Here is a 72089-nt window from a genome sequence, read left to right as displayed (position 1 = left end):
GTCTTGGACTAACTCTCCTGAAAAGAAAAAAACAAAACAAAACAAAACCTAAAAACCTGGATAAAATGGCCTACCGTGGGCACTGGCAATGCATCCAAGCAGGTAGGACCTGGGTGCTACATTCTCTTTGTCAGAACACAAAGCATTCATACACTCTTCTCACCCTCACTTTCACCTTTTAATCTTAGGTCTACTATTAAATGTATTCAACATTACTATCAATCCATTGGTCAAAATTTCTTCACTCACATTTTGCTTGATGCACTTGGATAGACTGTTCAAGAAAGTGCGAGTAGTGAATTCCTCAAACTCTTGCATATTCAAAATCACATTTTTGAACCTTGATGCTTGAAGTGTAGCTTGGGTAACAGATAGGCTTTAAGCCAATTTTGGCATGCAAGGGGTTGAGTTAATTAGGCATCAGCACCGCTGAAAATCGTGGGGATGCAGGCTTAATTTCAACACTATTCTAAATACTTGAAAGATATTATATAATTCTTTAATAAACTCCTGTGTCTACAAATGGTTCACATTAACTCAATATCCATGATTAAACATCTATAAAATCAAGGCACTGTTATTTAGTGGAGACTTGCTGGCTATTCTATGAGAGGAGGTATTGTTATTGTAATCTCATCCTCTCATAAAAATGTATCATATTACTCATAACCAGCCCTTCATATTCTATTCCTATTTTGGTATTTTAAAATAAGATATCTTTGAAACATTTGAATTCAAAGAGGGAATCTGAATAATTTTTAAAATGTCAATGAAATGCCATATCTTCCTGCTTCAACATCTATAAATTGACTAAGGTGCTTCTCTTCAAACTTTCTGGAACATTTTTTATCTAAATTCTAAGAACAATCACAATAGGTTTTAACCACAAATGTGAGAATATTCTAAATGTTAGGGTGGAAAAATTTTTTAAATAATTTATAGTAACTTTTTTCATCATAGTGACAGTGTGCTAAATTTTTTTAAGACAACTATTACTGTAGACATTTAAGTCAGGATTCTAAGAAGCTGTTCTAAAGTCCAAAATTTAGTTTCATATACACTGATACTATATATATATATTTGCATAGAAAATTAATACATGTGAGCCGTGTTTAAAATAGTTGAGAGATTATTATATCAAAGATTCTTGATTATATAAAATGCCAATTACTAGTAGGCAGACATGCTTTAAATAATTACATAGGCAGTTGTGGTTGATTCTACTCTTGCTACTGGCATTTATATGGACATACTATTATGGTCTGAAGAATATTTAGGCAAATTTATCCCTCATATGATCAGAAGAACAATGCAAGATAGTTTATATCTGAAAGGAAAAAAAACTTTATATGGTTCTGAAAGCGTAAATCATTAACAACTTGGATAATAATTAGCATAAAAATACACAAACATGCCTTCTTCCTAGCAGTAAGTACACAGTGACAACAGAATCAAAGCATGTGGCTATGTGCATGTTTATATTTCAAGACGCAGAGCACTCTATTCATCCTCTCTGCCCTTTCTAGATGGCATAATTCCTCATGAATCTAAGTGCAGTCATAGGGTGGATTAGGGTGACCTGCCATTTGTATGCAACTGATCTCTATTTTGGAAGTAATTAATGTCAAAATATATTTTTAAAGGATAATTTCAAATTTCAGGGCAAACTAGCATGGTTTCACCCCTTTTCTTTGGAACATTTTTTTCTAAGGTTGGAAAAGTAAGGTAGGCTTTAGTACGATTTTAAATAATAAGGTTTCAAAGTGAGACGCAAAATGCTGGCGCCAACACATTTCACATCTGCTACATTTTGAAGACACTTATTGGAGAAAAGACCTTCTCATCATTTTTCTCTCACAGGAAAGGAAATAACACGTACAGTTGACCCTTAAGCAACACGGAGGTTGGGGTGCTGGCCCCCCTGCACAGTAGAAAATCCACTATAACTTTGACTCCCCCAAAACTTAAGTACTAATAGCCTACTGTAAGCCTTACAAATAACACAATTAACACATATTTAATATGGTATATGTCTTATATACTGTATTCTTTAAAAACATGCCAGAGAAAAGAAAAAAGAAAATCATAAGGAAAATATATTTACTAGTTATTAAATGGAAGTAGATGATCAAACAGGTCTTCATCCTCATCATTTTCATGGGCAGGGTGTGGAAAACGATGTAGAATTCTTGGTTTTGCTAAGTGGACATGCACAGTTCAAACCCCTGTGGTGCAAAGTCCAACTGTATAGCCATTGAATAGCAATTTATTTTGAGAAATTTACCTCAGTAAAATACTCTTAGAAGGATGCCAAGAAAAAAATGAATAAGTATTTTTGGTTCATCTATTTCATCATTTTATTTCATTATTTCATTTCCTTATTTCATCATTTCATTTCATCCTTCCATTTCATCATTTCATCATTTCATCTCATTTCCTCATTTCATCATTTCATTTCATCTTTTCATTTCATCATTTCATCATTTCATCTCATAATTTCATCTCATCATTTTATCATTTTATTTCATTCTTTCATTTCATTTCATCATTTCATCTCAACATTTCATTTCATCATTTCACTTCATCTCATCATTTCATCATTTCATGTCATGATTTCATTTCATCTCATCATTTTATTTCATTTCATTCTTTCATTTCATTTCATCATTTCATCTCAACATTTCATTTCATTTTATCATTTCACTTCATCTCATCATTTAATCTCATCACTTCATTTCATCTCATCATTTCATCTTTTCATCTCATCATTTCATTTCATCATTTCATCTTTTCATCTCATTTCATTTCATCAATTCATCATTTCATCTCAACATTTCATCTCATTTCATTTCAGTACATTTCATTGTTTCATTTCTTTTCATCATTTCATCTCATTTCATTTCATCATTTCATTTCATTTATTTCATCATTTCATCATTTGACTTCATGTCATCATTTCATCATTTCATATCATTTCATCACTTCATCTTTTCATTCCATCATTTCATCATTTCACTTCACCATTTCATTTAATTTCATTTCCTCATTTCATCATTTCATTTCATCCTTTCATCATTTCATTATTTCATTTCATCATTTCTTCTCATTGTTCCATTTCGTCATTTCATCATTTCATCATTTCACTTCACCTCATTTCATCATCTCATGATTTCATTTCATTTCATCATTTCATCTCATTTCATCTTTTTGTCTCATCATTTCATCATTTCATTTCATCTTTTCATCTCCTCATTTCATTTAATCATTTCGTTTCATTTCACCTTTTCATCTCATTTCATCGTTTCATTTCATCAATTCATCATTTCATTTCATTATTTCATCATTTCATCATTCACTTCATTTCATCATTACATTTCATTTCATCATTTCATATCATTTCCTCAATTCATCATTTCATCTTTTCATTTCGTTTCATCATTTCATCATTTCATTTCATTTCACTTCATTATTTCATTTCATTATTTCATTTCATTTCATTTCACCGTTTCATGTCATCATGTCATCATTTCATTTCATCGTTTCATCATTTCATCTCACTGTTTCACTTCATTTCATCATTTCGTTTCATTCCATCATTTCATCATTTCATTTCATCATTTCATCATTTCATTTCATTTCAGTGATACATGAATTTAAGTGCTAATGCGATGCCCAGGAGACACCCTATTTCCCTTTGTAAAACACCTCCTTCAACAAAAGGCAACTTTTCATGGCTGGCTAAGTCTACAGGGATACCAGCCTCTCTCCAACCACCCAATTTCATGTAGAACCTCAAACAGCACCTCAGTATCATAAAAACCTAAAACATAAACACAACACTTGGTTGTAAGTGAGCCAACAGTTTCTTGTCTCTTTCTCTGCTCAAGGTTTAAGGCCGTGTCTCCGCAACTACATTCAGTGGAAGAAAAGATCCCATGGACAAATAAGTTTGAGAATTGTTGTTGCAGGAATTCTCAGAACCTTCAAAACACAAATCCTCATCCGCAGGGATCTTCAGGAGGGAGATGGCTGATGCAGCACAACTTTCTTTCACAGGAGTATCTTGCAGAATACAGTATGAGATACAGAAAGTTTGCATTAAATCTTTTTAATGGCCCAGGCCTTGGTGGGGGTGGGGAAGGAGCTCTCCAGATAGCATCTAATGAGTAGGAATATTCAGGTGGCTTTTTATTTTTCCTTATTGGCAAAACTGTATGTACACCATGAATGAAGCTGGTCTCCCTTATCCATGTCAAAACTAAACCCAAATTAATTGGCTAAATTGGGACTCAACACCTCCAGGAGCCACGCGGCAGAAAGCCCCAACACACTTTAAATTAGCTTACCTCATCATATTTGAGGAAAGCAAAACCCTTATGACGAGTATGCTGCTAATACAAGTCTACAGATAATGCTGTATGAAAAACTAGTTTTCCCAATCATAGCTGGCATAGTCCACATTTTGCATTACACTTTCTCCCCTTTTTTTAAATTTTTAACAGAGGTCTTTTTCTCTTCTTTTTTTAAATTTTAATTTAATTATACAAGACGGAGTCTCAGTATGTTGCCTAGGCTGGTATTCAACTCCTGAGCTCAAGCGATACAACCGTCTCCGCCGCCCAAAGTGCTGAGATTACAGGCCTGAGACACTGTGCCTGGCCTCAAACACAAATCTTCATTCATTCTTACAATTATTCCGAGGTTACAAAAATGGAAGGGGAAGAAAAATGGGAAGCAGGTAGGCTGACTTCGGCTTCATTATTTGGAAGGACAGTTTGCTCGGTTAAAACACACTACTGCCTACAAAGGCCAAGACAACAGAAAAATACAGACTTACATAAATAGATTTTATATGTGACAGCAGTTTGAATGGAGACTTTTTCAATGCAATGAGAAACAGCTGTGCTTGGGAATAAATGACAACGAATTTTTTTATCTCAACAGCTGTCCTGAGAGCATGTCTCTACATCTCTACCTGCATTCTGGAATCAGGGAGAAAGCCAAAACGGACGACAAGACACTAGATCAGCCGTGTCCAACCCTTTGACTACAAGGACTTTTCCACCTATCTGTGGTGTTGGGTATCATGAAAATTATGCACAAACCTTTTTTTTTTTAATCCCATCAGCTGTTGTTAGCATTAGTGTATTTTATGTGTGGCCCAGGAGCATTCTTCTTCCAATGTGGCCCTGAGAAGCCAAAAGACTGGACACCTGTGCACTAGATCAAAAGGCTACTCCTTCTGGAAGCAATTGTAAAGAATTTCTGACATTATCTTGACATGAAAACCAATGGATAGTGGGACAGAATGCAAAATCTTCAAGAATTTTTCTTGTCTTTTTTTTTTTGAGTCACAGTCTTGCTCTGTGGCCCAGGCTGGAGTACACTGGTGAGATCAGAGCTCAGTGCAGGATCAAGTGCTCCTCCCGCCTCAGCCACAGTAGTAGCTGGGACTACAGATGCACACAACCACCCCTGGCTAATATTTTATTTTTTGTAGAGATGGGGTCTCACTATATTGTCCAGGTTGGTCCCAAACCCCTTGACTCAAGGTATCCAGGAAAGGATAACAGGTGGGAACCACCACACCTGGCTATGTGCATGAACTTTTAAGACAAACACAAGGCCCCACAAAAGTTAAGGTTTTTCCCACCTAATTTCCAGGGGGATCTTTTGGTGCAAGGCTGAGAAGCCCTTAAAAGTACACAGACAACTCCAAAGATTCAAGACAGTTCATTTGGGCTGAGCCAGCCCACTGGGCAGACTGACCTTCAAATACGACCCACCCATGACATACACCAGATGGCTCTCCAAGAATCTCTTCAGTCCTCAGGGTCCCTAACGTACTGGACAGAGCTAGGAAAGCAAACCGATTTGCTTCTTCCTGCAGGAAACCGCTTGATGTTAAGACCCCACAATCAGACGAGGATGGAGTGGCTCACCCTCAGTCAACAGGCCAGACTGAAGGTGGTATAATGTCTTAACCAAGGGTGCGGGCCTCTAGTTCTGACTCCCAATTCAGTTCTTCTTTAACAACCACACTTTGTTAATTTTCCTTAACAGGGGTTCCTGGCAAGTCAGTTCTCCCTCAGGCCTTTGGTTTCCTCACCTACAAGATGAGAGGGCTGGACCAGATGGAAATTCAGGGGGTAAGGGGATGTCAGCGCGCAGCCCACGCCCACCTCCACCCCCACGGGACCCTGGAGCCTCCATCCCAGTTCCCACCACGCATCCGCTCCACAAATCCTGCCCAAGGTGAGGGCTGGTCCCGGGTCCTCTGGCTGCCGCATCAGCGAGTGCAGGAGTGAGGGGAAGCTTCCAAGGGGGTGACGTGGGCTCAAGGATGCAACTCGGCCAGGAGTAAACTGGGGCCCCGAAGGAGGTGTTCGAGCCGCTCCTGGAGCCCAGCCCGGGTCCCCGAACCCCTTACCTCCAGGGTCTGTATCTCCTGCTGGGTGAGGTCGTTGGACACAGCACACTTGGTGCATAGCCCGCAAAGGCTGCCAGTGAAGATGACGATGAGCTTCTGGAGCTGCCCGCACTGCTGCAGCGCTCGGGTGGCCCCAGCCCCTGCGCCACCCTCGGTGGCCGCCGCATCACCCCCGCCACCGCCCTCCTTCTCTCCCATGGCCTCTGCGCGCAACGCTGCTCTATGCAGGCCACAGGGGCCTAGGCAGGGAGCCCGGGGCGCCCGCGCCTAGGCAAGGAACCACTGAGCCAGGAGAGCTGGACCAGGAGCAGCCCTCGGCGCTGCCCTTGCCAGGATGCCAGTAGAGCTGGCAGCCGAGTCTGCTGCTCCCGCCCTCAGAGCCGCGGCGGCGGGGACAAAAATCCTCGGCGGCGGGGGCAAAAAGTCACGGTGGCAAAAAGTGGCGGCGACAGGGGCAAAAACTCGCGGCGGCAAAAAGCCATGGCGGCGGGGACAAAAAGCCGCTGCGGCGGGGGCAAAAAGTGGCGGTGACAGTGCCTAAAAGTCGCGGCTGCAAAAAGCCGCAGTGGCGGGGGCAAAAAGTCGCGGCGGGGAAAAAGTCGCGGCGGCGGGGCGGCAAAAAGCCGCGACAGCGGGGGGCAAAAAGCCCTGCCGGGGAAAAAGCCGCGGAAGCCGGGGGCAAAAAGCCCCGGCGGGTAAAAACCCACGGCGGCGGTGGGGCAAAAAGCAGCGGCGGCGGCCGGGGGAGCAGAAAGCCGCGGCGGCAAAAAGCCGCGGCGGGCAAAAAGCCCCGGCGGGTAAAAAGCCCCGGCGGGTAAAAAGCCGCGGCGGGCAAAAAGCCGCGATGGCAAAAAGCCACGGCAGCAGGGGTGCAAAAAGCTGTGGCGGCGGTGGGGCAAAAAGATGGGTCGGGAAAAAGCCGCGGCGGCGGCGGGGGGCAAAAAGCCGCAGCGGCGGAGGGCAAAAAGTCGCGGCGGTGGGGGACAAATAGCCGCGGCGGGCAAAAAGCCGAGGCAGGGTGGGGGCAAAAAGCCGCGGCGGCGGGTGGGGGCAGAAAGCCGCGGAGGGCAAAAAGCCGAGGCGGGGTGGGGGCAAAAACCGCGGCGGCGGTGGGGCAGAAAGCCGCGGCAGGCAAAAAGCCACGGCGCAGGGGTGGAAAAAACCCGGGGTGCTGAACAACTCGTGGCGGCGGGGGGACAAATAGCCAGGGCGGGCAAAAAGCTGCAGTGCCAGGGGGTCAAAAAGCCGCGGCGGCGGGGGTGCAAAAAGCCGCAGCGGACAAATAACCGCGGCATGGGTGGAGGCAAAAAGCCGCGGTGTGCAAAAACCCGCGGCGCCGTGGGCGGGGCAAAAAGCCGCGGCAACGGGGGGGCAAAAAGCTGCTGCGGCGGGGGCGCAAAAAGCCGCGGCGGAAAAAAAATGCCGTGGCAGCGGGGAGCAAAAAGCCGCCGCGGGTAAAAAGTCCCTGCGGCAGGGGTCAAAAAGCCGCGGTGGGGGATAAAAAGCGGCAGCAGGCAAAAAGCCGCGGCGGGGGTGGGCAAAAGCCACGGTGGGCAAAAACCCGCGGCGTCGAGGGGGCACAAAGCCTGGGTGGACAAAAAGGCAAGGCGGAGTGGGGGCAAAAAGCCGCGGCGGCTGGGGGGAGAAAGCCGCGGCGGCGGGAGAGCAAAAAGACTCGGCGGCGGAGGGCAAAATAATGGAGAGGGGGTAGTAGGCCAGCACTGCTTGGCATTGCTGGAGTGTGATGTGATAGGAAATGTGTAGCCAAAGACAAAAAAAGATGTAAGTAGGCTTGACTCATTGCAGCTAAGAACCCAGATGTTATCTTGAGGTTTTTAACTAATAAGCAGTTTAAATCAGAATGGCACATTCTGATTTGTTTTTTGTATGTTCACATTTGGCAGGTATAGATACTGTTTGAAGAGAGAAAAGTCAGTAGAGAGAGGTAACAAAATTAAATATGTGCCAAGTCTAGAAACAAGAGACCAGGGGGATAAGGACCTTTCGAAATAAAATGCAAGATTTGAAAACTGATTGGCTGGGGGATGAGGAAAAGGCAGGTCTTTAAGATCAATCCCTGTTTTGCTTTAAGTTGTTAGGGGGTGGTTTTATCACATGTTGTAGAATATGTCATTTCAGTTTTGAACATCTTGAGTTAAATTGTCCTAACATATCTTATGAATTTGATTTTATTCCCTGGGAAGCTAATATTTCAAACACTTACAGAGTATATAGATTTCCAACTTGTATCCAATTTATAAAACTATCTCTAGGCTGCTGATTTCAGGAGGAGGCTCATGAATATTCTCTTTGCAGAGAATATATCAGGAGTTAACAACAGCTTCAATATTTGTGGACGACCAGTTAACTAAGCCACCTCTTAGTGTCTTTACTTGGGAAATCTTAGCTGAAGATATTCAATAATGAACCAAGAGTGACTAAAAATTCAATATTTAAGTATATTTCATTGTAATTAATTTGAATTGAAGTAGCCATATACAGCTAGTATTTACTACATTGAACAATACAAATAAGAGGAAAAAATTAATAACCATCTCTAATTCAGACTCCAGGTCTGAATCCGAACTCAGTTCTCCTTTGATATCCACACTTTGTTAATTTTCCTTAACAGGGGTTCCTGGCAAGTCATTTCTCCCTCAGGCCTTCGTTTTCCTCACCTACAAGATGAGAAGGCTGCACCAGATGGAAATTCGGGGCGTAAGGGGAGGTCCGCACACAGCCCACCCCGCCCACGGGCCCCTGGAGCCTCCATCACAGTTCCCAACACGCACCCACCCCACAAATACTGCCCAAGGTGAGGGCTTGTCCCGGGTCCTCTGGCTGCCGCATCAGCGAGTGCAGGAGGGAGGGGAAGCCTCCAAGGGGGTGACGCAGGCTCAAGGATGCAACTCGGCCAGGAGTGAACTGGGACCCCAAAGGGAGATGTCCAGTCCGGTGCTGGAGCCCAGCCCTGGTCCCCGACCACCTTACCTGCACGGTCCGTATCTCCTGCTTCGTGAGGTCCTTGGACACAGCGCACTTGGTGCGCAACCTGCGCAGGCTGCCAACGGAGATGCCGATGAGCTTCTGGAGCTGCCCGCACTGCTGCAGCACCCGGCTGGCTGCAGCCCCTGCGCCTCCCTCCGGGATAGCCGCGTCACCCCCTCCACCTCTCTCTCCTTCTTCTCTCCCATCGGGGCCGAGCGCAGCGCCGCTGTATGCAGGCTTCAGCGGCCCAGGAACAGAGCCTGGGGCACAGGTGTCTAGGCAAGGAACCCCGGAACCGGGAGAGCTGGACCAGGAGTGACCCTCTGCGCTGCATTAGCCAGGACGCTGGTAGATCTGGCAGCCGAGTCTGCTGATCCCGCCCTCAGACCCGCGGCGGTGGGAGCAAAAATCCACGGCGGTGGGGGCAAAAACCCATGATGGCGAGGTGAAAAAGCCGCAGCAGTAAAAACCTGTGGCGGCGGGAGTAAAAAGCCACGTCGGCAAAAAGCTGCGGCGGTGGGGAAAAAGCCGCGGTGATGAGGGCAAAAAGCCACGGCAGCGGAGGCAAAAAGCTGCAAAAAGCCGCGGCGGCGGGCGCAAAATGCCGCAACGGTGGGGACAAAAAGCCGGGGCAGTGGGGGAAAAAGCCGGGGAAACGGGGGCAACAAGCCATGGCGGCGGGGACAACAAGCCACGGAGGCCGAGGCAAACAGCGCGGCGACAAAAAGTTGTGGTGGCGGGGGCAAAAAGCCGCGGTGACGGGGGCAAAAAGCCGTAAAAAGCCGCAGCGTCATGGGCAGAAAGCCGCGACGGCTGGGGCAAGAAGCCGCGGTGGCAGGATAAGAAGCCACGGCGGCAAAAAGATGCGGCGGCGGGGGGCAAAAAGGCGCGGCGGGGGCAAAAGGGGGCGGCGGCGGCAAAAAGCCTCAAGAAGCCGCAGCGTCCGGTGCCAAAATCCGCAAAAAGCCGCGGCGGAGGGGGTAAAAATACGGAAAAAGCCGCGGCAAAGGGGGCAAAAAGCAGGGGCGGCAAAAAGCCATGACGGCGGGGACATGAAGCCGCAAAAACGCTAGGCGGCAGGGGCAAAAACCCGTGGCGGCGGGGGCAAAAATCGGCTGGGGTGATAAAAAGTCGCGGCGGCGGGGGCAAAAAGCTGCAGTGGCGGGGGCAAAAAGCCGCAAAAAACCCTGGCAGTGGGGGCAAGAAGCCGCGGTAGGAAAAACCTGCGGCGGCAGGCGAAAAAAGCCGCGGTGGAGGTGGCGAAAATGCGTGAAAAGCCGCGGTGGCGGGGGCCAAAACCCGCGGCGGCAAAAAGCCACAACAAGCCGTGGCGGCGGGGCAAGAAGCCGCGGCGGGAAAAACCTGAGGCGGCGGGGGGAGAAAAGCAGTAAAAAGCCGCGGCGCCGGGGGCCAAAAGCCATAAAAAGCCGCGGCGGCGGTTACAAAAAACCACGGCAGAAAAATTCACGGTGGCGGGGGCAAAAAGCTGCGGCAGCAGGGGGAAAATAGCCGCAAAAAGCCGCCGCGACGAGGGTAAAACTCCGTGGCTTCAGGGGCAAAAAGCCGCGATGGCGGGGGAAGAAAGACGCAAAAAGCTGCGGCGGCAAAAAGCCGCGGCGGCGGTGGGGGCAAAAAGCCCCAAAAAGCCGCGGCAGCAGGGGCTAAATTCCGCGAGGCCGGGGGCAGAAAGCCGCGGCAGCGGGGGCAGAAAGCAATGGCGGCGGGGGCATAAAGCCGCAAAAACCCGCAGCGGCGGGGTCAAAAATACACGGCAGCAAAAAGCCGCGTATGCTGGGGCAAAATAGTCGAAATGGGGTAGAAGGCCAGCACAGCTTGGCATTCCTGGAATGTGATGTGGAAGGAAAAGTGCAGAGGAAGACAAACAAAGATGTAAGTAGGCTTGACTCAGTGCAGCTAAGAACCCACATGTTATCTTGATGTTATCTATCAGCTAATTTTTTGTATTTTAGTAGAGAAGGGGTTTTACCACGTTGGCCAGGATGGTCTCGATCTCCTGACCTCATGATCCATGCACCTCAGCCTCCCAAAGTGGTGGGATTAGAGGCATGAGCCACAGAGTGCTCAAAAAATCTATTAATTAAAAAATGTGTATGTAGCCGTCTTTAATCTACCATGTCCATTAGCAGATAAATACTATAAGCAAAATAACAACAGTGAAAGAAACATAGACTTAGAGTAGATACTCTGATTTATTTAATAAAAATTTGAAAATAGACCAAATTACTCTATGATAAAATTTGTTACTATTGAGGATGAGGGTTAGTGTTTGGAAAGGGGCAGGAGAAGTATCTCTATTTTTAGTAATGTTCTATTTTCATACATGGTTATAAGCAAATACATGTGTTTCATTAATGAAGCTATCCATATTTAATCATTGTACTTTTCTGCATGTATGATATATGTCAATAAATGTCTTAAATTATATACAGCAAAAATAGAAAAAAACACAAGAAGACATACACAAATGTTAAACCTAGAGAGAAATTTGAATATAAGTAAGTCTTTGAATGACTGATAGAACAAACCGAAAAATAGGATGGAGAGGTTTGGAACAGCATGATTAGCAAAATTGACATATCTGTCTTTTAATATAGGTAGAAACATAGTTAGATAAAAAAAGGACTTGTCTCGGAGCATGATTTCTGAAAATAGTGGAATCGAGTTTGAATCTAGTAAGTACATATAAATAAATGTCTCAAAACTCCTCTTATGTTAGCTAATTAAGAAATGTTATTGTAATAGACATTAGAAAATATTTTAATAAATTGAGTGCATTTCACACGCTAAGGAAATGATCTTACTTGCATTTGATAGTTCAACTAGATACATATATACCTATAGGTATTTTAAAATATTTCTAATAACCTTATATACTTTTAAAAAGCATTGATATATGTGTGCACTATCTGGTCTATAGAGTACACATACCAAACATGATTATAGCTCTTCTGCTATAAACTTAAAATGTCTAATTAATACAAAAATCTAGAATGAGAAGAGTTCTTTGCAATTTTTTTTTTTTACCAAATAGAATATAGGAAAGATAGCTGCAAATATACCTGACACACTTAACTGTGAGTATGGTGGTAGCCTTTTTATTTTATTTTATTTTGAGAGAGGGTCTCACTTTGTCACCCAAGATGGAGTGCAGTCATGTGATCAGAGCTCACTGAAGCCTTCACATACTGTGTTCAAGCGATTCTCCCACCTCAGTCTCCTGAGTAGCAGGGACTGCAAGTGCATGACACCATACTAGCTAATTTTTGTAAAGATAGGGTTTCACCATGTTGCCCTGGCTGATCTCCATCTCCTGGACTCAAGAGATCTGGCCACCTTGGCCTCCCAAAGTGCTGGGATTATAGTTTTGGGGCACCGCGATCAGCCCAGCCTTCAAAAAGGCAGACTAGAGATCTTTATCTATGTATATCTATATGTATCTATAAAATAAACATATGTGTTCCTTATGTAAAAATATATATTATTAATATTATATAAAAATTTTTTTCGAGGTAGAAATATATAAAGAGGGTGCATGTAGAGCCTGGGTCATTGTGTAGTGAAGCTCAAGGCCTCTGAAGAAATGCCCCTTGCCTCTTGTGTCTGGGCTAGAATCTGAGAAGGGAAAGCAACAGATGCACTGGTTCCCAGGTTCTTGGCATCCTACAGAGAGAAACTTGTTTGAGCTAGGGTAGTGTTTAACACCCTTGTTCTTACACTTCTGTTTTATGTAGTAAGCAGAGACTAGCTTCATGAGAACAGACAGTGCCAGTCAAGGCTGTCTGTTATTTTGTGCAGCATTAATTGAGAAATTCTAGCTCCTGAAGACCTCTGGGCCATTTGAGGGTAGGTGCAGGGGAGGAAAGGGAAGATTGCATCCCTCCTGCTGTGGAGAGAACCCGTGGGAAGCACAGACCTTGTCCTAACTGAAGACACACCCCTTGCTAACCAGCTTCTCATCAGCCAACCCTGGATGAGTTTCCATGTCTATTTACTAAATAATCCTTATTGCTCTTCTTCATATGGGCAAAGTATGGTTTACAGGGAATATTGTTCCTTTGAGCACCCATCGTGGAAACCCCTTCCTGTCGTGGGAAAACAGGCTTCCATATGTGTCTTATTGGGAAACACATAGGCAGTTTCTGTTTTTACTGCATCTATTTCAGGGATATGGGAACTGAATAGTGCCCATCAAAGTCTCACCTGATGTTGGAAATTGATCTGAGAGCGCAGAAGGACAGAATTCTTTCTTTGTTCCTGGGCAGCGGTGGTTGAGGGATCATTTTGTGGCAGCTACAGTGGCAATGATGGAGACAGAATGGAGGGCTCAGTACCAAGACAAGGAGAGACTTGGCCTCACAATGGCAGCATTGCAGGGGTGCGCTCTACAGAGCATTTGCTCACATGGTTTTGGGCATTGTCTCTAACTACATTGCTTCCCCAATAGGTTGACCCATTCTAACTAACTCCTTTTCTCTTTAAAAAGCAAACTTCATTTGTATGACTTGCAATTGTAAACGACACCAATTGGCCAGTTATCGTTCAAATTCTCTGTTACTTAATCCTGGCTTTTCCTGACGTATGCAACTTTCACCTAAAAAATTGGACACTTTGTTGCTTACTCATTGTCTTTACACATTTTAAAATGTTGCTTTGTGCCCCCAATCCCTAACTACATTTTCAATGTTTTGCAAGTGGAGTCCGTGTGTTCTTGATTTACATGAAGCTCAAAATAATGGGTATAGTAACTAGTACTTCATAATTAAGCAAAAAGCTCTTATTGAAAAATGACAGAACTATACATAGGGATGAGAACATGGAGAGATATTTCGTGAGATCACAAAGTTATGGTATGGCAGAAGTAGAACGCTGAGTAGAGACTCTGTGTTCCCAATCATTATTTCTGCCACCAGCTTTCTATTTTGATGTTAATAATGTTCTTATGTGGGAAACCCTACATATTTGCCAATGTTTAGTTCATTGACAAAGAAATAGAAAGAGCTTCAAGAACACTCTAATCTTTAAAAAAATAAAATACCTATAATTGGCCATACGAAAAAAATTGGTACTTGACATATACTGAGATCGTTTTATTTTGTGCTAGACAAATGAAGTCATAGAACAGAATGTGCTTTAAATATTATGAATAGTGCTTGCATGTGTGTGTGTCTATAGATGCATATTAGGCCGCTGAAAAGTTTTATTATTCTTTCCAGGAGAGAGACTGCCAACTTTTGAACCTAACTAGAACAAGTATATTGTTTCTTCATATTTTTATTAAGGCAAAGAGAGTCTAGTTAAAAATAATTCAAATTGTCGTGGAAATGCTATAAATTGCTGTGAAGTGAGTTGCTGACTATGGCTTGTCAGAGCAAATATATTGTACAAACCTTAGGGGAGAATTAGTGCTTGTGCATTAAAATCAAATCATCTTGCAGCACACTGAGAAAAAGGTTAGATTTTTAAAATAATTTTAAAGTCATGAAAAGAGCAAATATGCTCCACAAAGAGCCTAGCAACCCTCAATGACCAATGCCCGTTTTATGTAGTTTGGTATCTGAATTAGAATCCCAGAATCTACAAATTCCTCTGCGTGTGGGTGCTGCATTTGAGGATTTTATAACACTGCCATCACCAAGCTCTCTTTTGATATTCACTTTAAGGAGATAATTTACGGGCAACCAGAGAGCATAAACCAAAGTAGATATCTATCTAGATAGCTAGATACATCTCCATATGATTGACAGGATACATTCTGGCCGAGTGTGAGTACAACCTATGGATGTGGTTGGAGAGAAAAGTGTTCCACCTGAATGGCAGATCAGGATTATTCCTTCTCATCTGCTGCAATGGCTCAATGTGTTAAGGAGAGGAGCGAGACAGCAAGAACCGCATTCATTCAGTCATACAGACCAAAAGGAGGAATGTCGCCCAGCCCTCTAAACTGACCCAGAACCCAGCTCATGTCTCAACTGCTACCTCTCCTACTTAGAAAGAAGTAACTCCACCAAAGCAGGGTTCTGGACAAATATATTTTTATTGATCATATACAAATAGATGAAGATGGACTTGGATGTTAAGAAAAATAATACTATACAAAATCGAGAGTAGACACAGTCGCCCCTAGACTTAAATTAAGGGTGTGTACATTAGATAATTTAATCCAATGTGTCAGGTAAAAACTTGAACAAACCTTTTGGCCTCTCCCTTAAAATTCAGGGAAGCATGTCCTCCAAAAAACAGAATCAAAATATAAATAAAAGACTGGCTTAAGATGAAAGGAAACCTTACAAATGAAAAGAAGCCAGATGAGAGGCACTTAACTGAGAATGAAAAGAAACTGAATGGACAAAATAATTATGAGAAGATGAACCTTCAAATCAGAAAGAGGGCAAACAGCTTATTTGATACTATGGGAACTCAAAAGAGAGTGAACACAAATGTGAAAATTCCAGGAGTAAAGAAAAGTAGCATAGCTAAATGAAGAGCATGAGAAAATGTATAAAATTTTGAGTAATAAGAACAGAAATCAAAAGTAACTATTGTATGTTATATTTTAGTAGAGCAACACTGAAGAAGAATGAAAGCAAGAAATAATATTAAATATGAACATATGGAGGACAGAATAATATTTTTAAAATTTTTAGTTTCTAAGCTTCTCTGAAATTTTGATTTTGTTTTCTTATGTAATACCAGAGTTATTAGGAAGGTATTATCTAATAACACTATTTTCAGTGAGATATTTTAAGTAGTTGTCCTAGAAAAATTTTATTTTTTAAAAATGTATATTTAAAAATACATTAAATGTGTATATACCTCATATGTTTCGATTTCTATTTTTCTTGAATTGCAAATGAAATTTGTATTTTTGTGTTCCTGGAACAAAATAAACTTGAATGGATTGTAATATGTTATTCATGCTGTAATTCAATGTATTTGAATACTTTAAAAATGCTACATTTATAGTTAACAGATACTGACCTATAAATTTTCTGTCTTATAATGATGCTGTGAGACAATCTAAGAAGAATTAAAATTTAAATTCACGTATTCCTACTTTTTTCTCTGTTCTCTAACTGTAATGTATTTTAATTACAGATGGAGGAACAGATAGATGTTAGATAAATAGATATATAATAGATAGATCATCCAAAATTCTTATTCTTATGGTTTTATGTAGTCAGTATTTACCTCTATTTTTCTACATGTTTATCCTTCCAATTTAGTTCATTACTTCCTGCACCTTTGATGTCATATATATAAACAGGAAACAACACATGGTGGCCGGGATGTAGAGAGGGCCACAGGAATTGTGAATAAAATCCACAGGCAAGGATGTGGCGATTCATTTTGCAATATTGGAGGGAATGCCAAACCCTATGTTTGCTGTGGAAAAGAGTATGGTAGTTCCTCAAAACATCAAAATGGTATTGCCTTATGATTCGGCAGCCCCACATCTCAAGATAGCAAAAGAATTCAAAGCAGAGTATTGAAAAAATATTTGCACATCCATGTTTGCATGCACCATTATTGGCAATAGCTAAAACGTAGAAGCAATTGAAGTGTTCAACAACAGATGAATGGATAAGCAAAACATGATACATACATACAATGGAAAATTATTCAGCCTTAATCATGAGGGAAATATACTGACATATATTGCAACTTGGATGAAACTTGAGGATATTATGCCAAGTGAAATAAGTTAGTCAGTGAAGGACAAATACAGTATAATTCCATTTGTATAAGAGACTTAAAAGGGACAGAATCACAGAGATACTAAAACGATGATTGCCAGAAGCTGGGGAGAGGAAGACATGGGGAAATACTGTTTAATGGGTATAGAGTTTCAGTTTCACAAGTTGAAACGAGTTATGGAGATGGGTGGTAGTGATGGCTGCACAATGTTATGACTCTAGTACCACTGAACTGTACACTTAAAATGGTTAACAGAGTACATTTTATGTTATGTGTATTTTACCACAATAAAAAAATAAACTACCTTAGGAACATTTTCCTGAAAGAGTCCACATAAAATTCATTTTAATGCATGTGTTTATGCATAGCTTTCTATTTTTCTCTTTTCTATTTATATTCCAAATTAGAATATAATGCTAATCAAGCATTGTGGCTGTGTTTCTTGCTTCCTCTAGTCTGCAGGTAGCGTACAAATGTAATAAACTACTCATGAATGTCACACCTATTTATTTTCTGCCTTATACCAAGCTTGTGGGATTCTCTTAAATACAACATTTTTATACTTACACCTATGCAATACCCATTAGCATCGCCTTCCTAAATCAGGGGGAATTGAGTCTCTGTAAGGTGCAGTAACTTACTAAGATACAAAACTTAGCATTAAAGTCTGTATACTTCAATATCCTGCCCTCTTCTCATTTGTCTTTACTGCCTTTTATGTATGTGTTAGATGTTCAATAAATTCTCTTTTTTAAACCGAATTTAAGCAGTGGAGCAGTGTTTTGTTGAACAATAAATATGATATTGGACACTCTTCCTCCCTTTCATTTATGATGCAGTTCATGAAAAAGAGAAATACTTTCATTGTGCTAGAAGCTTAAAATAATGAAAACGCCGCTTTCTACATTAAACAGAAACTGAAGGGAATCAAGGTGAATTGCATGAGACATAGAAAACAAGTGGGAAATAAATCTAGTATAATTTCCCCTTTGTGTACCTTTGTTATTTAGCATTTGAGAAAATGTTTCCCTCAAATATCTTCCCATATAAATTCATGTTTATAAAGTAGACATTTATGTCTCACCTTGTCAAGAAGGGCAATCTCTAACATAAACATTTCCCAAAAATGCTTCCTGCTAAAACGTAAGCTCAGTCTGGCTTGAATTTAAGCTCACTTCATAATAAAAAGTTGGTAGCTAATCTTTGCATGCTGTTCTCTGAACTTGAGTGAAAGCGGTCCATCAGGCATACAGGGAATGACGGAAAAGGTGACAACAGAAGATGAATGCTATGTCACTAACCTTCAAAGATGACCTGCCTTTTCTTTCAAATTCTTGATATCTTAAGACTTCATTAATTCATCTCTCTTTGCCCTTGGTGCAACATTGTGCTATACCAAAACTCATGTAAAACAATGATCTAATGTAATAAAAATGGCATTTTTCTTTCATGTAGATGCAAGCTATCTGGCATTTTTACAATCAACATACTTCCGTTGTCAATTTTTCATTCTGTATTGGAACTAATTGATAGGTATTTCTGAAGGGATGAAGGTGTTTCTGTGTTCATTGTGATCCAAACGTTTTTTAGACCTAGTGGTGTTGGTAAAACAACTTGTGCCAGCTGACCAAGGACCACTGTGGCAGAAAGCAGCAAACTTGCATAAGATGTCGCTGCCTCATCAGTTGGCTTTGAAAACTAGGGGCTTATTCTATAGACCTATGAATCAAAGACATTGATAGATGTAGTATAAGATTAAAATCATATTTTCCTTTTGACAGTCACATTATAAAGCATGATGTATTGCAATTAATCTCAATTAGCTGATGACAATTAAAATTAATAGTTTATTATTGCTGATAAACAATCATGACTCTCCTGTTCTCAAATGTGCAAGGAATTCTTGTAATTTTAATACAAATTTGCATATTATTACTAATTGATTTAATCTCATTGGATTTGGTTCATGGATCCAATTTATTAAAATATTGATAATGGGATAATGATTTGTCTCCTCATTTCATTTACACTAAAAGATACAATTCTTACAATGCTCTGCAAGCCCATCGTGATCTGCCGCATGTTAACCGCCAAAATTCTTTTATGTCTTCACCCTTGATCTTACCAGTGGTCCTGGCCACCTCACTGTCCTCTGGACATGCCAACATGCTGCTGTCTTATGACCAAGACTCTAGTTAATTTCTTGGCTTTGAAAGATAACCTTCCATATATGCATTGATCAGCTCATTCAACTTCCTCAAGTCTTTACTGAAACCTCACATTCTCGATGAGACCTATTCAGTATTTCAAACTGCCTCCCAGCTGCAACATTCCAAAACCCATTAGTCTTTTGTGTATTTTTGAAAGGATTTATTGAGATATAATTTACATACTGTAGAGTGCGCATATTAATGTCTACAAGTCAATGGCTTTTAGTATATACACAGATAAGTGGAGCCATCAGCACAATGAATTTTAGAGCATTTTCATCACTTCAAAAAGAAACCCCACCTTCTCTAGCTGTTACCCTCCTATGCACTCATCCCCTACTCAATCCTAAGCAACCACAAATCTGTATACTCTGGGGGTATACCTAGGAATACATTTCTGGGTCATATGACAATTCTATGTTTCATATATTTAGAAGCCATCAACCTATTTTCCAAAGTGGCCAGTTCTAGCCATAGAGTATTTAACTGTGGTTTTGATTTGTAGTTGCCTGATGAGTGATGTTGTTGAGTATGTTTTTATGGGATTATTGACCGTTCGTGTATCTTCTTGGGCTACACATCTATTCCTATCATTTATCAGTTTTGAGTTGGGATTTTTGTTACTGAATTAAAACAATTTTTCTATATTCAAGATACATATATATGCAGACATATAGATATGTGTTTCTCAAATATTTTCTCACAATTTTTGAGCTGCCTTTTGACTTGCTTGGTTGTCCTTTGAAACACCAATGTCTTTAATTTTTAAGAAATTTTAAATATCTAATTTTTATTTTGTTGCTCATGTTTTTGGGGTTACAGATATTTCTTTGCTAGATCCAAAATCCTGAAGATTTTTGCATATGCTTTATTCAAGCTCTTGCATGCATGTCTTTAATTCATTTGAGTTAATATTTTTGTATGCTTTGGGGTAAGGCTTCCAATTTACTATTTTGCAAGTGGCGATCCACGTGTACATTGTTGACCCAGTTTGTTCAAAGACTGTCTCTTCCTCATTGAATTGCACATGGCACCACTTTAAGAATCCATTGACTATAGATACATAGTTTTATATATGGACTCTCAATTCTCTTCCATCAATCTATATATTTTTCCTTCATCAGTATTTTGTTGTCTTGATTACTGATGCTTTGCCGTAAGGTTTGGAGCACGGGGGTGTGAGTTATCCTAATATGTTTTCTTTTATCAAGACTATTTTGGCTATTTTGAGTCCCTTACAATCCCATGTGTATTTTAGAATCAGCTTGTCCGTTTCTAGACAGAAGTCTGTTGGGATACTTGCAGGGATTACGTCAAATCTGTAGTTCAACTTGCAAAGTACTACAATATTAAATCTTCCAGTTCATGGGTGGAAGATGTTTGCTAATTATTTAGATATTCTTTAAACAATAATTTTTAATTTTCAGAGTAAAATCTTGTATCACATTTTCCAAATTAATTATTATTTATTTTTTTGATGCTATTTTAAATTGAAGTGTTTTCTTAATTTCATTTTGGGGTTTTCATTGTAGGTGTGTGCAATTGATTTTTTTGTACATTTATCTTGTATGCTGTAATATTGCTGAAATAATTTACGAGTTCTATCGTTCAGTGGATTCCTTAAAATTTTCTATATACAAGAATGTTATTTTCAAATAAAATTTTATTTCTTCCTATTCAATATGGGTGACTCTTTTTTTTTAGTTGCCGATTTGCCCTGCATAAAATCTTTAGTACAGTGTTAACTAGAAGAGGTCCAATTATATATCCTATTCTTATCTCTGACCATAGCGGGAAAGCATCCTTTACCATTAAGTTGCATGCTTGCTGTTGGCTTTTCGCAGGTGCCATGTATCTGGTGTAGAAAGTTCTCTCTTCCTGGTTCATTGAGTTTTTATTTTTATTTTTAATCATTAAAGCATTTGGATTTTGTTAAATGTCTTTTCGGAATCTATCGAGATGATCATGCAGTTCTCGTTTCTTATTCTATGGATAAGATGTATTACCTTAATGGATTTTGGGCTGTTAAACCAACCTGAGATTACTAGTATAAATTTCACCTTGTCATAGTGTATAATTCTTTTATATGTTGCTAGATCTGATTTTTTAGTATTTTTTAAGGAATTTTGCATTTATACTTATAGTAGTTTTATTTTTCTATGCTATTTGGACTAATTTTTGTATCAAGGTAACACTGGCCCCACAGAATAAATTGGGAAGGGAATATTTCTCTTTTTAAAAAAAGTCAGTCAAGAATTAATATCAATTAGTCAATACTAACAAATATGATTAATATTATAAATTATTAATTTCTCTAATTTTTATTTTCTTCCTTCTGCTGGCTTTAGGTTTATTTTGCTATACTTTCCAGTGCCTTAATGTGGAAGGTCATCTTATCTCCTCCTTTCCTTTGTCTTTTCATTTTCTAAATAGTGTCTTTTTAGCATCAGGTGAGCTCCCCAGGTTGGTAGTACTCCATGTTTATTGCTGTACAACAATGACAGGTAATATGTCCTGAAGACAATGGAAAATTAACATTCAAAATCCTCCTAGATTCCACCTTATGTGAAATGTCTCTTCCTTTGGTTGGTCCTAATTTCTACCCTTTCTCTATTATAAACTATGAGTACAATGGCATTCAATGAGTTCTGTGAGTCTTTTTAGTAAATTCTTGAAACTGAGGGTGTTCTGGGGAAACCCCTGAACTGGCAGTTGGTGACAAAAATGCGAATCATCTTATATGGCCTCTTCCTTTGAACTTTGCAGCTGGACCCAAACTCTGCACAATTTGGGCCAGAAGCCTCGTGTTGACTTTGCAGCCTAAATTATCTTGTAGTTTGTCTAACCCTCAATAAATTTGCTTTCATCAAATATTGTATTTGTTACCCCAAAATTACTATCATGTTTCTTTTCTCCAAATAACTAACATTGGGAGAAATAGCCAGCTGAATCTGTAACTCAACAGAAACATGTGATCCATATACCATATAAGTGGCCATTTCATTTTGCCTTCTTCCACCAAATCTTAGCAACCTCAACCATTGCCATGAGCCACTGTAGGCCTACCGTCTACAAACAAACAAGTATCATTTGAAAACACTTCATAATCCCATTTGATAAATTTCCCAGCAAAGAGATGCTTACTTTAACTCTATGCAAGTGGCTCATATTCGCAAAGTCTGGAGATATTATTCAGGTAGTGTGAGAAAATCTTCCCAGCGATTCCAGCACATTCTCCTTCCCATGATCTGCTTAGTTTGCAAACATATTCAGGCCATAGGTTAGAGATTTGTATTTCACAGTACAACAATGTTATGGAGGTCATTGAAACTTAGATTGAGCATTTCAGCACAGTCACGCATCACTGAATGACAGGGATACGTTCTAACATATGCATCCATAGGCAATTTCATCATTTTGCAAACGTCAGAGAAAATATTACAAACACCTAGTTTGTACAGCCTACCACGTTTAGGTTATATGGTATAACCTCTCTCTCCTAGGCTACAAACCTGTGTACTACACTACTATACTGAATACTGCAGGCAATAAGAACACAGTGGTAAGAGTTTATGTATGTAAACATACTTAAACATAGAAAAGTATGTAAAAATATGTATTATAATCTCATGGGACAACTTTTGTATATGTAATCCACCTTTGACTGAAATATTATTATGCATGACATGACTCTATGACAAAAATAATACATTTTAAAAAATGTACACATGTATCATATTATAAAAATAAAGATATTTATTCAGTGTAAGAATTTGTAATGATCACAGCTTATATTTAAGTACAGTTTCAAATGCCTAGTGCAATTACTGTTTATTTCTTTGTGTATTTTAAACATGTATATAATAAATATTTTTCAGGTTCAACAATATATATCAATCCTACAGGCTCTTATAAATATTAGTTAAAATCAATTGGTAAATTCATGTATATATATGCATACCTGTATCAGTGAGCGTGTGTGCATGTATGCTTGTGTAAATGTAATTGTATGTGTGTGTAAATGTAATTGGATGCGTCCTTATATTTACCCTTACCTACAAGATTTCCAAGATTCATTTATGATCTTTAGATGATGGGCATTTAAAGATGTACCAAATACAACTGTAATAGTGGAAAATATCAAGATGTTATTAAATTCATCTTGTGCACATAATTGTTGCTATAAATTTGTTTCTTGCAAAACTTGCAGTAATGCTCATGCACAAAATAATTTTCTAAATAAAAAATAAAAACGTTTTATCGGTCATTAATTCTTGAAATTATTTCTCCCCAATAATTAATGAATTAATTCTTAATTCTTAATTAAAGAATAATGTTGCCCTTCAGAGTTCGGAAATTTTTACATGTTGTACACATTTCACTAACCAGAACAACTTCTGAAATATTGGCATTAATTACTGTCACTCAGCAATTATTGATTTCAAAGGCATTAAATACCATTCATATTCTGAATCACAAGGGTACTTTGGCATCTTATTTAATCAAGCTCTTTGTATCATCATCTACACTTTAATTACTTAACAAACATTTCTCTGTGTGAGAAAGTTTGAGCAGGTTATTGTGCTTTTTTAAGATGCAACTTTTGCTTAATCTAGAGATAGGCAATGCTCCCTATAAGGGACAAGGAGAAAAATAAATGAGCAATAGAGATGTGACAGGCATGGAAAAAGACAGTACATTTATCAAACAAATAGGGCCATGGATGACGATAATGGGGATCAAATCTTGAGATACCGACTCAGTTTATAACCACACTGTATAATAGAGCAAATCATTTGTTAACTTTTTTACAAATGGAATTTAATTTAATTAAGATGAATACAGTGTTTTAAATAAGGCAGGTCTTCTTAAAATAAAATAATGGAATAAAGTGATAAAACCAAAGTAAAAATCGTAAACATTTTATAAATAATTTTTGTCATGTAACTTAATATTTTTGTTCATTTAAAATCACCCAAATCAAAATAATTTTATCTTAATTAACAAATAATCATCAGAAGTTTAACTAATTTTTACTTTATGAAACTAGGTTTAAAAATTATTAACTATATTTTTAATCACATATGCTTCTATATAAAATAGACATAGGATATATATTTACATGTTCACAATATTATATTGTAATTGCTCCTATGGATGTGGTTTTTCAATAGAATTAATAAGTACTTTTAAAAAGTTTCCATTTCAATGATGTATATGATTGATTTTTCTTAGACAAAGCATACATATATTGATAGGTAATAATATGAAAATCTTCTAAAGGCATTACAGGAATACGAAAATGTAATTAAATACTCACTAGTTTCTAATGTTTTATGTAAGCGGAACACTTTTAACTGAAAATTGCTTTTATATTAATACTGAAACGAGACTAAAAACTTTTTAACCAGTGGAGTAACTATTCAAATTGATAATCTGAACTATATAAGAGGAGAAACTTCAGGCACTCTAATATTTGAAATGCTACAAAATATTTATATAAGCTATTATTTCACAATTTCTGTTTGTAGAGTGCTATACAGTAATCAATATAAACGACATCCCAAATCTTTCTATAGCTTTGACCACATTTACATCCTAATTTTAATTATTAATACGTTGGAGCAGTGCATACAACTAGATTCTGATCTTCCTTTTTAATGAGTAAAAATATGCCCTTTGAGACAGCATTAAAGAAAGAGCACCTTGTATAAATTCAATGCCAAGAGACAAGATATTCTTGATTCTGAAGTCTTGTTCTTTCATACAGCAATGTAATTAATAAGAAGAAAAGCAGGACATAGATGTGGAGCCTATTTTAATAAAAAATTGTCTATAGATTTTGATGATAAAATTTAAAAATCTACTATATTTAGTTACAAAAAACTAGGTTGTGGGAACATATTTGGTCAATAAAACACCCCTACCAAGTGCTGACAAGAAAAAATGTTAGGTACCACCTTTCTTCTCTGCAGATGGCCTGAGATGGGTTAATTTGAAAGAACGCTTCCAAACCTGAGGTGACCCCTGAGAACAGCATAACCCACTGCTGTCTCCCACATTCAGTTTCTCAGTTTGTGCTCTTTTAATTTTGCGGGGAGGGAAGCCAGACCTTTAAACCAATCTTCAGCATGATGGCAGAGCCAAGGAGTGTGGACAGGTGGCACGGTGTCTGACTTTGTTCCAGCAGCCACTTGGGCTTTCTCTGGATCTTCTCTGCCCTAGGGATAGCACCACTATTGAAAACATATCTTTGTGACATTCTCTATGCCAGGAACTCCCAACACATTTTCCTTGAAACTGATGAAATGAACAAAAATAAACCAAGAGGTGTGCTGTTTGTTTCTTTTTCCTCCTTTCTGCAGCTCTTCTTGATCATCTAATATTTTTAAATACATTGTCGATCACCAAAAGGAGCATAAGGGGTATATTGATTTGTAGCAGATGTATTAATAGCCCAGCCCCTATTCCTTACCTGTAGCTGCTGGGAAGAAAACCATTCTTAACACTCTACAGAGTGTCATCTCCAGAATTTGCAGCTGTTTCTAGCTGAGGACTTTCTCTAGCAGCACGGGAGTTTGATACTGGGCATGAAGTGGGAAGAAAAGGTGAGGGTAACTAAGAAGAATCTCCCTGGATTCAGTGATGTAATTCTGAGGCATCTTCCACATAGCTACCCATAGAATTAAGCCCAGATATCTAACGCAGGATCTTGCCTCTTAACACGTGTGGTATTGGCTTTTCTATCTTTCCTGTTTTATTTTGTTCTCTCTTCCTTGTCTTACTTTCACTGTGTCCTCACTCCTGCTTTAAGAATACCCAAACAAATACATTCATTTATTTTTTTAGAGTCTCAGAACACAGTTGTTTGTTGAATTTGTAATCTATGATAATCAGCTTGGATGCTATACTTACAGGAAGATAGTGAACTCACAATGTCTAATTAAGATAAAATTAAAAAGTATATTGATTCATGTCCAAAGATTTAAAAAACCTAAGCGGCAGTGTCACAATTTCGTTTTTAGTTTACATAGTTTCTTAAATGCCTACAATTGTTTTAAAAGAAACCTTGAATCTAGGAAAAATTGAGGCATATGGAATAAATTACTAACCCATTTCTCCTTGAAATCCATAAGATGATTGATGATTTTTCAAATATATTTCTGAATTGAAAAACTAGTTGCTAATTATTTTTATAAACATATCCTTATGCAATATTTTGTTTCCTGCAGTGAATTGAAGGTTTAAAGATTAAATTATTCTATCCAGAGAATAAAAAGCAATTATTTCACAAGGAGAACATGGGTACTTTGACACGACATCTTAAAGTCTAGATTTTAAAATAGGTCCCATACACTTTTGTGTCAATTAGAATACGTTTGTATCAGTCTGTCTACAGTTTTACACCTGTCTAAATGTACTTGAACTACAACAACTACCTTGAACAGTTTTGAAATTTATGATTCCTCTGAAACTGATTAAAAGAATTATGGTAGAGTGAAATTCTGATTGACATAATTTGGGAGAGAAATTATTCCTTGGGGATCAACCTCTGCCAAGATAGTTTATAATGACATTGAGGCTTCTTGATTTACACAATTTGTTATATAAAAAAATACTAAGATGATGGCAGATAATACACAGACTTTAATTAAAATTGTACTACAATTAATAATCTAAATAAATTAGAAGTGTACATGGTACGTCTAAATGTATGTTTATATATTTTATTTGTGCATTTTTTTCCTAGGGTTTCTTTTGCTTTAGTTTGTAAAACGTTCTCATTTTTATGATAATGTAGCATATGCTAAATAAAGAAAAATCAGGAAATAGAAAATGAAGAAGAAAACATTAGCTATTGTCAACCAAATAAAAATTGTGCAATCTCTAAGCACATGAACTATGTAATATTTGTACAGCATAGTACAATATTTATGCTTCACAGGGTGAGGTAGGGACCGCCAAACCTTGAACTTGGGACAAATAAGAAAGTAAGGAAATTTTCACAACTTATTAATATTACAGAAAATGCTGAACTTAACAGTTAAGATACAAGTAGTGAAAAATGATAGTATTTAAGGAGATCTAGAAAATTTAATCTATACCTGTAATGTGTGAGAAGTATTAGAATAATGCTTGTATTTCTGGATTGGCATCGATTTCTATTGAGACTGGAAACATAATAGAAGTGAGCAAAAAAGAATTTAAATTGTGGATACTTGAGTTTTATACCTAGGAGTTCGAGAAATACATTTTATTACTATCAAAGCAGTTGGCACAAGAGTGTACAAAATTCCCTAATTGTGTCTATGTGGAGAAGACATAGACAAACAGAGAATAGCAAAACTGAAATAGCAAAAAAGCACAAATAAATTTTACCTGTATTTTTAGGTAGAAGCCAATTAGAGAAGGAAAACATGAAATTTGTGTTTTATCAAAATTTTTCTCTTTCTCATAATATAGTTGAATATATTACTGGAAAAAATTTGAAGCACTGGTATGTTCACAAATAAAAGTAAAATATAATGGCAAAACAATGGGAATGCAGGGAGCAGACAAAATATAACTAAACACCGAAACTGATTTTGCCCTACGGACATGTAGCAAAATGAATGAGTGCAGATTCCTACTGTCATACATCACATAGGAGAGTAAAGAAATACATAGATTTTCCCAAGATAGGGCATCACACAGGAGCTCCTCCCTAAAGCTAGGACCAAAATTTATATCCTCAGTATAAAGAAGAATCAGAGGTAAATTAGTCCCATTTCACATTCCCTGGAAATGGCAAATAAAAATGACTTGAGATTGGACAGATTTAAAGAAACTCAATCGTTAATGATTTACAGCAACTAATTTAAAAATTGTTTAAATGTGCAGTCCAAACATACGTCCGAACACCTTTAGGCCAAGAATTAACATAATGTGGTCCCAGAATGGTGGTGTCTTTAGTAGAATCACAAAACAATTGAAATTCTCTTTGGCAAATTTCCTATTTACTAATCCGCAAAAGTGCACAAAAATAATTTTTAGAGACAAATAAATATTTGTCATTCAAAGGCATCTAAGTATGCAAGGAAATGATATTCCACCATTTGAAAGGAAAGCAGAAAAAGAGTACAAACAGATCCACAAACGTTCATTAGTAGAAATATCACTGTTAGATTATAAAGCACATTTGCTTTCAAAAAATTTTTTAAAAAATGAATATATTGTTAGGAGACTATGATGATGATTCCTTTCGAGCCAATTCGATGATTCCCTTCGAGTACCTTCAATGATGCCATTACATTCCATTCGATGATGATTCCATTCGAGTCCATTAAATGATTCCATTCGGTTGAATTCAATTATTCCATTCGATTTCATTCGATGATGATTCCATTCTAATCCGTTCGATGTTTCCATTTGATTCCATTCGAGGATGATTCCATTCGACTCCATTTGATGATTCCATTTGATTCCATTTCATGATGATTCCATTTGATTCCTTTCTTTGATGATTCCATTCTATTACTTTCGATGATGATTCCATTTGAGTCCATTTGATGGTTCCATTCAATTCTATGTGATGATGATTCCTTTCGAGGCCATTCGATGATTCCTTTTGAGTCCATTGGATGATTCTATTTGAGTCTGTTCTATGATTCCATTCGATTTCATTCGATAATGATTGCATTCTGGGCCATTTGATGATTCCATTCAAGTCCATTTGGTGATTCCCTTCAATTCTATTCGAAAAGGACTCCATTCGAGTCCATTAGATGATTCCATTCAATTCCATTTGATGATGATTCCATTCGAGTCTATTCAAAGACTCTATTGAAGTCCATTTGATGATTCCATTCAATTCCACTTGATGATGATTCCTTTCGAGTCCGTTCGTTGATTACTTTCGATTCCATTCAATGATGATTACACTCTCTTCCATTCATTGATGATTCCATTCGATTGCATTCGAGGACTCCATTCGATTCCATTTGATAATGATTCCATTCGTGTCCATTTGATGATTCCATTAGTTTCTTTTCTATGATGATTCCATTTGAGGCCATTCGATGATTCCATGTGATTCCAGTCGATGATGATTCCATATGAGGCCATTCAATGATTTCATGCAATTCCAGTCGATGATTATTACATTCGATTCCATTCAATGATTCCTTTCGATTTGACTTGATGATGATTCCATTCGATTCCATTCGATGATTCCATTCAATTTCGTTCGATGATTATTCCATTCGAGTCCATTCAATGATTCCATTGGATTCCGTTCGATGATGATTCCATTAGAGTTCATTCGATGATTCCATTCGAGTCCATTCTATTATTCCTTTTGATTCCATTTGATTCCAATGATTCCATTCGATTCCATTCGATGATTCCATTCCATTCGATTTGATGATGATTCCATTCTATAATGATTACATTCGAGTCCATGTGATGATTCCATTAGATTCTATTCGATGATGATTCCATTCGAGGCCATTCGATGATGGCATTCGAACCGATTCGACGGTTTCACTCGATTCCACTTGGTGATGATTCCTTTTGAGTCCATTCGATGATTCCTTTCGCGTCCATGAGATGATTCCATTCGATTCCATTTAATGATGATTCAATTCGAGGCCATTCGATGATTCCATTCAAGTCCATTCGGTGATACCCTTTGATTCCATTCGATGAGGGCTCCATTCGAGTCCATTTGATGATTCCATTAGGTTCCATTCGATGATGATTCCATTTGAGTCCATTCAAAGATTCCTTTCGAGTCCATTCAATGATGCTGTTGGATTCCACTTGATGATGATTCCTTTCGAGTCCATTCGATGATTCCTTTCAAGTGCTTTCAATGATTCCATTCAATTCCATTCGATGATGATTCAATTCGAGTCCATTCAATGATTCCATTCTGTTGAATTTGATGTTTCCATTCGATTCCATTCAATGATGATTCCATTCGAGTCCATTGGATGATTCCATTTGATTCCTTTCAAAGATTACTCCATTCTACTCCATTCGATGATTTCATTCGATTTCATTCCATGATGATTCCATTTGATTCCATTCGATGATTCCATTCGATACCATTCGATGATGATTCCATTAGAGTCCATTTGATGAATCCATTCAATGATTCCATTCGAGTCCATTCGATGATTCCATTCGATTCCATTAGATGAAGATTCCATTCGAGTACATTCCATGATTCCATTTAATTCCATTTGATGATGATTCCATTCGAGTCCATTCGATGATTCCATTCGATTCCATTCGATGATTATTCCATTCGAGTCTGTAGATTATTCAATTCAATTCCATTCGAAGATTCCATTCGAGTCCATTCAATGATTCTATTCGATTCCATTTGATAATTCTATTTGATTCCATTTGATGTTGATTCCATTCGAGTCCATTCAATCATTATTCCATTTGATTCTATTCGATGATTCCATTCAATTCCATTTGATGAGGATTCCATTCGAGACCATTCAATGATTACATTCAATTCATTCGATGATGATTACATTCAATTCCATTAGATGATACCAATAGATTCCATTAGATGATGATTTCATTCGATTCCTTTCGATGATGATTCCATCAGAATCCATTAAATGATGACTCCTTTCAGTTCCATTCGATTATGATTCCATTTGGTCCCATTCAATGATGATTCCTTTGGATTCCATTCAATGATGCTTACATTCAAATTCATTTGATGATGATTCTTTTCGATTCCATTCGATGATGATTCCATTTGATTCCATTCGATGATGATTCCGTTTGATTCCATTCGATGATTCCATTCGATTCCATTCAATGATGATTCCTTTCGTGTTCATTGATCATTCCATTCTATTCCATTCGATGAATCCATTCGAGTCCATTCAATGATTCTATTTGATTCCATTCAATAATTCCTTTCGATTCCATTTGATGATGATTCCATTCGAGTCCATTCGATGATTATTCCATTCGATTCTTTTCAATGGATACTTTCGTTTCCATTTGATAATAATTCCATTCGAGACCATTCGATGATTTCATTCAATTTATTCGATGATGATTCCGTTCAATTCCATTCGATGATTCCATTAGATTCCATTTGATGATTCCATTCGATTTCATTCAATAATGATTCCATGCAATTCCATTCGATAATGACCCCTTTCGTTTCCATTCGATGACGATTCCATTCTGTTCCATTCAATGATGATTCCTTTGGATTCCATTCAATAATGATTCCATTCCACTCCATTTGACGTTAATTCATTTCGATTCCATTCGATGATGATTCCATTTGATTCCATTCGATGATGATTCCATTTGATTCCATTCGATGATGATTCCATTTGATTCCATTCGATGATGATTCCATTCGATTCCATTTCATTGATTCCATTCGATTCCATATGAAGATGATTCCTTTCTAGTCCATTCAGTGATGATTCAATTCGATTCCATTGGTTGATTCCATTCGATTCCTTTCGATGATTATTCCATTCGAGTCCATTCGGTGATTCCTTTTTATGCCAATTGAAGATTATTCCATTCGATTCCATTCGATGGTACCATTCGATACCATTCAATGATGACTCCATTAGAGTGCATTCAATGATACCATTTGGTTCCATTTGATGATGATTCCATTCGATTCCATTCGATGATTCCATTCAATTCCATTCTATGATGATTCCATTCGAGTCCACTTGATGATTCCACTGGACTCCATTTGATGATGATTCCATACTATGATTCCATTCGATTCTATTCTATGATGATTCCATTCGATATTGTTCGATGCTGATTCCATTTAATTCCATTCGATGATTCCATTCTATGATACCATTCGATTCTATTCTATGATGATTCCATTCAATATATTTCAATGCTGATTCAATTCAATTCCATTCGATGATTCCACTTGATTCCATTCGATTATTCCATTCGATTATACTCGACGATGATTCCATTCACTTCCGTTCGATGATTCCATTCGTTTCTATTCAATGATGATTCCACTTGATTCCATTTGATGATGACTGCATTCGATTCCATTGGATGATTCCATTTGATTCCATTCGATGATGATTCTGATCAATTGCATTCAATAATTCCATTTGATTCCATTTGATGATTCCATTTGATTCCATTCGATAATGATTCCATTTGAGGATATTTGATAATTCCATTTGAGTCCCATTGATGATTCCATTTGACACCATTCGATCATTCCATTTGAGTACATTCGATAGTGATTTCATTAGAGTCCATTCGATAATTCCATTGGAGTCCATTCGATGATTGCTTTTAATTCCATTCGATGATATTCCATTCGAGTCCATTCGATGATTCCATTTGATGCTATTAGATGATGATTCCATTCGTGTCCATTTGGTGATTCCATTAGATTTCATTCGATGATGATTCCATTCGAGTCCATTCAATGATTCCATTCAAGTCCATTTGATGATACCTTTCAATTCCATTTGATGATCATTCCATTCGAGTCCATTCAATGATTCCATTGGGTTCAATTCGATGATGATTACATTGGATTCCATTCTATGATTCCATTCGATTCTGTTCATTGATGATTCGATTCCATTCGATGATGATTCCATTTGATTTCATTCGATGATTCTATTCGATTCCATGCGATGCTGATTCAATTCTATTATATTGGATGATTCCATTCGATTCCATTCGATGATGATTCCATTCGATTCCATTCGATGATGATTCCATTCGATTCCATTCGATGTTGACTCCATTCGATTCTATTCGTTGATGATTCCATTCGAGTTCATTCAATTATTCTATTTGATTCCATTTGATAATGATTCAATTCTCTTCCATTGGATGATTCCATTTTATTCCATTCAATGATGACTCCATTCGATTTCATTCGATGATGATTCCATTTGATGATTCCATTTGATTCCATTTGACGGTGAGCAATTCGATTCAATTCCGTGATGATTCTATTTGATTCAATTAGATGATGTTTCCATTCGATTCCATTCGATGATGATTCCATTGGATTCCATTCGATAATGTTTCCATTCGAGTTCATTCAATGATGATTCCATACGAGTCCGTTTGATGATGATTCCATTCGATTTCATTCGATGCTTCTATTCGATTCCATTCAATGATGATTCTGTCTGATTCCATTCTATGATTCCATTCGATTCCATTCGATGCTTGTATTCAATTTCATTTGATAATGATTCCATTCGATTCCATTCAATAATTCCATTTGATTCCATTCCTTGATGATCCCATTCGAGTCCATTCGATGATTCCATTTGAGTCCCTTCATTGATTCCATCCGATTCCATTTGATGATGATTCCATTCGAGTGCATTCGATGATTCCGTTCGATTCCATTCTATGATTCCATTCGAGTCCATTCGATTATTCCATTGGAGTCCATTGGATGATTCCATTCGATTCTGTTCAGTGATGATTCCATTTGATTCCATCTGATGATGATTTCATTTGATTCCATTCAATGATGATTCCATTCGAGTACATTGAATGATTCAGTTCGATTCCATTCGATGCTGTTTCCATTCGAATCCGTTCGATTATTCCATTCAACTCCCTTCGATGATTCCATCCGATTCCATTTGATGATGATTCCATTCGAGTTCAATCGATGATTCCGTTCAGTTCCATTTAATGATTCCATTCGAGTCCATTAAATTATTACATTCCTGTCCATTTGACGATTTCATTCGATTACATTCAATGATGATTCCATTTGATTCCATTTGATGATTCCGTTCGATTCTTTTCAATGATTCCCTACAATTCCTTTCAATGATCATTCCATTTGATTCCATTCATTGATGATTCCATTCAATTACATTCGATGATGATTCCTTTTGATTCCCTGTGTTGATGATTCCATTAGATTCCATTTGATGATAATTCCATTCGATTCCATTCGAAGATGATTCCATTCGATTTCATTCGATGGTTCCATTCGATTCCATTAGATGATGAATCCATTCGATTCCATTCGATGATTCCATTCAATGATTCCATTCGATTCCATTTGATGATGAGCCATTCGATTCAATTCCATGATGATTCCATTTGATTCAATTCGATGATGTTTCCATTTGATTCCATTGGATGATGATTCAACTTGATTCCATTCCACTATGTTTCCATTCGAGTCCATTCGATGATGATTCCATTCGATTCTGTTCGCCTATGATTCTGCTTGATTTCATTCAATGCTTCTATTTGATTCCATTCGATGATGATTCCATCTCATTCCCTTCGATGATTCCATTTGATTCCATTCAGTGATGATTCCATTCATGTCCATTCGATGATTCCATTAGATTTCATTTGACGATCATTCCACTCGAGTCCATTTGATGATTCCATTCAATTACATTTGATGGTGACTCCATTCGAGTACATTTGATGATTCCATTTGATCCCATTTGATGATGATTACATTCGATTCCATTCGAAGACGATTCCATTCAATTCCATTCTATGATGATTCCATATAAATCCATTCGATGATTATTCCATTTGATTCCATTCGTTGACGATTCCATTTGATTCTATTCGATGATGATTCTCTTCTATTCCATTTGATGATTCCGGTCGATTCCATTCGAAGAGGATTCCATTCGTGTCCATTCAGTTGTGGCATTCGATTCCCTTTGATGATGATTCCATTAGATTCCACTCGATTATGATTCCTTATGAATCAGTTCGATGATTATTCCATTTGATTCTTTTCGATGACGATTCTATTTGATTCCATTCGATTCCATTCAGTGATTCTCTTCTATTACATTTGATGATTCCTTTCGATTCTATTCGATGATGATTCTTTTGAGTCCATTCGATGATTCTATTCCATTCCATTTGATGATGATTCCATTTGAGTCCATTCGATAATTCCATCCGACTCAATTCGTTGATGATTCAATTCGATGTCATTCGATGACTCTGTTCAATTTCATTTGATGATGATTCCATTCAATTCCATTTGATGATTCCATTCGATTCCCTTCAATGATGATTACATTCGAGTCCATTTGATTATTCCATTCCTTTCCATTCGATGATGATTCCATTCGTGTCTATTCGAAGATTCCATTCAATTCCATTTAATGATGATTCCATATGATTCCATTAGATGATTGTTGCTATCGATTCCATTCGGTGATTCCATTTGATTCCATTAGATGATTATTCCGTTAGATTCCATTGGATGATTACATTCGATTTTATTCGATGATTCCATTCGATTCCACTCAATGATGATTCCTTTAGATTCCATTCGATGATTCCTTTCGAGTCCATTCGATGATTCCATTCGAGTCCATATGATGATTCCCTTCTTTTCCATTCGATGATGATTCCATTAGGGTCCATTCAATGATTCCATTCGAGTCCATTCGATAATTCCTTTCAAGTCCTTTTGATCACTCCATTCGAGTCCATTCAATGATTCTATTCGATTCCATTCGATCATGATTCCATTCGAGTCCATTTGATGATTGCATTTGAGTCCATTTAATGATTCCATATAACTCCATTCGACAATGATTCCATTCATGTCCATTTGATGATTCCATTCATTTCCATTCAATGATGATTCCATTCGAGTGTATTCGATGATTCCATTCAAATACATTTGATGATGATTCCATTTGAGTCCATTTGATCATTCCACTTGATTCCATTCGATGACTATTCTATTCGAATCCATTCGATCATTCCATTCGATTCCATTCGATGATACCATTCGAATACATTTGATGATTCCTCTCGATTCCATGGGATGATTATTCCATTGGAGTCCACTTAGTGATTCCTTTAGATTCCACTCGAAGATGATTCCATTCGATTCCATTCGATGATACCATTCAATTCCATTCGTTGATCATTCCATTCAAGTGCATTCGATGATATCATTTGATTCCATTTGATGATTCCATTTGAGTCAAATCGATGATTCCATTGGAATCCATTTGATGATTATTCCATTCGAGTCAATTTGATGATTCTATTGGACTCCATTTGATGATGATTCCATTCAGTGTTTCCATTTGATTCTATCCCATAATGATTCCATTGGATTCCATTCGATGATTCCATTCTATTCTATTCAATGATGATTCCATTTGATTCCATTCGATGATGACTGGATTCAATTCCATTCGATGATTTCATTTGATTCCATTCGATGATGATTCCGATCAATTCCATTCAATGATTCCATTCGAATCCATTCCATAGTGATTACATTCTAATCCATTTGATGATTCCATTTGAGCCCTTTCGATAATTCCAATTGAGTCCTATCGATGATTGCATTCATTTCCATTCAGTGATTCCATTCGAGTCCATTCGATCATTCCGTTAGGGTCCATTCGATGATGATTCCATTGGAGTGCATTCGATGATTCCATTCGAGTCCATTTTAGGATTCAATTCGAGTCCTTTCGATGGTTCATTCGATTCCATTCAATGATGATTCCATTTGAGTCCATTCGACGTTTCCAATCAATTCCCTTTGATGATTCCATTCGAGTCCAATTGATGATTCCATTCAATTTCATTCCATGATGATTCAGTACGATTACATTCGGTGATGATTCCATGTGATTGCATTCAATGATGATTCCTTTCGATTCCATTCGATTATGATTCATTTCGTGTTCATTCAATGGTTCCACAGGTTTCCATTCGATGATGATTCCATTCGAGTCCATTCCATGATTCCATTCTATTCCATTCGATGATGATTCCATTGGATTCCATTCATTGATGATTCCACTCAATTCCATTCAATGATTCCATTCCATTCCTTTTGACAATGATTCCATTAGATTCCATTCGATGATTCCACTTGATTCCATTTGACGATGCTTCCACTCATGTCCATTCGATGATTCCATTCGATTCCATACGATGATGATTACATTCGAGTCTATTCAATGATGATTCCATTCAATTCCATTCGATGATTCCATTCGTTTCCATTCGATGATGATTGCATTCGATACCTTTCGATGATTCCCTTCAATTCCATTCAAAGTTGATTCCATTCGAGTCCATTTGATAATTCCATTCGATTCCATTCCATGATGATTCCGATCGAGTCCATTTGATGATTCAATTCAACTCCAGTCTGTGATGATTCCATTCGATTCCATTCAATGATTCCATTGGATTACATTCGAATCCATTCGATGATTCCATTCGAGTCCATTTGATCATGTTTCCATTCGAGTTCATTCGATGATTCCATTCTGTTCCATTCAATCATAATTCCATTCGAGTCCATTCGATGATTCCATTGTATTCCATTTGATGATTATTCCATTTGTGTCCATTCGGTGATTGCATTCGAGTCCATTCAATGATTCCATTTGATTCCATTCAATGATGATTCCATTCGATCATGAGCCATTCGATTCAATTTCATGATGATTCCATTTGATTCAATTCGACGATGTTTCCATTCAGTTCCATTCGATGATGATTCCATTCGAATGCATTCGACGATGATTCCATTCGAGTCCATTCGATGATGATTCCATTCAAGTCCATTCGTTGATGATTCCATTTGATTTCATTTGATGCTTCTCTTCGATTCCATTCAATGATGATTCCATCTGATTCTGTTTGATGACTCCATTCCATTCCATTCAGTGATGATTCCATTCGCTTCAATCTGATGATGATTTCATCTGATTTCATTAGATGATAATTCCATTTGATTGCATTCAATGACGATTCCAATCAAGTCCATTCGAAGACTCCATTCGATTCCATTTGATGATGATTCCGTTCGTGTCCATTTGACAATTACATTCCATTCCACTTGATGATGATTCCATTCTATGCCATACGATGATTCCATACGAGTCCATTCGATGATGATTCCATACGAGTCCATTCAATGATTCCGCTAGATTGAATTCGATGATGATTCCACTCGAGTCCCTTCAATGATTCCATTCGATTCCATTGGATGATCCCTTTCGATTCCATTTGATGATTCCATTCGATTCTATTCGATGATCATTCCATTTGACTCCATTTGATGATTCCATTCGATTACATTCATTGATGATTCCATGTGATAACATTTGATGATGATTCCATTTGATTCCAGTCGATGACGATTCCGTTTTAATGCAGTTGATGATGACTCCATTCGAATACATATGATGATTCCATTCGATTCCAGTCGATGACGATTCCGTTTGAATGCAGTTGATGATGACTCCATTCGAATCCATATGATGATTCCATTCGATTCCATTCGATGATTCTGTTAGCTCCCATTCGATGATTCCCTTTGATTCCATTCGATGAGCATTCCATTCAAATCAGTGATACCATTCGATTCCATTGGATGATGATTCCATTTGATTCCATTCCATGATGACTCCATTCGGTTCCATGTGATGATGATTCCATTAGTTTCCATTCAATGATTCCATGCGATTCCATTTGTTGATCATTCCATTCGATTCCATTTGGTGATGATTCCATTAGATTCCATTCGATGATGATTCCATTCAATTTCATTCGATGATTCTATTTGGTTGCATTCGATGATGATTCCCTTCTATTGTATTCGATGATTGCATTCGATTCTATTCTATGATGATTCTTTTCGATTCCTTTTGATGATGATTCCATTTGATTCCATTCGATGATGATTCTGATCAATTCCATTCAATGATTCTATTCGATTCCTTTTGATGATTCCATTTGATTCCATTTGATAATGATTCCATTCGAGTACATTTGATGATTCCATTCAAGTCCATTTGATGATTCCATTCTTTTCCATTTGATGATGATTCCATTAGGGTCCATTCGATGATTGCATTCGAGTCCATTCAATGATTCCATGTGATTCCATTCGAAAATGATTCCATTCATGTCCATTTGATGATTGCATTCATTTCCATTTGATGATGATTCCATTCGAGTGTATTCGATGAATCCATTCAAATCCATTTGATGATGATTCCATTTGAGTCCATTTGATCATTCCACTTGATTCCATTTGATGACTATTCCATTCGAATCCATTCAATGATTCCATTCGATTCCATTTGATGATACCATTCGAGTACATTCAATGATTCCACTCAATTCCATGGGATGATTATTCCATTGGAGTCCACTTAGTGAATCCTTTAGATTCCACTCAAAGATGATTCCATTCGATTCCATTCTATGATACCATTCAATTCCATTCGTTGATGATTCCATTCAAGTGCATTCGATGATATCATTCGATTCCATTTGATGATGATTCCTTTCGATTCCATTCGATGATTCCATTGGAATCCATTTGATGATGATTCCATTCGAGTCAATTTGATGATTCCATTGGACTCCATTTGATGATGATACCATTCAATGATTCCATTCGATTCTATTCGTTAATGATTCCATTCAATTCCATTCCATGATAATTCCATTGGATTCCATTCAATAATTCCATTCGATTCCATTCGACGATGATTCCATTCGATTCCATTCGATGATTCCATTCTATTCTATTTGATGATGATTCCATTCGATTCCATTCGATGTTGATTCCATTCGAATCCATTCAATAATTCCATTCGATTTTATTTAAAGATGATTCCATTCGATTCCATTTGATGATGACTGCATTAATTTCCATTCGATGATTCCATTTGATTCCATTCGATGACGATTCTGATTGATTCCATTCGATGATTCTGTTTGATTCCTTTCAATGATTCCATTTGATTCCATTTGATAATAATTCCATTCGAGTCCATTCGATATTTCCATTTGAGCCCATTTGATAATTCCATTTGGGTCCAATTGATGATTCCATTCGAGTCCATTCGATCATTCCATTTGAGTCCATTCGATGATGATTCCATTCGAGTCCATTCAATTATTCCATTCAAGTCCATTCGATAATTCCATTTGAATCCATTATATGATAATTCCATTCGAGTCAGTTCCATGATGATTCCATTTGAGTCCATTCGATGATTCCATTCAATTCCACTCAATGATGATTCCATTCGATGATTCCATTGGATTCCATTCAATGATGATTCCATTCGAATCCATTCGATGATTCCATTTGAGTCCATTCGATGATGATTCCATTCGAGTTCATTAGATGATTCCATTCTGTTCTATTCAATAATAATTCCACTGGAGTCCATTCGATGATTCCATTCTCTTCCATTCGATGATTATTCCATTCGAGTCCATTCGGTTATTGCATTTGAGTCCATTCAATTTTTCCATTTGATTCCATTGATGATGACTCCATTCGATTCCATTCGATGATTACATTCCATTCCACTTGATGATGAGTCCATTCTATGCCATTCGATGATTCTCTTTGATTCTATTTGATGATGATAAAATTCTATTCCATTGGATGATTCCATTCGATTCCATTCGATGATGATTCCATTCGATTCCATTTGAGGATGATTCCATTCGATTGCATTCGATGAAGATTTCAGTCGAGTCCATTCATAGATTCCATTCGATACCATTCGATTATAATTCCATTAAAGTCCATTAGATGATTCCATTCCATTCCATTCGATGATGATTCCATTAGATGCCATTCGATGATTCCATTCGATCCCATTTGATGATGGTTTCATTCAAGTCCTTTCGATGATTCCATTAGATTCCATTTGACAATGATTCCATTCGAGTCCATTTGATGATTCCATTCGATTCCATTTGATGAAGATTCCATTCGAGCCCATTCGAAGACTCCATATGATGATGATTCCACTCGAGTCCATTCGATGATTCCATTCGGGTCCATTTGAAGATTCCATATGATGATGATTCCACTCGAGTCCATTCGATTATTCCATTCGAGTCCATTTGATTATTCCCTTAGATTCCATTCATTGATGATGCTATTCGTTGCCATTCGATGATTCCATTTGACTGCATTCGATGATGTTTCCATTCAAGTCCATTCAATGATTCCTCTTGAGTCCATTAAATGACACCATTCGATTCAATTCGATGATGATTCCATTAGAGTCCATTCGATGATGATTCCATTCGAGTCCATTCAATGATTCCATTCGGTTCCATTTGATTATTATTCCATGGGATTCCATTAGATGAATCCATTCGATTCTACTTGTTGATGATTCCATTTGATACCATTCGATGATTCCATTCGATTCTCTTAACTGATGATTCCAGTAGATTCCATTCGATGATGACTCCATTCGCCTCCATTCGATGGTGATTCCATTCGATTTCATTCGATGGTTCCATTCGATTCCTTTTGATGATGATTCCATTTGATTCTATTCGATGATTCCATTTGATGCCATTCAATGATGATTCCATTTGATTCCATTCGATGATGATTCCATTCGATGGTGATTCCATTCGGGTCCATTCGATGATTCTACTCAATTCCATATGATGATGATTCTGTTCGATTCCATTCGATGATTCCATTCTATTCCATTCAATGATGATTCCATTCGAGTACATTAGATGATTCCATTCGGTTCCATTAGATGATGATTCTATTCGTGCCCATTAGTTTATTTCAAAGGATTCCATTCGATGATGATTCTGTTTGAGTCTATTCGAAGATTCCATTCGATTCCATTCGATGATGATTTCATTCGATTCCATTCATTGGTGATTCCATTCAATTTAATTCACTGATTCCGTTCGATTCCATTTGACAATGATTCCATTCGATTGCATTTGAAGATTCCACTCGATTCCACTTGATGATGATTCACTTCTATTCCATTCGATGATTCCACTAGATTCCATTAGATGATGATTGCCTTCGATTCCATTCAATGATTCTATTTGATTCCATTCGTTGATGATACCGTTCGATTCCATTTGATGATTCCATTATTTTCTATTTGAGGATTCCATACGATTCCATCTGATTATGATTCTATTTGAGTCCATTCGATGATTTCATTCGAGTCCATTCAATGATTCCATTCGAGTCCATTTGATGATTCCATTTGATTCCATTTGATGATGATTTCATTAGAGTCCGTTCAATGACTCCATTCGAGTCCATTCAGTGATTCCATTCAATTCCATTTGATGATTCCATTCGCATCCATTTGATCATTATATTCGAGTCCATTCAGTGATTACATTGGATTTCTTTTGATGATGATCATATTCGATTCCATTCGATGATGATTCCAGTCGAATCCATTCAATGATTCCATTCGATTCCATTCAATGATGATTCCATTCGTGTCCATTCGATGATCCTTTTCAAGTCCCTTCTTTGATTCCATCCGATTCCATTTGATGATGATTCCATTCATGTCCATTCGATGATTCCATTCCCTTCCATTCGATGATAATTCCATTCGAGTCCATTTGATGATGATTCCATTTGATTCTGTTAAATGATTCCATTCGATTTCATTCGATGATTCCCTTTGATTCCTTTCCTTGATGATTCCATTCCATTCCATTTGATGATTCCATTCGATTTTATTCCCTAATGTTTCCTTTCGATTCCATTTGCTGATGATTCCATTCGATTCCATTCGATGATAATTTCATTCGAGTCCATTAGATGACGACTATATTCGATTCCATTGATGATGATTCCAACGGATTCCATTTGATTTCTCCATTCGTTTCCATTCGTTGATCATTCCATTAGATTCTATTACATGATGATTCCATTCGATTCCATTCGATGACAATTCCATTCCATTCCGTTCAATGATGATTCCATTCGATGCTTCCATTCGATTCCATTCGATGATTCCTTTGTATTCCATTCTTTGTTTTACTTCGATTCTTTTTGATGGTGATTCCATTCGATTCCATTCAATGGTTCCTTTGTGTTACATTCTTTGTTTTACTTCGATTCTTTTGATGATGATTCCATTCGATTTCATTCAATGATCCCAATCGTTTCTCTTCTATGATGATTCCACTCGATTCCATTTGAAGAAAATTCCATTCGATTCCATTGGATGATGATTCCATTTGATTCTATTCGATGCCGATTCTATTTGGTTCCATTCGATGATGATTCCACTCGATTTCACTCAAAGACTCCATTCAATTCCAGTCGATGATGATTCCATTCGATTCCATTCGATGATGATTCCATTCGAGACCAATAGATGATTCCATTCAATTCCATTCAATGATGATTCGATTTGAGTCCATTAAATGATGACTCCATTCGAGTCCATTCAATGATGATTCCATTCGATTCCATTAGATTATTCCTTTGTATTCCATTCTTTGTTTTACTTCGATTCTTTCGATGGTGATTCCATTCGATTTCATTCGATGATCCCATTTGATTCTCTTCGATGATGATTCCATTCAATTCCATTTGAAGAAAATTCTATTCGATTCCATTAGATGATGATTCCATTCGATTCTATTCGATACCGATTCTATTCGGTTCCATTCGATGATGATTCCATTCGATTTCACTCGATGATTCCATTCAAATCCATTCGATGATGATTCCATTCGAGTCCATTCTATGATTCCATTCAATTCCATTCAATGATGATTCCATTCGAGTCCATTCGATGATTCCATTCAAGGCCATTCGATGATTCCATCTGATTCCATTCGATGATGATTCCATTCGAGTCCATTCGATGATTCCATTTGATTCCATTCCTTCATGATTCCATTCAAGCCCAGTCGATGATTGCATTCGAATCCATTTGATGATTCCATTCGATTCCATTCAGTGATGATTTCATTCGATTATTTTCAATGATTCCATTTGATTCCATTCGATGATGATTCCAAACAATTCCATTCATTGATTCCATTAGAATCCATTCGATGATGAGTCCATTCATTTCAATTACATGATGATTCCATTCGATTCAATTCGATGGTTTTTCCATTCGATTCCATTCGATGTTGATTGCATTCGATTCCATTGGATGATGATTCCATTGGAGTCCATTTGATGATGATTCTATTCAAGTCCATTCAATGATGATTCCATTCAATTTCTTTCAATGATTCTATTCTATTCTATTCAATGATGATTCCATCTCATTCCATTCAATAAATCCATTCGATTCCATTCTATGATGATTCCATTCGTTTCCATTCGATGATGATTCTATTCGATTCCATTCAATGATTCCATTCGATTACACTTGATCATGACTCCAATCAATTCCTTTCAATGATTCCATTGGAATCCATTTGATGATGAGTCCATTCGTTTCAATTCCATGATGATTCCATTCAATTCATTTCGATGGTGTCTCCATTTGATTCCATTCGATGTTGATTTCTTTTGATTATATTTTATGATGATTGCATTCGAGTCCATTCGATGATGATTCCATTTGAGTCCATTCGATGATGATTCCATTTGATTTCATTTGATGATTCTATTCTATTCCATTCATTGATGATTCCATCTGATTCCATTCTATGATTCCATTTGATTCCATTCGAAGATGATTCCATTGGAATCCATTCGATGATTCCAAGCAATTCCATTCAATGAGTCCTTTAGATCCCATTTGACGAATCCCTTTGATTCCATTCGATGATCATTCCATTTGATTCAATTCGGTGATTCCATTCGATTCTATTAAATTATGATTCCATTCAACTCCATTCGATGATTTTTCCATTCGAATCCATGCGATTATGATTTAATTAAATTCCATTCAATTATGATTCTGTTCGAGTCCATTCGATGTATACATTCGATTCCATTCCATGATGATTTCACTCAAGTCCACTCGATGATTCCACTCGATTCCATTCAATGATGCCATTAGATTCCATTCGATCATGATTCCATTGGATGGCATTCGATGATTCCATTCAATTCCATTCAATGATGATTCCATTTGTGTCCATTCGATGATTCCATTCGATTCCATTCAATGATGATTCCATTTGTGACCATTCGATGATTCCATTCGATTCCATTCGATGATGATCCCATTCGAGTACATTCAATGATTCCATTCAAGTCCATTTGATGATTCCTTTCAATGCCATTCAATGATGATTCCATTCGAGTGCATTCGATGATTCCATTCGATTCCACCAAAAGATAACTCCATTCAAGTCGATTAGATGATTCCATTTGATTCCATGTGATGATGATTCCATCGAGTCCATTTGATGATACCATTTGATTCCATTCGATGCTGAGTGCATTCAGTTCCATTCGATGATGATTCCAAAGAATGGCATTTGATGACTCCATTCGACTCCATTCATTGATGATTCCATTGGATTCCATTTGATGATGATTCCATTCAATTCCATTCGATGATGATTCCATTCGATTCTATTCGATCATGACTCCATTCGATTCCATTCCATGATGATTCCTTTCAATTCCATTCGATGATTCCATTCGTGTCCATTCGATGATGATTCCATTCGTGTCCATTCGACGATTCCATTCAAGTCACTTCATTGATTCCATCCGATACCATTTGATGATGATTTCATTCGAGTCCAATCGATTATTCCATTCGATTCCATTTGATGATTCCATTCAAGTCCATTCGATTATCCATTCGAGTCTATTCGATGATTCCATCTGATACCAATCAATGATTCCATCTGATTCCAATCGATGATTACTCCATTCAATTCCATTAGATGATTCCGTTCGATTCCATTTGGTGATTCCCTTTGATTTCTTTCGATGATGATTCCATTCTATTCCATTCGATGATACCATTCTATTCAATTCAAACATGATTCCTTTCTATTCCATTTGATGATGACTCCATTCGATTCCATTTGATGATGACTGTATTCGGTTAAATTCGATGATGATTCCAACGGATTCCAATCAATTTCTCCATTCAATTGAATTCGTTGATGATTCCATTCCATTCCAGTAGATCATAATTCCATTGGATTCCATTCAATGATGATTAATTTCAATTTTATTCAATGATGATTCCATTCGATTCCATTCGATGATGATTCCATTTGATTTCATTCGATGATTCTATTTGATTCCGTTCAATGATGATTCCTTTCTGTTCCATTCGATGAGTCCATCTGCTTCCATTTGATGATGATTCTGTTCTATTCCATTTGATGATGATTCTATTCGATTCCATTCGATGATGGTTCCATTCGAGTCTGTTCAATGATTGCATTCAATTCCATTCAATGATGATTCCATTCGAGTCCATTCGATGATTCCATTTGATTTCATTCGATTATGATTTTATTCAATTCCATTCGATGATTACATTCTATTCCATTTGATGGTGATTCCATTTAAGTCGAATCAATGATTCCATTCGAGTACACTTAATGATTCCATTGGGTTCAATTCGATGATGATGACATTTAATTCCATTCAATGATTCCATTTGTTTCCATTCATTGATGATTCCATTTGATTCCTTTCAGTGATGATTCCTTTTGATTTCATTCGTTTATGATTCTATTCGGTTCCATTTGATGATGATTCCGTTTGATTCCATTTGATGATGATTTCATTTGATTCCATTCAATGATGATTCCATTCCATTTCATTCGATGATTCTATTCGATTCCATTCGATGATGATTCAATTCTATTGCATTCAAAGATTCCTTTCAATTACATTTGATGATGATACCTTTTGATTCCATTTGATGATGATTCCATTCGATTGTAATCAATGTTGATTCCATTTGAGTCCATTAGAAGATTCCATTCGATTCCATTCGATGATGGTTCCATTGGTGTCCATTCGATGATTCCATTCCATTCCATTTGATGATGATTTTATTCAATTCCATTCGATGATGATTCCAATCGTTTCCATTCAATGATGATTCCATTTGATTGCATTCGATGATTCTATTTTATTCCATTCAAAGATGAATCCATTCTATTCCATTCGATGATTTCATTCGATTCCATTCGATGATGATTCTATTCGATTACATTTGATGATGAATCCATTCGAATGCATTCGATGATGATTCCATTCATGTCCATTCGATGTTTCCATTTGATTCCATTCAACGACGATTCCATTCAAGTCCATTAGATCATTTCATTCGATTCCATTCAATGATGATTCCATTTGATGCCATTCGATGATTCCATTTGATTTAATTCAATGATGATTCCATTCTAATCCATTTGATGATTCCATTCCATTCCATTCGATGATGATTCCACTCGAGTCCATTCGATGATTCCATTCGATTCCATTCGATGATGATTCCATTTGAGTCCATTCGATGATTCCATTCGATTCCATTCAATGATGATTCCATTTGAGTCCATTCGATGATTCCATTCGATTCCATTCGATGATGATTCCATTTGGGTCCATTAGATGATTACATTTGATTCCATTCGATGATGATTCTATTCGAGTCCATTCGATGATTCCATTGAATTCCATTCTGCGATTATTACATTCGAGTCCATTCAATGATTGCACTCGATTCCATATGATGAAGATTCCATTCGATTCCATTTGATGATCCCATTCTATTCCATTCAGTGATGATTCCATTCAGGTACATTAGATGATTCCATTCAATTCCATTCGATGATGATTCTATTCATGTCCATTACATGATTCCATTTGATTCCATTTGGTGATGATTCCTTTCTATTCAATTTGATGATGATTCCATTCGTGTCCATTACATGATTCCATTCGATTCCATTCGATGATGATTCCATTATATTCCATTCAAAGATGATTTCATTCTATTCCATTCAAAGGTGGTTCCATTCTATTCCATTCAAAGATGATTCCATTCGGGTCCATTAGATGATTCCATTCAATTCCATTCGATCATGATTCGGTTTGATTCCATTTGATGATTCCATTCGAGTCCATTTGATGATTCCATTCGATTCCATTTGATGATGATTCCATTGGAGTCCATTTGATGATTCCATTCGAGTCCATTCAATGATTCCACTCGACTCCATTTGATGAATCCATTCGATTCCATTTGATGATAATTCCATTCGTGTCCATTCGATGATTCCATTCGAGTCCATTCGATAATTCCATTTGATTCCTTTCAATGATTCCATTCGATTCTATTTGATGTTTCCATTCGAGTCCATTTGTTCATTCCTTTCGTGTCCATTCGATGATTCCATTTGATTCCATTTGATTATGATCCCATTTGATGATGATTCCATTCGAGTCCATGTGATGATTCCGTTTGATTCCATTCGATGATTATTCCATTCAAGTCCATTCAATGGTTCCATTCTATTCCATTCGATGAGGATTCCCTTCAAATCCATTTGATGATTCTATTCAAGTCCATTCAGTGATTGCTTTCCATTGCATTCGATGATGATTCCCTTTGACTCCATTCAATGATGATTCCATTTAATATCATTCTATGATTCCATTCGATTCCATTCGATGTTGATTGCATTCCATTCCATTCGATTATACTATTCGATTATTTTCGATGATGATTCCATTCGAATCCATTCAGTGTTTCCAGTTGATTACATTTGACGATGATTCCTTTCGATTCCATTCAATGATTCCATTTGATTCCAATCGATGATGATTCCATTCGAGTCCATTCGATTATTCCATTCGATTCCATTCAATTATGATTCCTTTTTAGTCCATTCAATGGTGATTCCATTCGATTCCATTCCATGATTCCATTCGATTCCATTCGATGATGATTGCATTCGATTCCATTTGATGATTCCCTTCGATTCCATTCAAAGTTAATTTCATTCAAGTCCATTCGATAATTCCATTCGATTCCATTCTCCGATGATTCCATTCAAGTCCATTCGATGATTCCATTCAATTCCAGTTGATGATGATTCCATTCGAGTCCACTCGATGATTTCATTGGATTCCATTCAATGATGATTCCATTCGAACCCATTCGATGATGATTCCATTCGAGTCTTTTCAATGATGATTACATTCGCGTCCATTCGTTGATGACTCCTTTCGGTTCCATTCGATGATGATTCCATTCAAGTCCATTCGATGATGATTCCATGCGATTCAATTCGATGATGACTCCTTTCGGTTCCATTTGATGATGATTCCTTTCGGTTCCATTCAAAGATTCCATTTCAGTCCGTTTGATGATTCCATTTGACTCCATTTGATTCCACTTGATGTTGATTCCTTTTGAGTGCATTCGATGATTCCCTTTGAGTTCATTCCATGATTCCTTTTGATTTCATTCGATGATGATTTGATTCAATTCTGTTCGATGATTCCATTCAATTCCATTCGATGACGATTCCTTTCGAGTCCATTCGATGATTCCATTCAAGTCCATTTGATGATATTATTTGGTTCCATTCGATGATGATTCCTTTGAATTCCATTCGTTGATGGTTCCATTCGATTCCATTCGATGACGATTCCATTCAATTGCATTCGATGATGACTCCATTCGATTCCATTTGATGATGATTCCATTCGATTTCATTCGATGATTCTATTCAATTCCTTTCTATGATTATTCAATTCTTTTCCATTTGATGATTCCATGTGATTCCATTCGATGATGATTCCATTCGATTCCATTCGATGATGATTCCATTCGTTTGCATTCGATGATGATTCCATTCGGGTCCATTCAAAGATTCCATTTGATTCCAGTGAATGATGATTCCATTCGACTCCATTTGATGATGATGCCATTCGATGCTATTCGGTGATTCCATTCAATTCCACTTCCTGATGATTCCATTCGACTCCATTCGATGATTCCATTCGATTCCATTCCGTGATGATTCCCTTCAACTCCATTCAGTGATTCCATTTGATTCAATTTGATGAGGATTCCATTCGAGTCCATTTGATGATACTATTCGATTCCATTCGATGATGATTACTCTCGAGTCCATTCGATGTTTCCATTCGAGTACATTCGATTTTTCCATTTGAATCTATTCGATGATGATTCCATTCGATGCCATTCAATGATTCCTTTCGTTTCCATTCAATGGTGATTCCATTCGTGTCCATTTGATGATTCCATTCAATCCCATTTGATGATGATTCCATTTGTGTCCATTCGATGATTCCATTTGATTCCATTTGATGATAATTCCATTTGAATCCATTCGATGATTCCCCTCGATTCCATTCAATGACTCCGTTCAATCCCATTCGAGGTTTCCCTTCTATTGCCTTCGATGATCATTCCATTTGATTCAATTTGGTGATTCCATTTGATGATGATTCCATTCGATGATGATTCCATTTGATTCAATTTGATGATGATTCCATTCGCTTCCATTTGATGATGATTCCATTCGAGTCCATTCAATGATTCCATTCGATTCCATTCGATGATGATTCCACTCAAGCTCATTTGATTATTCCATTCGAGTCCGTTCAATGATTCCATTAGATTCCATTCAATAATGATTCTATTACATGCCATTCAATGATTCCATTCGATTCCATTCAATGATGATTCCATTCGTGTTCATTCGATGATTCCATTGGTTTCCATTTAATGATGATTCCATTCGAATCCATTCCATGATTCCATTCAATTCCATTCGCTGATGATTCCATCCGAATATATTCGATGATTCCATTTGATTCCCTTCGATGATTCCGTTTCATCCCATTCGATGATTCCCTTCGATTCCATTCGATGATCTTTCCATTTGATTCAATTCGATGATTCTGTTTGATTCCATTCGATGATGATTCCATTCGATTCCATTCAATGATGATTCCATTCGATTCCATTCGATCAAGAGTCCATTTGATTCCATTTGAAGATTACTCCATTCAGTTCCGTTTAATGATGATTCCATTCAGTTCCATTTGATGATGATTCCTTTAGATTCCATTCGATGATTCCATTCGATTACATTTGATGATGGTTACATTCGATTCCATTTGATGATGATTCCATTCGATTCCATTCGATGATGATTCCGTTTGATTCCACTTGATGATGGTTACATTCGATTCCATTTGATGATTCCATTCGATTCCATTCGATGATGATTCCATTTGATTCCATTCGATGATGATTCCATTCGCTTCCATTTGATGATGATTCCATTTGATTCCATTCGATGATGACTCCTTTCCAGTCCATTTGATGATGCTTCCATTCAAGTCCATTGGATGATGATGCATTTTGATTCCATTCGATGATGACTCCATTCAATTGCATTCGATGATGATTCCGTTTGATTCCATTCGATGATAATTCCATTCTATTCCATTCGATGATGATTCCATTCCATTCCAGTTGATGATGATTCCATTCAATTTCATTCAATGATGATTCCATTTGATTCCATTCAATGATTCCTTTCGAGTCCATTTGATGATGATTCCTTTCAAGTCCATTGGATGATGATGCCTTTTGATTCCATTCGATGATGACTCCATTTGATTCCATTCGATGAGGACTCCATTCTTTTCCATTCAATGATGATTTTGTTTGATTCCATTAGATGATAATTCCATTCTATTCCATTCCATGACACTCCATTCCACTACATTCCATTCAATCCGATTCCATTCCACTCCATTCCACTCCTCTCCTCTACACTCCACTCCATTGCTTTCCATTCCATTCTATTCCACTGCTTTCCATTCCATTCCTTTCTTTCAAGAGTGTCTCTCTCTGTCACCCATCCTGTAGTGCAATGGCACAATCTCATCTCTCATTCCATTCCATTCCTCTCCATTCAGTTCCATTCGATTCGATTCCATTCCATTCCATTCTATTCCCTTCCATTCCATTCTATTCCATTGCATTCCATTCCATTCCATTCGAAAAAGAAAAAGAGTTGCAAAGTCATACTCACTTTTCTGCTCTTGTCAGTCAATTAAGGGTTCCTTGAATACTTCAGCCCTAATAATTTTCTTTTTATCATACATATTGCAGTGCTTAACTAATTTTAAATGTATTTTTGGTTCAAAACCCAGTTTCTTATTTGGTCTATCTGTATGTTTGCAATATATTTTACTCTCTGTTCATTGTGATAACCACATGTTATCATTCATAGGTGGGTATTGAACAATGAGAACACATGGACACAGGAAGGGGAACATCACACTTTGGGGACTGTTGTGGGGTGGGATGAGTGGGGAGGGATAGCATTAAGAGATATACCTAATGCTAAATGACGAGTTAATGGGTGCAGCACACCAACATGGCACATGAACACTTATGTTACAAACCTGCACATGGTGCACATGTATCCTAAAACTTAAGGTATAATAATAAAATAAAATAGAATAAAATAACAAAACATACACTAATACAGATTAACCAAGTAAAAAAAAAATTGTAGAGAAAGGTCATTTAAAAAATATGAAGGATAGAGTAATAATATAACACGTTGAAATCTAAGAAGGAGAAAACAGCTTGTCTGAACAGCATTTTAAGTGGCAATGTTAGAGGTTTTAACAAAATTGACCAATAATATTAAACGACAGGTTCAGGAGGATTTTCCAAGCAAAGGAAAGCACACACAGAGGACACATCTAGAAACATAATGGGACAATTTCTGGAAAGTAAAAGAAAAATGTAAAGAGCACCTGATAAAAAAAATTGGGCTAACTACAAAGAGAAAGAGTTGACTGATAACAACTTTCTCAAATGAAACAACGAAAGCCAACAAGTGAGGTATTGATATCTTTCAAGTCCTGAAATAAAATAAGTGCTGACATAGAACTGTCTACTTGGTGGACATATCCATCAAAACAAAGATACAATAAAGAATTCCTCCCAAGCAGACCCACAGGAAAAGAAATACTAAAGATTATTCTTCAGTTAGAAGGGCCATGATCCCTGATGAAAATTTGCAGTTAGAAGAACAATTTTTTAATGAAAGAAACAAACATAGAGAGAAATTTAATTGGATATTGACTGTATAACAGAATCCTATCTGTGAGTTGGATAAATTAATTTTAAAATATTGTTGTTTTTTTTTTGGAAATAGACAGATGTACCAATTATATTAGACCCTGAATTCAAGAATGCATGTTGTATTAAACCAGGTAAAACATAACCAGACCAGATATTTAAATGGACTCTCTTAAAGTTTTTATTTTATATTCATATTTCACATATGTTGAAAGTAAATAATGGAAAAGCATACAATGCAAATATTAACCAAAATATAGCTTTAGTTGTACTTAAATTCACATTTTAAAGTTGGACACAGTTAAGTCTCAGTGATTTTTTTTACACAACGGAGGCAACCTGTGCAGTTATAACTAGTATTATATTATGCTCTTGGCCTGATTACAGAAGGGAAAGGGGAGATCATACCAGACAATGGCAGAATGAAGCAACAAGGAGTAGAGCTACAGAACATGATGCTGTAACTGGGACTGGAGTTGCGCTTTTAGAGTTAAAGAATAGTAAACTGGACAAAGTATATGAAACATTTTTTTGAAGTACTGAACAGCAGGCAGCACAGTACTGTGCTCTGCAAGAGAAGAGAAGGAGCCAGAATGAGTCCTGCTTTATTCCCAGATTCTCCGAGACAGCAGTAGAGAGGAATCCCAGAGAGAACAGACATTGTCATTGCACTGAGGAACCCGATAAAAATCAAAAAAGGTTAAGCAGCTGGAATGTGTAGTAGAAGAGAACGTTTACAGAAAAAGGAACCAAGAATCAGCCTAAGGATTCTCCCAAGTCCCTAAGCCAAATGTACATAGGATGAAATTCTAAGGAGCTGAGCAAAGGACTGTACCAGGGAGTTGGAAGAAGAACATTTCCCTGGCATCACATGACAGGAAGACACATTAGCTCTGACCAGCCAGAGAAGGGAATCCCCTCTGTACCTCCAGGATATTCAGAAAAGACCACTGGAGGTTCATGCCCTAGTGACAGTGCTCATGTAGCTCCAAATTACAGATGGCTCTAGACTAACTCGACAAAGTTTAAAGAGAAGATTTAAAACAACAACAGACAAATACTCATCCTGAAGTTACTGAACTGCCTGCCACAACATTGTTCAAAGGTAGCCAATCAAATCTAGATATTCAATAGCATAACACCAAAATACCCCCCAAAAAAACTCTGACATGCAAAGAAGCTGTAAGATAAATATAATTAAGACATATATTAACAGAATAAAAATAAGTCATTTATAAATGACAGAGAAGAAGGAAATTTCAAGGTCCTTAAAGTAAATATATTTTATAAATACATATAGATAAATACATATATATGTCAAGGTACTTAAATGAAAATTGAACATAGGAGAAAAATAGAAGTTATAAAATGAAAAATGTGACATATATAGATGAAAAATAAATATTTGAAATAAAAATTCCATGAGATAGAATAAGTAATGGATTTTACCCTAACATCAGAAAATTTATAGAACAAAATAGAAGCTTTACAAACTAAAGGACAAATGGTAAACTAAAATAAGAAAGCCAGAAACTCACTGATACATCAGACAATATGCAGCAGTGTAACATACATGCAATCAATATCTCAAAAAGGATGGGTGGGGGAATTATAGGTGAATAAAGAATGGTACACTCATTCCTGAGGGCACCGAGGAGGGAGGATAGCTTTAGATTCCTAAGGGAGGGTATTATCCATTCATGAAGGTCCAACCCCCCATGAACAAACACCTCCCAGTGAGCCCCACCTGCAACATTGGGGATAAAATTTTAACATGAGATTGGAAGGGGCAAGCATTCAAACCATAGCAAGTGTTACATTTCCTTTTTAAAAAAAAATCACTGACATGATTCCATTTTGTCATAGATAAAAGCTAGTATTTCAGCCTACCATTGAGTGTGCTTATAGTTCACCAAAAGGGCACTCTGTCTCGGGAATACAGATTTGCCTAGAGGTATCCTATTGCAGTCAAAGAAAGAACAATGAGGCATAGAAAAGGTTAGCAATGGAGACACCAGTGCTGCATTTTGCAACAAGCAATGTGAAAACTTTATGTATTGGTTCTGCTAACTTACTACAGTTTACATTCCCCTCAGGAGGGAGAATTGTTGCGTTTTTTCTTAAGATAGAAAAGCAATTCAGATAATCTGAAATCTCCACAAGAAGGATAAGAAGCAGAGCAGACACTATTCTAGGCAGGAATTCAATCCTTTCAACTGTCTGTGCTCCATAGAAACAATTGTCTGCAATGGGATTCACATGAGGTACAGACCACAGCCAGACCTCTGATCCTCTCATTAGTGATTTCAGAAGAAATTACCAGTCAACTGAGTAATTCACTGAGTAAAGTAAACATTTGGCACTGAAAGAGGTTAGACGCATAACTATTTGTATCACCATATTCATGAAGCTGGAATATGTTCCATTACTCGTATGACATCGGAATGGAAGATATTGAAAGGTCTCTCACCTTGTAAGATGGATATGAAAGAACATTTTCTGAGAAATGAAATTATTAACACACCTGCGAGGTGGATGGAAGAGAAAAAAAAAGAATAATCAGCTTGAGTTCTTCTCCTTGATAAGACAACTCACTAAAAACATAAAGAGAAAAATACAAGTTTAAAATAATTAACCAGAAGAAGACGACTCTAGAGTTTTTAAATTGCTGATAAGATTTTAATTTGCTCCAAGTTAAAAATAATTTTATTGCTTGTGTTTTAAGGCACATAATGAGCAATTATATCACACATGATAGTTTCAGCAGTAAAATATCCGTTAACAGCTGGAACTCATAAAAGCATAGCACAACATAAAGATGGAATTTGCTAAAATAAACCATCTGCTGAAAACTACTATTCTGCAAATTTAAAAATAAAGTTTAAATGTTATTTGTCTTATTTAATAGGTCTGAGAAAAAAATGCTATATTTGAAAAGTAGGTGCTACCTTAATTACTTCTTTATGTTAGAGGGTTGGTTACAGTAACTCACAGTAAGGTGCTACATAGATATATTGCTAATTTTCTGCATATACTATGTATTTGGCTTAAAGTATTTGAAATTTTATAGTTAAAGTAACAAATGTATACTTAAGTGTTATGACACAAATTGCAAATATACATTTAAAAAGCGTCTTACACTCTAAATATTATTTGTCACCTATATATTTGTCTTTTCTCTATAGGAAAGTTTAAACTTTTCCCTTGAAGCTTTAATTATTTGAGTCTATAAAATAAATTGATAATGTACAAATTAACAGGAAAGAAAGGTTTACAGATATGTGCACAAGTATGCACTTGGAGTTTACATAATATATATAATATATCCATACAAATATTTGTATATTAATAACAGATATACAAATATATACTATATATATAAAAACTCCAGGAAAGGCAAGGTAGTCAACACGCCTATGCTGTCTTGTGGTTACAGAAAACACAGAGCTGCAGGTTGGTAAATCGGGCTTTGCAGAAGAGAGGTGACGACAAGGAAGAAAGAGGAGCCTGGCAGCAGAGGTGGTCTTGTTACATGGGTGAAATCTCACAGGGAGCAGCCCTCCTCTTGGGAAGTATAGATAGGAAATGGTTTATAGAAATATAAACGTGCCAGACTTAGTTAATCTTTCCTAAACCCAGACAAGGGAGTATCCCAGGGAAAGCCTGTCTATATCAATGCAGATTTTCTCTACAAATACAAATCTCCCCAACAAACACAGCTTTTCAGCTATTTTTGTAGAAGAAGCTATCTCCAGTCTTCCGAGTAGCCATCTTGAAATATGTCAAAAAGCTGGCCAGGCGCACACCTGTAATCCCAACACTTTGGGAGGCTGAAGTGGGTAGATCACCTGAAGTCAGGAGTTGGAGACCAGCCTGACCTACATGGTGAAACCCCATCTCCACTAAATACAAAAATTAGCCGAGTGTGGTGGTTCATGATTGTAATCTAAGCTACTTGGGATGCTGAGCTAGGAGAATTAGTTGACCCTGGGAGGCTGAGGTTGCAGTGAGCCAAGATTGTGCCATTGCACTCTAGCCTGGGCAATAAAAGCAAAACTCCATCTCAAAAAAAAGGCATTTTTGGGTAATATTTTGAGTATCTTTGCCTCCATATGTACAATAAATAATATTGTGATTTTTAACCTTTGCTCTTCTGTGGAGAAAACACAGGTGTGATTTCTAGTGTAGCTGAACATCGTTTATTTGACAATATTGCAGTTGTGTGTGGGTGTGTGCCTGTGTAGCTACTCTTTCATTTTGTTCTCACATAATGATTAGATATTAACAATTAATTCAGTAAAATGTATGTTTTGCAATATTTCTCCATTTATTATGCTTTAAATTAGTTGAATCATGCCCCTATAATGTGTACATTTTAACCTTTGACTATAGGTCTCAATCTTACTTTGGATCCTGCATTTCAATTTATGCTAATAAAGTCCTACAGCTAAAAAAGATCATATAAACTTATCTACACTTTTACTAGTATTCTGGTGTCATTTTAAATTATGTAATGAAATCAAATTTTAATTTGGATTATTGTTATCTGAGTTAAGGATCTAAATTTTTAATTTTCCTATAAATATTACATAATTATTTCTGAACCATATATTGTCTAATCTGCCCTTTATATGATGTGCATTATAAGAGCTTGGGATTGTTTCATTTGCAAAGATGAATGCTTGAGAAGTAGATATTTAATCATAAGAAAATGTGGCACATATACACCATGGAATACTATGCAGCCATAAAAAATGATGAGTTCATGTCCTTTGTAGGGACATGGATGAAATTGGAAACTATCATTCTCAGTAAACTATCGCAAGAACAAAAAACCAAACACGGCATATTCTCACTCATAGGTGGGAATTGAACAATGAGATCACATGGACACAGGAAGGGGAATATCACACTCGGGGACTGTGGTGGGGTCGGGGGAGGGGGGAGGGATAGCATTGGGAGATATACCTAATGCTAGATGACAGGTTAGTGGGTGCAGCGCACCAGCATGGCACATGTATACATATGTAACTAACCTGCACAATGTGCACATGTACCCTAAAACTTAAAGTATAATAAAAAAAAAAACATTTCAAAATCTACTGGATAACCTAGAAGTGAAAAATAGCCTATAGGTTCAAAAACTCCTGTAGTGAAGAAAGAAAATAACTAATATACAGTGACAATATAAATATTATAAATATTTATTTTATTACCACCCTGAAATTTGATAATACAAACATGTAATAGCTACATATCATCCATATATCAGGTCATAAAAAATCAACACATTCTTCAAAAATTTAGCATAACAGAAAATGCACTCTGTCTCCTTGATGGAATTAAGGTAAAAATAAAAGTAAAAATAAGTAGATAAGTAGATGGAAGTAGATGTTTAAAAACAAAGAAAAATATTTGTTTGGGATAACATAAAATCTCAATTGACAATTCCAATATTTCCAGAACATTGCCTGTCAACTTGTGTAGAGTTGTCCCCAGGAGATATTTGTCAATGTCTAGGGTTATTGTGGGGATGTCAAGACTGGTGGAGGTGTGAAATTTAGAGGTCAATCGAAACACCTAGCATTGCTAGGGCAGCCTCCCACAACAAAGAATCCTCTGGTCCTAAAGGTAAGTAGCACCAAGGTTGAGAAACCATAATCTAGACAGGAAACACTACGTAGCTATTCCAAGTGCTCAGGAAAACACATCAGTGCCCTCGAGGGGAAAAGTGTAAACATTTTAATTGCTGCACATGGTGACACAAATCCATGTTGTTAATCTAAGTGGAATGGGCTGAAGAACAAAACGTAATTCAAAGAGATTACGTGAGCCACAATGAGGACAGCTGCCTGGAAGAAACAGACCCAAGTATCCTTGGATATGAACTCCCTTTGGAGCTTTGCAACAAGCAGTTTCTTAAAGGCAAAAATGGTTCCAGAAGTGGGATGATGCAAAGAGGTTTGTCACAAATTCTCATTGGCTTATGGAAATAACATTTATTAGTGACTGGCTATACACTGTTACACTATTATTGGGTGTGGGTTATAGTGTCTAGTGTGGCGTTATTGGTTAATTTATAGCTACTGTGGCAACAGCAAGCAGCCTAGATGAACACACAGCTCAAAGAGGAGCAGGACAGAACTGCTGTCTCATTTGAATATCTCTCTGGGCCTGATTATTTAAAAGGACTTGCATTTCTCACATGAAAGTTATTTTCTTTTCTCAATGTCCATAAATGAGAATAAATAGACATAAAATAGATCTTTTCGAGGATGAAGAAAACGGAATGAAAAACAAAACCCAAGCTGACCAGAAATCATAGAGGGAAGAAAACATTATAAATATATGGATTTTTCAAAGTGATTTTAAACTGTTAGGAATCAGTTAAATGTTGGGGGATTTTGTCTGAGAATGGTCTAAAGGAGAATGTCCCTTTTGCCTTCTGAAGTTTCCCTGAAAATCACTAATAGGAGGCAGATAAATAGTAGAAAAGGCATACAGGTTTCTGCAATGTGTGTACACTGGAGCCCTTAGAACGAAGACCCAGACACACGATGCGTGCAGAAGCTTATCTACCACATGAAGTTTACAGAAAGAATGGGGTCTTGGATCACAGGGAAAAAAAGAGGAAGGTTATGTGAGGAAACGACCCTGGCTAGCAACAGTGGGCTTATTACATAGGTGGAACCTCACTGGGAGCAGTCCTCAGAGAGAATAGACAGAAAATGTTTCTTTCAGACCTTTGGAGACCTCAGACTCTCAGTTAAACTTTCCTAGATCCAGACAAGGGGGCAGACCTCATAGAAAGCCTGGCTGCATCAAAGCTGATTCTATACCGATAAAAATCTCCCCAAGACAACTTTGCAGCTAACTTTGCATTTCCAGCCCTTCTCAATAGCCATTTTGAAATATATCAAGGAAATATATTTAGGGGTAAAATATATTAGTTTTCCTCATACAGCTATAAAACATACAGGAATAATTTTTGTCAATGTCTACTACAAATCCAATATAGCAGTAATTATAAAACCCTCCAGATATTGAAGAAAAAATATGTAGTGTACCTGAATTACAAATGTTGATACTAAAATGCTAAATAAAATATAAATAATATCCAACAATATTTGAAACAGTAAGACAAGAAATTGCCAAAAAAAAAATAAAACAAATATCCACCTTGGGGATGAAAGTGTGTTTCAAAATTTGGTAATCCAATAATATTACTAATCATATTGATTAGCCCAAATTAAAAATAAATAGGGGATACTCAGTACATGCTAAAATATATTTGTCAAAAGGTTATATTCATGTCTTTAAAGATTTTAAATGTTATAAAGGGTCTGATATACTATATGGAAACATGTGTATGTCCATTAGAAGAAGAGAGGCCTGATTTTCGTGACACTACAAAGAGATAGAGAAGTGGATAGATTAATTTGCATATGCATAGAGAAAGCATAACATAGAAATTTACTATCATATTAAAGGAATTTTAATTCAACAATAAAATAATTCAAAGGTAAAATTTTAAATAGTTTTAACTGGTACATTTTTATTAGATAATATTTATAGTAATTGTGAAAATATTCAATGCTAAAATAAGATACAATGTCTAAACATCAGTATTAAAACTAGTATAAATATTTGCTTGTTTATACAAGGAAAATTCAAGCTCGACCTAAAATTATATGGGAATTAAAAGAAAAATTTTAAGGGAGCTCTTTAATAACATAATCATATGTATATATACACACACACATATAACAGGAATATATGTTATATGGGATAGATATAGATTTAACATGTTATATCTGTATTTGTATCTATAACTACAGCTGTATGTATCTACATTTCTATATACTTAGTGATATAAATATAGACTGGAATAAATACAAAGACCCATATGATTCTTGGATAAAAAAGATTTAGTATCATAAAGACAAATCCTTTCCAAATTCACTTATGAATTCACAACAATATACAGTTTCATTAGTATAATTTAAAATTTTTAAATAAATTCCAAGATTCATTTAAAGGAATATACATGTATACAAGCAGTCAAGAAAGAAGCAAGAGTGCACTAAGATAACATGCTATTAAAATACATTTTTAAACTTAGTCACTAAAACTGAGCAGTACTGATTTGGAGTACTGGAATTTAGGTTTATGGGATCTCAAAAGCACAGAGCTCAAAGGAGACCCCTGTATGCATGAGAGCTTAGGAAGTGCTTTAGAAGGCATTACCAAACCATGGGCAAAGTTACTTTAGTGTCTTAGTCTTACTAGGTTTGAAAAGCCAGAGAAAATACTCAAGAACATCATATAAGAGCAAAACAAAAGGACAGGGAGAGAATGTGAAGATACCGATACATTTTACATAAAGTTGTATAAAACATCCTTTAAAAAAAATATAAAGTTTAGGATATACATCAAAATCAGCAGAGCAACTAAATAAATAAATAGGCATTTTAAAATAGCAAGAGAAAATTTAAATGGATTTCTAAAAAATATTGACACCTATGGTTTTTAAAATATGTTTAAGAAATCCCGTATTTCACAGGGCAGCCTTTCACAACACAGATATGTTAGGACATAAAGGTCCTTCTGTTTTTAATTTACTAGTGTTTATAGGGTTACAAATGTCTTCTATCCTTGTCTTTTGTCTGATGGTGCAAAACATTTTCATCAGCATGTGTTTCTGAATGCCTGATGGATTGACATATATAATAAGCTGCTAATATTAAAATATATGACATAAAACGCATCCAATATTCTCACTGTTTACATAAATTCTAGGTTTCTCCTATTTACCTCAAGCACGTATGGAGCGAATTCTTACCTTTTAATATTGCCATGGCATTCACATTGAACATAAGTTGAACTCTCTCATATGGTAGCTGGGTTCGGATTCCCTTGAAAATTTCCAGTTCTAACCCTCACAGTTCCTCAGTGTGGCTGGCCCAGATATTGACCCTATACAGTTGCCTCCTCCTGGTGACTACCAGCTATGGAACCGTTGGATACAACCTACCTAACTCACCCCACAGACCTCAGAGTGCACATGGACAGCCCCCACACGCCACAGTGACCTGCTCAATTGCAGCGGGAGTCGAGAAATGTGCCTGCTGGCACTCTCCCCACCGACTAGTGCCCCGTGGTAAACTTATTTGGATAATGTTCTGGGCCCAATAAAGGCTGGAGTCCCACAGACCCCTCTTCTCTCTCCTGCTCCCCACTCATTTTCCCAATTTTGTTCAGCCCTATGAGGTGTGCTACTGTATTAGTCCATTTTCACACCACCGGTAAAGAAATGCCCAAGTCTTGGTAATTTCCAGAAGAAAGAGGTTTAATAGATTCACAGTTCCACATGGCTGGGTAGGCCTCACAATCATGGTGCAAGCTGAAAGGCACGTCTCACATGACAGCAGACAAGACAAGAGAGCTTGTGCAGGAAACTTTCCTTTATAAAACCATCAGATCTTGTGAGACTTATTCACTATCAGAAGAACAGCATGGGAAAGATCTGCCCTCATGATGCAATTACCTCCCACCTGTTCCCTCCTACAACATGTGGGAATTCAAGATGAGACTTGGCTGGGGACACAGCTAAACCCTCTTCTCAGCTACACTCTTCTCTCTGGATCTGTGAGTAATAAACCTACTTCTGTGATTTCCCATGTTTGGTTCTGTGGCCTCCATGTGTCTGAGCTGACCTACACTGGAACCTAACTCTCCTCCTGGCCAGGGTCTCTGAGAGTGGCTCTTGTCAGAAATACACAGGACACCGGTCAGGCAACAGTCACCAGGCATCTCCTAGTCTCAATAGATGTTCTGTGAGAGGGAGACCTGGTCGTGGGATGCACACCTGGCCACTGCTGGGGTGAGGAAGTGTCCTGTGAAAGGCACATGTTAAGCATCCACAACCTCCTGACCAGAACCCCAGAAAGGCAGAGCTCCAATTGACAGTCACTCTCCAGAGACAAACCTCAAGCCCTAACTGCAAGAAAAGAAAACAATGTAAAAAGTTGAATTTATCCTACTATTTCAATGATCCAGTAAAGACATTCTATGCCTGTACACCACATATTTTCTTTGATTTTGGATTTATTTTAGATAGAATTTTAGGTCTGGCTTTCACTTTAGCCTGGTCCCTACCTCAAGCATAAGGTAAAGATTTTCCATGCATTCTTTTCTGGTACTTCTACCTGCCAGTGTGGGGTCATGTCCTAGTCTACCTTGAGGGAATCCCCCTGTTCATTATTGTCAGAGTGAGACTGTTAAGTCTTGATTTCCCTGGACAACTTCACTGCATGACTTTTTATATGATTTTTTAATATACCCTTTACTGGACAATAAATTTTATAGTTATCTGAGAAAGAGATATGGTCAGGAAGAGGCATTGCTTCATTCAGCTTTTCTCTTTGGTGAACTCGCTTATGTTCTCCTCAACCGCCAGTCACCTCTAAACCGTATTGTTCCAAGACAACAAACAGAACTCGATTGTGTATCTTTCACCACTGGATTTGTGTTCGCTCCATAAAGCTTCATGCTTAATAGGGTTTCTGTTAGCATTTTCTCTATTTATTTTCCCATAAAATATCACAGGCCTTCTTCATATGGAATTATGGGTGATTTCCCTCAATCTTCATCATATCAAGTTTAGGTTCATGTTGATGAAAAGTAAAGCATACGTTGAAAATATCAGTAATGATGTTTTCCCTTCCTTTTTAGCACCTGTGCTTGTAATACAAGCACATTTTCATACAATTGTGGTCCCATGCTTTGATCATTCCTATGATGAAAATAACATTTTTAGATAAAATATCTGAGTTTCATGAGGCCTTTAGTATGTGATGTGATAGAATATCAGAAGAACATACTTTTTTCTAGTTGTCCTTGCAATTATATCATTATTTCATCTTTACTCCTACCAGAGTAATTTTGCAAAATAGATATCTTGTCATTCTTCCTGTTGTTATCAGTAAATAAGTGAAATGAAAAGCTAGATTATATAATTTATCTATAACAAGAAAGTAGAATTGAATCTATATTCATTAATGAGACTAACCAGTCAATTACACAGATAGACATTTTTTATTTTGAAGATCATATGGACCCATTGTCAGAAATATTATTATTTATATCTATATGGACATCACCTGTACACATTTACATAGAAATCAATGAGAGCTGATTTTTATTTTTATTATATATATTTTTTGAGATAGGTTCTTGCTTTGTTGCCCAGGCTGGAGTGCAGTGGTGCAATCACTGCTCACTGCAGCCTCAGCCTCCCAAGGTCTAGCAATCCTTCCACCTTGGCCTCCCAAATAGCTAGGACAATAGGTGCACACCACCTTGCCCACTTTTTTTTTATTATACTTATGTTTTAGGGTACATGTGCACATTGTGCAGGTTAGTTACATATGCATACATGTGCCATGCTGGTGCGCTGCACCCACTAAGTCATCGTCTAGCATTAGGTATATCTCCCAATGCTATCCCTCCACCCTCTCCGATCCCACAACAGTCCCCAGAGTGTGATATTCCCCTTCCTGTGTACATGTTATCTCATTGTTTAATTTCCACCTATGAGTGAGAATATGCGGTGTTTGGTTTTTTGTTCTTGTGATAGTTTACTGAGAATGATGATTTCCAATTTCATCCATGTCCCTACAAAGGACATGAACTCATCATTTTTTATGGCTGCATAGCATTCCATGGTGTATATGTGCCACATTTTCTTAATCCAGTCTATCATTGTTGGACATTTGGGTTGGTTCCAACTCTTTGCTATTGTGAATAATGCCACAATAAACATACGTGTGCATGTGTCTTTATAGCAGCATGATTTATAGTCCTTTGGGTATATACACGGTAATGGGACGGCTGGGTCAAATGGTATTTCCAGTTTTAGATCCCTGAGGAATCGCCACACTGTCTTCCAGAATGGTTGAACTAGTTTACAGTCCCACCAACCGTGAGAAAAACAAGCAATGGGGAAAGGATTCCCTATTTAATAAATGGTGCTGGGAAAACTGGCTAGCCACATGTAGAAAGCTGAAAGTGGATCCCTTCCTTACACCTTATACAAAAATCAATTCAAGATGGATTAAAGACTTAAACGTTAGACCTAAAACCATAAAAGCCCTAGAAGAAAACCTAGACATTACCATTCAGGACATAGGCATGGGCAAGGACTTCATGTCTAAAACACCAAAAGCAATGGCAACAAAAGACAAAATTGACAAATGGGATCTAATTAAACTAAAGAGCTTCTGCACAGCAAAAGAAACTACCATCAGAGTGAACAGGCAACCTACAAAATGTGAGAAAATTTTCGAAACCTACTCATGTGACAAAGGGCTAATATCCAGAATGTACAATGAACTCAAACAAATTTACAAGAAAAAAACAAACAACCCCATCAAAAAGTGGGTGAAGGACATGAACAGACACTTCTCAAAAGAAGACATTTATGCAGCCAAAAAACACATGAAAAAGTGCTCATCATCACTGGCCATCAGAGAAATGCAAATCAAAACCACAATGAGACACCATCTCACACCACTTAGCATGGCAATCATTAAAATGTCAGGAAACAACAGGTGCTGGAGAGGATGTGGAGAAATAGGAACACTTTTTTTTTTAAATTTTGATAGAGACTGGGTCTTGCTATGTTGCCCAGGTTGCTTGTGAACTCCTGGGCTCAAGGAATCCTTTCATTTCAGCCTCTTCAACTGCTGGTATTACAAGCATGAACCACCATATGTGCTGGAAGCTGATTTTTACAATACTGACATCATATAGATGACAGCACCTGAAAAATAGACAACACCAAGCTTTATGTTAAAAGGTGTGAGGGTGTCAATATTGTTGCGGCTATTGGGGAGGAAACCATTAGTAAAACCACTAAGTTAACGCTCTTGCTTTAAACTTTGGCTTTAATTTAGCAAATGTTCTATGGAGTGACAGTATGTATGTAACCATGCTATGCCCATTCACAGATGCAGTAGAGGGAAGAATTTCTCAAAGACAACTGTTCTAAGACTCAAATTAAACCGTACTGGGTTTGAAAAGAGAAAGTCCAGGAATTACCAAATATTTTAGATATCAGATACAAGAGAATGCCAGGTATGCGATGATAATCAGCAATGGTTGTTCACACAATACATCGAATCAGTATTTGAATTAGCTGTTGAATTACAAGGACAAATGGATCAATTCTAGACTCTTTAGTAGATAAATCTTATTAGGCTGAGATGTGTTTTCCCCTGTTTTTCCACAAGGAGATTACAAATTTGCAAACCTCAGCTGCTCTCATTTTATGCTCTCACCAAGCCAAATGCTGAAGTTCATCAATCAGTGTGTCTAAGTGTTCACTGGTTATATACCATTTTGTAGTGTCAGCTATCTTTCCAACGTCCTAAATCATCACCTTCATTTGATCTTGTTTTTTTCCACTATCACTTCTTTATTGACCATATAAAGAATATAAGTAAGTTCTTATTTTGTTATTGTTCATTTTAGTCTAATTTCATCAAAAGATCACAGTCTTTTAATTTCATTTTAATTTCAAAGATTAAATGAAACCTACATAGAAATGAGTGTAAGATTTGCATTTGCATTATTTTGGCATCAATTTGCTATCCTCCGTCATGCACATAGAGATCATTTCCATGTACGTGATTTCAAACATCCAAGTGCAGTATTAAATGCAGTTGTAAATTATGGTTCTCATTTTCATGATACAATTACAATATGAACTTCCTCTTGCTGCTGTAACCAATTACCACAAACTTCATATCTTACAATAAAGTGACCGTTAATCCTCGTAGTTCGGAAGCCTTAAATGAAACTCACAGGGCTAACATCAAGTTTTGGGCAGGGCTGCAGTCTTTCTGAGGGCTATTTGGCAGAATCTATTACTTGATTTTTTTCAGCATCCAGAGGCCACCTTTATTCTTTGGAACATGTCCTCATTCTTAGATGTTATATTTCTTTTTTTTTTTTTTTTTGAGATGGAGTCTCCTCCTGTCACCCAGGCTGGAGTGCAGTGGCATGATCTCATCTCACTGCAACCTCTGCCTCCCAGGTTCAAGTGATTCTTCTGCCTCAGGTTCCTGAGCAGGTTGGACTACAGACACTTGCCACCACGTCCAGTTAATTTTTTGTATTTTTAGTAGGGATGGGGTTTGGCCATGTTTGCCAGGATGGTCTCAATCTCCTGACCTCGTGATAAACCCACCCTAGCCTCCCAAAGTGCTGGGATTAGGCGTGAGCCACCGCACTCGGTCCTCATTCTTGTATCTTAAAAGTCAGTGATGTTGAGTAATTTCTCATGTCACCACCTCAAAGGTTGCCTTTCTTCTGCCTTCTTCTTTCACTTATAAGGAAGTTTGTGATTTCATTGATCCCACCCATTTAAGACAATCTCTTTATCATTTTTCCGCAACCTTAATTTCACTTGAAATCTAATTTCACACTGCCATGCAACCTAACATATTTGTATGTTAGACTCTGGGAATTAGGACATGAAAATTTTTGGGCGGCCATTCTTTTGCCTACAGCAGACATAATCTATTTACCTGCAGATTAAAGCGTTCTTTATTTTTATGTCTCCCTCTCTTAATTGTTTTAAAATAATATGAGTTGCATTAAAAAGAAAGAAAGAAAAGAAAACAAAGAAAAAGAAGGAAGGAAAGAAGGAAGGAAATAAAGAAAGAAGAAATAAAAGAAGGAGGAAATGAGGGAAGGAAGGGAGGGAGGGAGGAAGGGAGAAAGGCAGGAAGGGAGAAAACAGAAAGCATGAACAGAAGAAAGAAAGAAGGAAATAAAGAAAGAAAGAAAGAAAGAAAGAAAGAGAAAGAAAGAGAGAAAGAGAGAAAGAAAGAAAGGAGGAGGGGAGGAAGGGAGGAAGGAAAGGAGGAAGAGAGAATGGTAAAAGGGAGGAAGGCACGGAAACAAAGAAAAGAAACAGGCGAAGGAAGGAAGGAAAAAGGGGAAAGGAAGGGAGGGAGGAAGGGAGAAATGGATGGTGGGAGGAAGGAAGAATAAAGGAAAGAAAGCAAGAACGTGAGAAAGAAAGAAAGAATATGAGAAAAGAAGGAAGAAAAGGGAGGGAGAAAGGAAGAGAGGGAGGAGGGAACAAGAATAAGAGGAAAGAAAGAAAGAAGGAAAGAAGGAAGGAAGGAGAAAAAAGAAAGAAAAGAAAGAAAGGAAAAGAAAAAAGAAAAGAAAAGGAGGAGGAAAAGAAGAAAGGAAAGAAGAAGGCAAGGGAAGGGAAGAGAAGAGAAAGGAAGATGGAAAGAAGGAAGGAAGAACGCAAATATTAGAAATTCTGGGTTTGTTAGAGAATATGGCATACTGTTTTTTTTTCACTTGAAAGGAAAGAGTATCTGCCATTGAAGATTGGATGTCTTGATGATATTGTTCATCTTATCTTCCACATGATTACTGAGTTTGTGACTAGTCTTTCCATTACTAAGACAAAAGTGTTGAAGTCTGCAAATATAATTTTGGATTTTTCTAGTTCACCTTTGATTTCTTTCCTGTTTTACCTCATGTATTTGGAGGTTCTGTTGTTAGCTGCATACCCTAATTAGTAGGATGTTTACATCTTCTTGAGAATTGATTGATTATTCTATTATCTATTATTTCTCATCTCTGATACTATTTCTTGTTCCGAACTCTGTTGTGTCTAATATCAATGTAGTCCTTCCACAGCCTTATTTTAGTGTTTCCATGATATGGCTTTCTCCATATCTTGATGATAACCTATTTATATCTCTATATATTTGGAGCAAGATATAAAATTTAGACTTGATTTTTTAAAGATTTTTCAAGATGTAATTCTTATTTCTTTTGGTTCTATTTGACATTCTCTGAGTTTCCTATATTTGAAGTTTGATTTTCTGTCACTCCTTTTAGAATATTTTTGGCAGTTATTTTGAAAAATATTTCTTTGGCTCCATTATTTTTCCCTCTTTTCTTTTTGGGATTTCAATCATAACTAGAGTAGGTAATTTCATCTCAGTCTTATGCAGGTACTTTTTCTCAGGGTCTCAGGAATGTAGCCTTCTCACACCTCTGTTCTTTTTCTGGCTGTGTTGGTGAGCTCAGTGATATTCCTCTTTCACCTTCAAGAGCAGTTTTGTTTTGTTTTTCCTGTTTTCATACTCCCAGCATCAGGAGTATTCTAAGTGTGGCAGTTTTTGTTGCCTTCCCCTACATATTAAGTGGAACATCTTGGTCTATTTGGACTCTTATAACAAAATAACATAAACTGAGTGACTAAAAAGCAACAGATATATCCTTTTTTCACACTTCTTGAGGCTGTAAAATCTCAGGTCAAGATGCTCACAAATTCAGTGTTGATGAGAGCCCATTTCATGGTTCATAGATCGTGCCTTCTTTCTAAGTCCTCACATAGTGGAAGGCACACTAGAACTCCATTGAGCTTCTTTTATAAAGGCACTAATCCCATTCATAAGGGCTCGGCCCCCAAGACCTGGTCACCTCCCAAGTGTTCTGCTCTCCCTGATCTGTGTCATATACAGTCTCTCTTGGATTCCTTACCAATTGCTTGAGAGAAAGCAGTGGGTTTGTGGGGAAAAAATTTTCAAGATGATGGATCTTTCCCTACTTCTGCAGCTGTCAGCAGTCTCCCCATCTCACCAGCCCCACTTTGTCTTTAGGAATTTATTGATTATTCCAGCTTTACTTGTCATAGTGGTGTCTATTTGCATCTGTCCTATGTAAGTGCATCTGTCCTTTTTCTCCTTGCATGTGCAGGTACTCAGGAGTACACTGTTGTTACTAATTACTCAGTATTGGTTGGTACATTGTCAAAGATCAAACAACATTTTTAAAGATAAAAAAAATTCTTGGAGGTTGTGTAATGAAGGGTTAATTCTGCAGACATGGCTTTCCAAAACCTTGTGCATTCCAAAGGTCTTCAGGACTGGCCCTAGACAAGCTCCTGGGAGATGATAACCTATGAGCCCTTGGTATATGTTGCCTGATGAGAGTCTTTGTATACCTGAAAACGTGGGTCATATCAAATAGCTGATGCTAACAACGTGATTTCTTGTGAGCACCTGTTTCTGTATGCCTATGACTTTGTGTAATGCCATATTAATATGACCTCTCTTAGGGCATAGGGAGGTTGGGAATTAAGTAGCTAAGTTCAGTCACAGGACGCTCGATGCATATGTGGTGGAATCCTAATAAAAACCCTGGACTCAAGGCTGACTGAGCTTCCTTAGTTGGCAACAAGTTCACACATGTTGTCTCACACCATTATGAAGAAAATTAGTCAGTGTGAAGTCCCCACTATGAAAGTACACCTGTAAGCTCACATCTGGTTTGTCCTGGACTCAACTTTATGTGCTTTTATGCTTCTGATTATTTTAATCTGGTTTCTTTCACTGTTAGAAATTATAACCACAAAAAAATCAGCTTTCTTGGGTTATGTGAGTCATTAAACCAAAGAGGGACTTGGGGACCCCCAAGAAAATGTGTATATATTCTTAAAAAGAAAAAGAAAACTGGCTATAGCAGATATTGCTGATGACTTGTCTTCTATGTCCTGGACTCAATGTGTTCACCTGAAATTCACCTGTTTCCAGCTAACTGAGAGCTCCTCACATCATGCCTGTCTTTCTGATTTTTGGGCCTGCCTGCAAGCTTCTTGAGGCTAACCAGTGCTTCTCAACCACACATAGGAGCAAAGGAGTTAGGGGTGGAGAGTTAATGATTCTAAGGCAATCCTTAAGCAATAAGAGATGGGGATTCCAGAATCCCCATCTCTTTTTAAAGTTATTTTGACACAGTCGCAATACCTCCATCATTACTGAGCACATAGCAGTAACTACTCATTCACACTGGCTTCGTGTTCTGTTTCATTTTCTCCACTTCTGTGCTTTCTCACTCAATTTCTGATTAAAGTATCTGACCCCAGATATTTGCTTCATAGTCTATTTTTGAGGGAATACAGAGCCAAGACAATAACAATGGGAGCTTTGCAATGAGGGAGGGTGAGTATAATCATCAGAAGTTTACCTACCTCACTGGGAACATGAAGGTCTGGAGAGCTTGCTGTTTCAATGAGAGAAACATGTTGAATCTCAGTTCTATATATATATGTGCAATAAGACGTGCCCTTTACTTATATCAAAGGAAAGTGCTCTTTACCTCTTTTGTTGTTGTGTTTTTATCACTTTGGCCTACACAAGCAGAATATCATACCCAGGATTTAAAGCCCTCTCTGCAGGATTTTCAAGCTCATGTTTTTATCATAAGTCACTCTGCTTCCATGTGTTTTCAATCTAATCCTCATTCCTCTGCTTTTACCCCAGAGAATTCATCACTGACTTATTTTTGACTGACCTCCTTATAGAGCTGTCAAGTACACAATTTCTGTTGTGACCTTTCTCTTAGAGTTCAGTCATATAGCCTCTCACTAGATATCATTTTCTCTTATCTTTCTTAATAATGAATTGTCAGTTAAATCTCAGTATTTTTAAGATTCACCTTACCATCTGCACACACACACATACCATTATTGGTGTATTCTCATAGCTTCGAAACACTAATGTCATGTTGATGTCTGCCTTTTCTTTCTCTACTAACTCGTTCCTCATCCTTAGATTATTCTAAAAGATTCAATTAGATCAAGTTGGCTAATTATATTTTTAAGATCCTCTCTACCCTTCCTAACATTTCGTTTAACAAAATTTAAAAATTTCTGGCAGGAGACTGTTGAAATCCACATGGATGACTGTGGTTTTACTATTTTACCTTTCAGTTTTAATAGATTTTCTATTGTGC

At 37.2% G+C, this 72089-nt stretch overlaps 11 annotated features.

Moving 5' to 3' along the window:
- Nucleotides 36501–37001: an enhancer, noted in NCBI's record as "OCT4-NANOG-H3K27ac hESC enhancer chr7:61794685-61795185 (GRCh37/hg19 assembly coordinates)". NCBI's record gives its function as "activates a minimal SCP1, AML or CMV promoter by ChIP-STARR-seq in naive H9 embryonic stem cells {active_cell/tissue: H9 hESC(naive)}" and the evidence as "EXISTENCE:reporter gene assay evidence [ECO:0000049][PMID:30033119]".
- Nucleotides 37002–37502: an enhancer, noted in NCBI's record as "OCT4-NANOG-H3K27ac hESC enhancer chr7:61794184-61794684 (GRCh37/hg19 assembly coordinates)". NCBI's record gives its function as "activates a minimal SCP1, AML or CMV promoter by ChIP-STARR-seq in naive H9 embryonic stem cells {active_cell/tissue: H9 hESC(naive)}" and the evidence as "EXISTENCE:reporter gene assay evidence [ECO:0000049][PMID:30033119]".
- Nucleotides 40759–41453: an enhancer, noted in NCBI's record as "OCT4-NANOG hESC enhancer chr7:61790233-61790927 (GRCh37/hg19 assembly coordinates)". NCBI's record gives its function as "activates a minimal SCP1, AML or CMV promoter by ChIP-STARR-seq in naive H9 embryonic stem cells {active_cell/tissue: H9 hESC(naive)}" and the evidence as "EXISTENCE:reporter gene assay evidence [ECO:0000049][PMID:30033119]".
- Nucleotides 43600–44221: an enhancer, noted in NCBI's record as "OCT4-NANOG hESC enhancer chr7:61787465-61788086 (GRCh37/hg19 assembly coordinates)". NCBI's record gives its function as "activates a minimal SCP1, AML or CMV promoter by ChIP-STARR-seq in naive and primed H9 embryonic stem cells {active_cell/tissue: H9 hESC(naive and primed)}" and the evidence as "EXISTENCE:reporter gene assay evidence [ECO:0000049][PMID:30033119]".
- Nucleotides 44222–44844: an enhancer, noted in NCBI's record as "OCT4-NANOG hESC enhancer chr7:61786842-61787464 (GRCh37/hg19 assembly coordinates)". NCBI's record gives its function as "activates a minimal SCP1, AML or CMV promoter by ChIP-STARR-seq in primed H9 embryonic stem cells {active_cell/tissue: H9 hESC(primed)}" and the evidence as "EXISTENCE:reporter gene assay evidence [ECO:0000049][PMID:30033119]".
- Nucleotides 44845–45467: an enhancer, noted in NCBI's record as "OCT4-NANOG hESC enhancer chr7:61786219-61786841 (GRCh37/hg19 assembly coordinates)". NCBI's record gives its function as "activates a minimal SCP1, AML or CMV promoter by ChIP-STARR-seq in primed H9 embryonic stem cells {active_cell/tissue: H9 hESC(primed)}" and the evidence as "EXISTENCE:reporter gene assay evidence [ECO:0000049][PMID:30033119]".
- Nucleotides 46120–46735: an enhancer, noted in NCBI's record as "OCT4-NANOG hESC enhancer chr7:61784951-61785566 (GRCh37/hg19 assembly coordinates)". NCBI's record gives its function as "activates a minimal SCP1, AML or CMV promoter by ChIP-STARR-seq in naive H9 embryonic stem cells {active_cell/tissue: H9 hESC(naive)}" and the evidence as "EXISTENCE:reporter gene assay evidence [ECO:0000049][PMID:30033119]".
- Nucleotides 46736–47352: an enhancer, noted in NCBI's record as "OCT4-NANOG-H3K27ac-H3K4me1 hESC enhancer chr7:61784334-61784950 (GRCh37/hg19 assembly coordinates)". NCBI's record gives its function as "activates a minimal SCP1, AML or CMV promoter by ChIP-STARR-seq in naive H9 embryonic stem cells {active_cell/tissue: H9 hESC(naive)}" and the evidence as "EXISTENCE:reporter gene assay evidence [ECO:0000049][PMID:30033119]".
- Nucleotides 47353–47969: an enhancer, noted in NCBI's record as "OCT4-NANOG-H3K27ac-H3K4me1 hESC enhancer chr7:61783717-61784333 (GRCh37/hg19 assembly coordinates)". NCBI's record gives its function as "activates a minimal SCP1, AML or CMV promoter by ChIP-STARR-seq in primed H9 embryonic stem cells {active_cell/tissue: H9 hESC(primed)}" and the evidence as "EXISTENCE:reporter gene assay evidence [ECO:0000049][PMID:30033119]".
- Nucleotides 47970–48586: an enhancer, noted in NCBI's record as "OCT4-NANOG-H3K27ac-H3K4me1 hESC enhancer chr7:61783100-61783716 (GRCh37/hg19 assembly coordinates)". NCBI's record gives its function as "activates a minimal SCP1, AML or CMV promoter by ChIP-STARR-seq in primed H9 embryonic stem cells {active_cell/tissue: H9 hESC(primed)}" and the evidence as "EXISTENCE:reporter gene assay evidence [ECO:0000049][PMID:30033119]".
- Nucleotides 48808–49424: an enhancer, noted in NCBI's record as "NANOG hESC enhancer chr7:61782262-61782878 (GRCh37/hg19 assembly coordinates)". NCBI's record gives its function as "activates a minimal SCP1, AML or CMV promoter by ChIP-STARR-seq in primed H9 embryonic stem cells {active_cell/tissue: H9 hESC(primed)}" and the evidence as "EXISTENCE:reporter gene assay evidence [ECO:0000049][PMID:30033119]".

Source organism: Homo sapiens, chromosome 7 (genome assembly GCF_000001405.40).
Source record: "Homo sapiens chromosome 7, GRCh38.p14 Primary Assembly".
In the NCBI taxonomy this organism is placed as follows: Eukaryota; Metazoa; Chordata; class Mammalia; order Primates; family Hominidae; genus Homo; species Homo sapiens.
This window is presented reverse-complemented; position numbering and strand designations above follow the sequence as displayed.